We start from the raw sequence: 69,217 nt of genomic DNA on the forward strand, positions 1-69,217 counted from the left end.
ATTACATATTCTGCGTATCCAGGTTTGTCATTAAAACTTTGTGGCGCTTACACCGACATGTTTTTTTACGGAAGTGGAGTGGCCTCAGGCTTTAAGACATCAGCCACGCATGAACATAATGTCCTAATATCACATCCGACCAGGGGCCTTTGTTGCATGTCACTCAATGATCTCTTTGAAATCTTCTATTTCTATGTGTAAATGTGTCTATTCAATAAAATGCCAAAACAATACATCAAATGGGAATAATTTGGAATATTCTTTGTGTGTGTGCTAGTACTTTATTTTAGCCTGACAGACTGTATATAGTCTCTAGAACCTTCCACTGCATACTTTTGTGGACCTACAGGTGGGTTCAGCAGATGTTAAGAGGAGCCAAAATGATTCAGAGGCCAATTGAAGTCCCAGAGAAAGATGTGATGTTAGTCAGTAAACACGACATGAATCCATGCCCCTCTAAAAGATGCATAATAATTCATAAAGGCTGTTTAGAAAAGACTAATTTATGAGTTGTTGTAGTGAGCAGCTCTAACAGTTTGAACTGTGAATGACTTGCATAAAAATGAAGTCATGACTTTTGCATCGGTGTTGTTTAACAGCGCCATCTGCTGGGCAGGAGCTGCTGATGCATTTAAAACACTTCAACAAAGAAAAAAGGTCTCACTTCAACAGAGGGCACATCACACTGCTTCAGTCTCACGATACCTGAGACTTATGGATTAGTTCTTCCATCGATAATAGGAAATATCCCAATGTTAAACTACGGTTAAGTGTTCAATATTTCTTACTCGTTTCATCCAAAACCATCAAATTAGTCATTAGGACAATTTTTTTTAATTCCTCCCTGTAATTTATTCCACTCACGTCCAAAAACAAAAACCAACTGACAGTGACTTTTACATTGGAAATGTTTATTAAAGGATGCTACTGTACACATATTTTTAACACTTAGATGACACAAGAAATAGTCTACTTTTTAAAAATTCTACACCGTCAAAAATTGAGGACACAACTCAAGGGTCTGACAGGACAAAATATTTTGAATAAAAGGAAAAGACAACAAACCTATAACCTAAGCAATATCAAGGGATGTAATTAAAGTACTGTATGGGTGAACAAGGAGAAGGTCACAGCCTCCTTTCACAATGCCGATTAAAGCCAAAAATTGAAGAGAAATGTTTTTTCCTTTAAAAATCGCAGTTTATAGATGCTAAATATTTGGTCCTAAGAATCCATGTTGGAGCACGGCAGATCAGAAAAAACAGCAACCAATTTGAGTGAAAGAGCTGACCTTTGTTTGCCAGAGAACATAATACTTATATCCGAGAACATAAAATTTCTCATCACAATAAAACCCAGGATATGCATAATCCAATCAAAAACCAGTTTTAATGTTCCAAATTAACATTACAATGCTAAACAAACAAATACTCTAATTGCTGTGTGGGTTTTACCACTTTACACTGTAATAACAATGAAAACAAAAAAAAAAATCAAAATCAATTCCACAAGGTTGTGTAAAAATCAGTCATATGGTCCAAAGATTTTCATCTTTTAGCCACAAGGTGGCAGACCCCAATAACTGGTGACAAATGCTGGTTTCATTTAATGTAGTTACTGTGAAGATTGTCTAACCTGTTAGCATAAGACTGTTCCAAATATAACACTGCAGTTAAAAAGAAAAAAAGATACAAAACAGAGTAAAATTTTGTAAAGTTTTATTGTCCTTTTCTTAAACTGGTGATAGAGTAAAGAAATTAAAAAATGCCACACAAACTTCACGTTAAAACTTGGAAATAAGGAGATAAATGACAAAAACAAAAAAACAAGTATATCATCATTTCATTAAAAAGACAAAATTGGCCGGTGTCAACTGCAAGTTTGCAAATTGAGTAATTATATCCTGGTAGACAGGACAAACTTGGAAAAAAAAAAAAAAAAAAAAAAAAAAAAAAAAACCTACAGGAGATAAAAAGTTTTTAAAAAAGGAAGTGATTATGCAGTCAGGAAAGTGCTGCGGTGGTTGCTTCCTGAATGTATATGGTACAGTTTTATCCTCAGTGGTGTTAGTGGGTTCTTAAAAACAAAGAGGTGCACTGTTATCAAGACTTTAAGATGGGTCGGGGTGCACCTGCTGTGGGACAAACTCATTGTTATCACAGCTTGTACCAGCTCTGGCTCTCAAGACTATGTTCTGAGTGTCAACAGATGGCCATGGATGCAAAATACCTTACTGATGCAATCGGATCTTGTAAGCACTAAAACATGATATTAAGACATTAAAAAGATGAATACAAAGACAGAACAGCAAAAACCCTCCCCAGTGGCATATCGCCCATGTCCACTACAGCTTCTCCTCATGTCTGATGGATCCTTCTCAGCTGTCTGGGCCCTTGTGCTCCAATGGGGCATGGATGGAGATAACGACTGTGTCCGCTGTCTATGTGTCGTTGTTGGACATGGCAAAGAGGAAGGATGGGAGGTTTGGGTGTGAAAAATGTCTGACTCAAGGTTGTCCCTGCAGTGGAGGAGGTCCCGTTTCCTCCTGAGGAGGTGCACTCACGCACTGACAGCGTCCTTCTCCTTCTTGTCGCTGTCTTCGTGCCAGGTAAGACGCTCCTCATAGAAGGCTATGACAATCTGTGGGCACTTATGATTGGCCTCCTTGGCAAGCACGAGATCAGCCTCATCCGAGTCTTTCCTGCAAGACAAACACCAAAGTTTGTCTTTAAAATTTGTTCAGAAATGAGCATCTCACGTTGGATACCAATACACGTGTTGTATCTCAATTCTGGAGATGTTGAAAGATGGCAGCTAATAATATACAGGATATGTGTTAGAAGTGTGCATATACAAGCGGTCTTCTGTAACTTTTAAGATTTACAACATAATAGCCTTTATATTATTGTTAAAACATTTCCTCTGTTAATTATGTCTATGGATGTCAAATTATTTCAATTAAAAACAAACTAAACTGGGATCATTGAGTCGTCCAAATAAATGCCTTCTATAAATCTGGCTCCATCGTATCTTAAAGAATCCATTGATCCCAGAATGACTCCCACTGAGTCCTCAAAAGCAGTGATGTCTCCTTCCAGTTTGGGTTCAGGGGACAGACACCCTCTCTCCATTTAACAGTAGGTTTAAAACCTTCCTTTTTGAGAAAGCTTATAGTTTAGGGCTGGCTCAGGCCTTGGACCAGTCCCTGGTTAAGCTGCTATAGGCTTAGACTGCCGGGAGGACTTCCCATGATGCACCGGGTTCCTCTCTCCTCCTCTTCCTCTCCATCCTTATGCTTCACATCCCTTTCAAGTCTGTTAATATCTTGGTATCTTCCCTGCAGCCTGTTTGTGCTTTTCTCATCTTTCAGGTCCCTGTTGATCTTGGTCATGGTTCTCCTGGCTGTGGTTCTCTGGATTCCATGAATCACTGCTGCAGAATGTTGGCCACCGCCACTTTTTACTAATGTTAGTCATGTTATCATTATTCATATAGCAACTATTGTCATGTTACTCACTGTTACCATGTTACTCACCATTAGTCCTGATGTTTGGTCATGTGGGGATTCTTAAATTGCTGGGTCTCTCTCTTAATTAAAGAGTTTGATCTAGACCTGCTCTTTATGGAAAGTGTCTTGAGATAATACTTGTTATGAATTGCCACTATATAAAGATTGGTTGATAAATTTCATAACACAGCAATCTATTTTTTCTACTAGTTAAACTATGTCATTAACAAGTCAGTCATACTCAAAGCCTCGTTCAAAAAATGTGAATCAACTTCACGACAGGCGCACTTTTACCTATATTTTCCCTTTTTAAAAATGTTTATTTAAAAAAAGAAATGTAAAACAAATCACAGCTATAGTACAATTGTTGCCTTATTTTGAGCCAGTAAACATCCTGAAATAGAGCTTGACCAGACAGTGAGTGACGAGGTACTACACATATATCCATCTAGCTAATGTGTAATGACATAAAATTTTATGGTGTGGCTTGCTGTTTGTATATGAAAGGGCTTGCTAGGCTATTAGTGGTGCTAATGGGTCATTTGTCAATAGCGATCTAGCATATTGAAAGCCGCCATTTCAAAAAGTCATTCAATTACAAATTGTAAGCAGTAGTAGTACAGATGGTAACCACTGCAGGCAACACCCGTAGTACCAAGTGGTTGACACCCAGAAACCTGAAGAGCACAAACACCCGTTTTTTTCAGAGCAAATAAGTTGGAATAAGTCACTGATTAAATAATAAGACCAATAGAGTACTTATGAGTCATCCATGCCACTATGAATAGCAGAGTGAATTAAGTACAAACACCTAGTAATATAGATTATCCAAACTATATCTTAAAATCATAGCCACCATGCTCTAAAGCCAGGCCATAATCCGCTAAATTCTTCAAATTCATTATATAATAATAATGTTTGTGAGGAAATGTGGACGACACTCATATCCTCTAAGACACTGCAAATCATACAGACATTTACAGACGCAGAATACTAAAAAACTGCATCTGCATTGCTTCCAATGCTGCTGATAAAGTCAGTGCACATCTAACAACAAAGTCTGAACATTCAGACAGAAGGCAGTGTATCTGCAGATTCATGCTTATAATTCTTATTATCATCATCTCTTCCATTCAACCCATAGAGGTAAAGCTGTGTACCTTAATAATGGCCGCCACCAAAGTGTCAATTTGAGTCATCAGTCAAGAAAGACCCTGAGTCGACTCACATTTTGTAAGTCGACCACAAATCTGATGTAAACAGATGGATGGGTTCAATGGAAATGCAGAACAGTGGGATGCCGAACAGCGCAAAGCATGACAGTGTGATTCACATTTGTTGGCTGCTTCGGCACTCTCAGCTCGAGTGCTGACTGTCAAATGAGTCACCCAAACTACTTTTGAGCTGGATGTTGGCACAAACTCCTCTAGCGCTACCTGGTGCGACTGAGTGTTTGGCTGACAGCTCTGTCACTAGCTCAGCAGGAGAAACACTTTGTAATTTAACTATAAAAATGTGGAACATAAAAAGGTAAAACATGAGACTAATGTAGGCCAATATGAGTGAACTGACTGAGCACTAAACTGACAATAACTGAGCAGGTTAGTGCGTAATATATTTTTCAGAAAACTGTAGTTAAAGTGTATTGAAGACATCAGTAATAATGTTTAGGTATTAATGCTTTCTTATCCACAGATCTTTTTCATTTTTATAATCACTAAACAGCAAGCACGGGACAAAGTCGTGCATTGACTTTAACTTTGTCCCGTGCTTGCTGTTTGAAGTAGACAGCCCTAAATTTAATATTGAACTGCACTGCTTATCTTTTTGAAATAGGGATTCACTTTCACATTGTAATGTAAAAGCTGTGTTGTAAATGCAAATGTTGAAATGAACATATAAATAAAACCTACCACTTCATAAGAAACATTAGGTCTCCACAAGAGTCAGTCGCTCCAATGATCTTCTCTGGCTCAAGTCCTCTCTCAAAGCCACGTGCAACTAGAATGTCGTCCTGAAAGACCATGAAAAAGACATCTAATTTAACACTACAACCAACAGTAAGACCGTAGATATGTGTGAGCGTTTAGATTTTGGCAAATCAATGCATGATTAACACAGTTCATCTGCTGCTCTTACAATGATACCTGGAATAAAAACAGAATTTACAGATAGCTTTACAGGCATTTTCCCCTTTATAGAATGAACTGTTGATAATTACTTTCCAATATTTAATTGACCATGCCAATAAAAACAATATTAAAAATCTCATTTTTTTTGGACAAAAACTGTTGATTCAATACACGTTTACTTCATGCCAAATAAAACTGGCAACAGTTTTAGCAAATCACTGAAAGGCTGCTTAAGTGTATCCTCTGAAAGATACAAAAGAGTCTCTCTCTCTCTTTCGTTAATTAACATATAAATGATGAACTTTTAATCAAGAGCTAAGCTATTGTGTTTTTCCCAAAAGACCCACTTTGGAGTCTCCAATGAAGCACTCAAAGCTTGGAAGAAGGTGTTAACCTCACACATGCAAATTATCCATTTTAACTGAATTACACACCATATAATTCAGACTTTCAGTGTTAGGGGTTTATTCAAATTTTAACACTAATCATGCATGTAAACACATTTCAAATGTGAAACATAATAAAAGCACTGCACCAAAATATTACGCACCTCCTTTTTCTTTTTGGGCTTACTTCCACCCTCTTCGTCATCATCCGAGCTCCTCTTCTTCGAGCTACTGGAGTCTTTGGAACGTCCCATGGAGCCTGTGCTTGATTTGCTGCCCCCACTGCTTGGCGTGGAGCTGCCACCACTGCTTTTCTTGTAGGTCTTCATGAATTCTGAAATAAGTTCGGGGCAGTCCAGATTCTTCTCTGGCTCCCATGTGTTGTGCTTTCTGAGGAAGGTCACAGTGAAGAATCAGTGCCGGTATAGCCATAACTCTTAACTCTTAACAGTACTGATCAGAGATGCATATTAAAATGTAATATTTTGATTTCTAACTCTATAAAGGCTGTGTTCATAACATTGTAGTTTATCTACATTATCACGTCCTGCTCTTAAAAGCCACATTACAGACAACAGATGCAATTTTTCTGTGTGTGTGAATGTATCTAACTCAAAAGGGCAACAATTGCCTCTGCCTGAGCACTGGTTAGCACATAGACAAGAAAACAACTTACTCTGAGTATCCTTTCCACTTCAGGAAGAACTCAACCCTGCCTTTCACCACCCTCCTGTCCAGCACCTTCTCCACAACATACTCTTCCTCATCAGAGGAGGATGAGGTGTCCTCTTCGCGAGACTTTTTGCCCATGGTAAGCAAGTTTGCTGCTGCAGACTACACCGTCGCAGGCCAATAGCACTTCCCTTTTCAGGAGACCGACAGAGAAGCTAACGTTAAAGAGAATAAGGGCAATGCTAGCTGCAGCTGATGTATTGGGCTGAATACGGCTAAGCAGGTCGCAAACATGTGCAACACTGGTTAAATCACTGGTTGGTATATTTTAACTCAAAGCAACGATAGCTAGATAGTATCTTAATGTTATATCACCAATTAGCATTTCATTGTCGCTTCTCTGAATCTGCAACAGGCATGACAAACTGTAAAAATGCTACCAAAGTTGCTATAATTAGCTGGCTAAACACCTCTTGTCATTGCACACTTGCTAAAACACCACAAGGCTAATTAGATAGTGTTATCCGAAAGCTTTATACGCGCATATTACAAGCTATGATGCTGTGTTTGCTAAGTTAAGCATTACCGTTAGCTAACCAATGGGCATGAAAGGCAAAGTTGCTAAAGCAAGTGCGTTAGCATACAAGCTAACGTTAGCTATCTTTGACACCAAGGCGCAAATGCAGAGCGATACTTGCAGCAGCATGGAGCGCTTTGGTATATTAAATATTTCTTACCCTTTAGCTGTGTGCACCGCTGGTTTTAGACCAATTAACCGCAGCGAAAACGTGTGTTTTGAGGGCCAGCTGTCTACGAGGCCGGCGCTGGTGCTACCTTAGCAGCTAGCCTGGATCACAAAAAGGTGTTGTGCGCTTGTCTGTGCGTAAAAAGCGCGCGTTAAAGGCGCACAATGAAAGTACCCGCCCCTTGGTCAGCTGATGACCTACATTTTGGGCCAGCGAAAATACACTCTCACTATGATTGTAATATAATCTCCAGGAGACTGGAACGTGTTCATTGTCACACATTTGCATTGTGTCTTTCGAATGAAAATATTAAGATATAACCTTGTGTATGCTTAGTATTGTCTGCCAGTGATTTTCGCAGCGAAAAGCACAGCTCCACCCACAAATCAGAATCATCTAAGATTGGTGATCTGTCATTGTTATATGCTATCAACTGTCAGCACATTCATAGTTTTGACACTGCTGTGTCCATGATATGTTTGCTGACATGGCAGCACCACACACAAAACAATATTCATTAGAAATAACCCTCACATATATCACGCAAAGCCCTTTTTACTCGTTGTCCGTCAAGTTCACGCCTACTGTCAGATGACTGGCTGTTAGCAGAGATTGATTGACTGCGGTCCAATCAGGATTCAGATACTGCTGACGTAGGACTGCAGCGGGAACTACTGACCAATGGCTGCGTGGCAGAGGTGTATCCTGTAGTATTTATTGTACAGTTGAGTGCCGAGCTAGGCTCGTCTGACGCAGATCACCTCTCTCCGGTCCGTCTACGAGGAGTCCTCAAGGATTTAGCTTCAACATGTCGAAAGATGTGAGTATCACAGTCGGAAATCCTTCCAGATGTTTTCCCTGCACGCTACGTGCCTGAGAAGTGTAATTTCAGAACCTACCGTAATCTCCCGATGGCTAACGCGATTGCGTTGTCACCACAACTGCCGCAGCTATCAACCATAGTATAGCCGCCATTTTATAGCAGCTGGGCCTCGTGGCCTTTTGTCCTGTCGGTCAGATATAAATGAAATCTAGGTGTTTCACTAATGCTGCCGTGGGTAAACGTATCGAGAATGCAGAAAGCACTACATTACCAAACGCATCCGCTGAGGGTTCGCGTATTCATGCTGCTGAAAGTGCTCAGCGACTGTTCCGCTAGCGTTAATGGCGGCGTTGTCTCCCCCTCCACACTGACACGATTTTTGATATGTGACGCAGGATTAGATTGATGAAGGACTGGCGTGTTGCAAATGCAGGAACCACTATTGTGAATGTAGCTAATGCTAAAATAGTACCCAGCTAGTGCTCCACTGTATACGGGTGGATGTACCCTGATGCTAGTGTCTTGCTTTGTTCATTGTGTAGGTCCCACGTGAGCCAGAGCAGCTCCGCAAGCTGTTCATTGGAGGTTTGAGCTTCGAGACCACAGACGAAAGCCTGCGGGCCCACTTTGAGCAATGGGGGAGCCTAACAGATTGTGTGGTAAGTCACCCATTGGCACTGTTTTTTACCTGCATTTTTGTCTGCATTCAATACATGCATGTGTAATTTCTGGGTAGCATAAGTAGTAATCCGAGCCTCATCTTTTCAGGTTATGAGGGACCCCACCAGCAAAAGGTCCAGGGGTTTTGGTTTTGTTACATACTCATCAGTACAGGAGGTTGATGCTGCCATGAGTGCCCGCCCCCACAAGGTTGATGGAAGGGTCGTTGAACCTAAGCGAGCAGTTTCCAGAGAGGTACCTTTTTTCCCCCTTCTAAATTCAATACATTTCACCAGCCTTGACTTTCATTTAAAGGAAAGCCATGTGTGGTTACAACAGCATGTCTCTGGTCACAGGACTCAAACAGACCAGGTGCCCATGTAACAGTGAAGAAGATTTTCGTTGGAGGCATCAAGGAAGATACAGAGGAGTCACACCTGCGAGATTATTTCCAACAGTTTGGCAAAATCGAGGTCATTGATATCATGACAGATCGTAATACTGGAAAGAAGAGGGGCTTTGCCTTTGTGACCTTTGATGATCATGACTCAGTTGACAGGATTGTCAGTAAGTATAAATGTCCTGAGATGGATTGAAAGATTTAAATTTCTTGAACTGGTGCTAAATATGTTTTCCACCCCACAGTCCAGAAATACCATACAATCAACTCTCACAACTGTGAAGTGCGGAAGGCCCTCACAAAGCAGGAAATGCAGACTGCAGGAATGGGTATGAGGTTTTTCTACTTGTGATACGCAAACATGGTTCTTGTGGGCATTATGGACAGTCCAGAGACTAATGGTGCTGTTTTTGGTGTAGGTCGCAGCAGTGGTGGAAGGCCCTATGACTATGACAGAGGCTTCAATCAAGGTAAGACCGATGTGATAAGGAGGTTTACTTAATTGTTGTACCACTATGCTGTGTGAAACCTGACAGTGCATATTACATCTCACAGGTGGCAGGGGTAGATATGGTGACGGTCCTTACAATTGCAATGGCGGCGATGGCGGTAAGTTAGATCTTGTCCGAATTAAGTTTCACAATTGATGTTTGGCAATGCTCTAATGAATATGTATGTTGTAGGATATGGAGGTGGCCCTGGCGGTCCTGGTGGATATAATAATGGCAGCAACCGGGGATACAATCAGGGTTACAACCAGGGTGGAGGCGGAGGAGGCGGCGGCGGAGGTGGAGGTGGGGGCTATGGTGGAAACTGCTATGACAGCAATGGCTATGGTAAGCGTTTTTGGTTCCCTTTAGCTATAACTATTCTGTTCTCAGGGTGTGATTGACTGACTTGATGATTTAATCATAGGTAACTGCGGTGGAGGTGGAAATAACTACAACAATATGGGCCACTATGACCCTCAGGCCTCTAACTTTGGCCCAATGAAGAACAACTTTGGTGGCGGAGGTGGCAGGAACTTTGGTAAGATGGAGGCGATGGATGCAGGGATGTAAACTATTCTTTGGCATAGTTTCTGTAAACTGAATTTTCTTGTTTTTCCCTGCTTGTAGGTGGCTATGGAAGTGGCTCAAATGGCGGTGGCGGCGGCGGTGGAGGATATGGCCGTCCAGGACGATTTTGAACTGTGAAGTGGTAAGTACATGAAAGCATGCATGCACTATTAATTTTGTACCATAAAACCAGAGTTTGTAGCTGCAGGGACTCGTTAAGTGTAGATAACGATTTTTAAAAAATCACTCTGGATGTCAGGTCATACAAAGTCAGTGCACAGTTAACAATGTTGTTCCGTATTGTTCAACAGGACTGAGTACTTAGCAGAGGAGAGCAAAGGAGAGGAGAGCAAGCGAAGTGACAGGGCAGCTGCAGGTTTACCTCCTAAATCTGCTCAGCCAAACAGTTGTGGCAGGTTACAGCTGCTGCAAGAAGAGATGTACAATAGATAAATCATGGAGGGTCTTCATTTAAACGTTGTGGTTTTTGTTTTTTCCATCAAATGTGTTTCTGGAAAGCAAGCATTCCAATGAGGTTTTATGTAGATTTTTTTTTTTTCTTTAAGTCTGGTTTTTATTTGTAACTGCATCCAATCAAGCTGAAATAAACCATCATTCAGTCTTTTTTAAAAAGCCTTGTTAGCCTCTTTAGTGGTTTGGGAAAGGGAGGGTTCACTACTAGACGCTGCACAAAGCGGGGGTGAGGGCCACACTTAACATATCGTGAGGAGGAGAGGGAAAGCCCGTTTCCCTGTGATGTGAGGACTGCGCTAGTCACAACATACTACACGAGTCAGAAGTGAATGCATTTACAATGCTGATTGAGGAATGGGGAAGTGATGTACAGATACGATCGTCATAAAGAGTCCAGCACTTGGTACAGACTCTACCCTGAGTTCTGCAAAGATCATCTGGAGGATGCTAGCTTACATGCAAAGTCTTTGAGGCTAGCCATGGAAGCCAGCTGAGGGAGAGAAGTAGCAAAACCATCGCCAGGATCATTGAAGCAGGGGAGAGTGAGAACAGAAGCCTGAGGCTAGCAGGCAGCAGCTACCAAAGGGCTTAAGTGCTGTCTGTAGGTAAGACCAGACTTCTCAACTACTGATAGTATGTCTTGCTTTGTCATGTAGCTGGTAGTGAGTTGTGTAGCCCAGTAATGTAACACTTTTGTGCAAACAAGTTTTGCTATGACTTACTCCAATGTTGATTGGTAAAATTGGCCTCCTAATTATGCATTGAGGTCCTACAGCATTGCATGCTCTAATTAGAGATTAAGAATTTTTTTTTAATTTCATTGTAGTTATTTGGTGTTTCTCTTTTCTAGGAAACTCTACATGTGCTCTCCAAAACCGGATGTCAGTGACAATGGCTCGATCAGGTACAAATCATCAAAAACATGTACAACACATTTCTCCAAGATGTGTTTTTATTTAAATCAATTCTGTGTTCACAGGCTTTCTGAACAATCATGCTGGTGCTGAAGACTTTTTTTTTTTTTTTTTTTTTTTACTCCTTTTTTAAACTCTGACTGCTGCGCAGTGTCTTAACTCTTTCTTTTTTTTAAATAAAGTATTTTTTTAAAATACTCTGTGGTTTCAGTCAATTATAAGTGTGAGACCTGTCCAATGATGTATGGCATGTTTTCCGTATGGGGTTAAGCATAACCACATTAACTAAATGTAACTTCCAGCCAGTTTTACATACTTTCAGTTGGCACTATTGGGCAGAGGCTCAAACAATGAGACTGTCCCCAGTTCTTCAGCATTGCTCCCTCTTTTGCATAGTTGTGTGAGGTACCAAATAAATTTTGCCATCAGGTGTCTGCTGTAGGGAGTATTCTTCTATCGAGTATGGTTGTCCCTCTTCATCTCTCAAGTGAGAAAATACTTCTGAATAGAGGTCTGCTAGGCGGCATTTGATAAAAGCCAAGCTGCGCTTGAACTCAAGCCTTTCCTGTGCCAGGTGCTCTCTCTGGGCCTGCAGCTGGTTCAGTTCTCTTTCAAGGTGGATTATGCTCTCTAGCTTCCTTTTCCTGCAGTTCTGAGCTGCCACCTTGTTCTTCCCTCTTCGTCTGATATCCCTGACCAGTGCCAGTTGAGAATCTGTCAGAGTATACTGTGTCAGGAGCTCATTGAAGTCATCTACGGGTAGATTGATGATCTTATCCATGGGGAAGGGGATCTTCAAAGCCATGGCTCGCCGCTCATCTCTGCTTAGTGAAGCAGGAGTGGAGATGCTTCCGTGTGGCTTTGTATACATGTTGTGCTGTGAGCTCCCTCTGCTGGACACCCCAGAGTCAATATACAGGTTGCTCAAAGCAGCGGTCTGACCCTGCTGTTTCACTGACCACGGAGTCAGAGCATTAGGTTGTGTATGAGATAAAGTGGGTTGGGGTGAAAAATAAGATGGATGTGCACCTGAGTGTAAATATGAGTGAGACTGATTCTGGTAGTCCATTGAGTAATGCATGTCTGATCCTCGGGTGTGCTCAGTTATGTTTTCTGGTTCACCGTCACTGTACGCCATACCGACGTCTACACTCTGGTAACCCGGTGCACCAACAGGATTGTCTGGAGAGGCCAAAGGTGGACTCGAACCCAGCGACAGCCCAGAGTCTGACTCCAGATCATCAGCTGAGCGAGCGTGTGAACTTTGTCCATGTGTAGTCCACTGCATGTGTCGACTTAGACCCTGAGAGAGGCATGCGTTGGCCCTCCTGTGCCCCTGACTGGCACCCGACATGTTCATCTGTTCCCTGGGGGCCATGAGTGAGGCCTGTGTGTGAGAAGAGACGGGGAGCATTCTTTGATGGAGCTGAGATTCAGAGTGTCCGTACATTGCCTCTGTATTGCTGCCTAGACGATGACTGACAGGCACTTCTTCAGAGTAGCAACCATCATAAGTGTCAGCGCTGCTGAGTTCGCAGGGAGCAGGGGGAGGCTCGGGATGGGGATGAGCCATTCCATATCCTCCCATAGGGACCATGGGCTCCATGGTTTGATACTGTGCAGTTTCATAGGAGCCCTCACCAGGGACTTCAAACTACGGTAACAAAAACAGAAGGGATTTACCCAGTTATGACTGACAGGCACATCAGAATACATGTCACATCAACAAGAAAGTGATTGAAGGCAATTACTAAATTTACAAGACCTCTGAGTTAATTAGTGGAACAGTGCCTTTTTCACAATTCATCTGGTTCACTATAGAACACAGTTTGCCCCTACTTCAGCGTGCCACCCATTGCCTATGAAGGGCTCTCATAGATGTGATCCGGTTTCACCTGGAAACAGATGGCTATTGTGCGGTGCAGGGGGCCGCTAGCAACATACAGCACTTGCCCCCTCTCACAATCTCTTCATCTAGCCATCACTCAAATGGACCATTGTTCCTCAAAGTGTGTATTCGCTTTTAACAGTTAGCATCAGATGAAAATTGTAAAGTATGCCTCTATTACATTGGAATTAAACTTAAAATATTCAGTTCAGTAATTGTAAATTCATTTTCATTTAAGAATCATTGAAGCTCTTGTTTCATACTTATCTACTTACTAATCTCAACGTGACACTGAGATACATATGAGTATATAACCTGCACCACTATCATGAAACAGCATTGTATATTGTGATAACAGACTAAATGACATATCAGGAATGATAACATTTTTCACTAAAATAATTACCTGCATCTCTGTGATGGCCATCAGCTCCTGCCAAGCCACATCCATCTCTGCGTCCTGAGGAGCTCCATGAGTCCTGGCTCCAGGGAAATTAGTTGACATGGACACCCCCCCACACAGCCTGCCTGGAGTGGCTAATACCTTGCAATAGAAAAGAAAATGACTGCTGATTAAAACATAACTCATGAGTGCATTTTAGGCTCGATTAGGCGTTGTTGTTTTACCAGCTCTTAGACATAGCTACCTCACAGGCTCTCCTCAGTGGGAGAACATAGTTGGCCGTTGAACACATTCAGGACAGGCTCTTGCTGCAAAAAATCAACCTGGCAGGGATACAGAGCAGCGAGTTAATATCACCCACCTTGTCTCTAAACTTTGACACACAAGAGGAAACAAAAAACACATTCACTATTTCACACCACACCTTCAAACATTCATTTCTAATACATACAGTAAATTACATATCTGTAGACCTGCTGGTGCTAAATAAATGACTGGGTGTTGTGTGAGTTCTTCTGGAGCACATGAAGGGTTCAGTTAACTTGACTCCTCCCATCAGCTGTCCTGGAGTGCAGTTATGCCAAACCCTGATAAGACAATCTGCTGGAAAACAGCGTGCTCTACAAGACAGACTCGGGCCTGATGGTTGCGTTGGAAAATTTGGCATTTTTTTAGTCTGTCAATCTTGTCAGAATTTAAAGTATACAATACAGATCTTAATACTGAATAACATTTAAATCGATCCACTTGTCACATCCATGTATGCCAACATATTGAACATTGCACACATATCCATGCGCACACACTCGCACCAATAAGTGAGTGAGTACTTATGTGCAATACAGCCAAACATAGACACAATCTGCTGTAGCTCTGCCGTTGTTTGTATCCCAGATCTGCTTGTTTAAATGTTTTAACCTGAATTTAAAAGCCTAACCAGAGATAGGACAGTAAATTAGCTTCAACCATAGACTACCATTATATCGCAATTTTTATCTGTGTTGCCCCTGTTGAATAAACTTATACATTTAATTCAATTAATTAGTGGTAAAACTCCTCTGTATACAATTTACTGTGAGTCATTTAGAACCCATCTGGTGCGTGGGCTACAGCTACAATTTTATTATCCACCTACAGTGAAGCAGTTGTCATTTTGAATGATAGAGTTGATTCAATAAATATTTTTGAATGAGCGGAGTCTTCCCATCAATAAAAGGAAAAGTATGATGTCATCAAATCTCAAGCAGTTTATTACAAAAACGTATTTGTGTCCATGACAGGGAGTGGGTGAAGATACAATGAAATTAACAATTAATGATCAAAGTCAGGTTAATTGCAGTGGAGTGTCAAACATCAGGCTATGTTGCACTGAGGTGTCACAGATTACAGTCTTGGTTCAATGAGACTTTTATGATCTGCGCCATTTCAATATCAATGGAAAAGTGGAATATTTCAACTTAAGACATTATATTGACATTAAGAGATAAGAAATATGCGTCTAATTTCTTCTTTAAAATGAATTGAGTGCAGTAAATTTGCTATATTGATTATTATTTCAGTAGGACCTGTCTTTATAAGGATGTTTGCTAGCATTTGCCGCGTGTGAATTATTTTGTAATGTTTAAAGGTTCTGAAACATGAGGCTACAACTATTGTATCCTGCTTTTAACCGGTGTTGTGTTTGTGGTAAGTTTCTTAAGGCTGCTTCCTTTACTGCAAGGAATCATAATTCACTGTCAGCATTCAAAACTCTATTCACTGAGTCAGTCATTCACATAAAGAAGATGCCAAAACAGTGAATTACAGCAAATTAAGTCAGCAAGGTGAAACTTGTTAACTTGTAATGGGAATCTGTATCATTACTTTAACTGCAAGAAAAACTAACTGCAACTGACTGCAGAAAAAAGAAAGCTCTCATAAATCAATGTAAATGAACATACCTGAGCAACATTTCTCTGCTTCTTCAACAGGTGATCAGTAAAAATAATAAAACTCCAGATCCTGGTGGAAAGAAGAAGGGCAAAAAAAATCACATATGTTGTGCTGTTGCTTACTTTTAACACAAAAAGTGAAACACACGAGGCCTCTTGCCCTCTCTTATTCAGCTGTCTGTCTCTCTCTGTTCAGCTACACATAGCGCCACCAGCATAAATGGGATGGCTCTGAGCAGACAAACGCAATCTTCCTGTAAAGCACCCACACCACAGTTTTTTGCACTCTTGTATCCTTAATAGCACACTTGCACCCCAACCTCCAAATTTCCCTTTTGCCCACACGACAAACCACAAACCAACAGTCTGGCATACACAGAAACAATCGCTCTGTCTGTCCACACTGAAGTAGGTGGATATTTACAAATTTAAAAACATACAAAAAACATTCTAAGTAGTTTTGATTCTAATTATGTAATGACAATACACATAAAACAATACAAATAAACAAGTAAAAGTGAGTGAAAACTAGCCGGATGGTTGTCTCTGTCCTGGCCAACCCGTACAAGAACTGAGTCCTTTTCAAATCCTACCCTGAAGGAAAGGTATGAGGAGTGTGATGTGGAGCACCTGGAGTCAGAGCCGGCATTGCAGTGAGGGCCCTGTTCAAGCAGGGGAGGGTTGGAGGCAGGATTGAGACTTAAGTTAGTAGAGATGGAATGTACACCCTCCGACAGGTAAGAAAGACTACATTGTTCCTCTATCTGGCAGAGCAACCGCCAAGGGAGAGAGAGGAGCAGGGGGAGAATGGAGGGGAGCGTGTCTTACATAGCAAGTGACCATTAAAATCCCTCACAAAAAAATCCCCTCATTGCCCTGATCTGAAGCACTGTGAGCAATGAATTCACAAAGGCTATGTGTTATGTGGAACTGCCCTATTGTGCAACAGCTTTCACACAATTACCGATAGTAGAAACACTGTATATTCATTGCTCCATAGAGCAATACTTCTTCATATGTATCTTGATGCACAGAGATGGATAAAAGTCCATCACTGTGTCACTGATAATTTTGGAACTAATCTGCCTCACATTAAATATTCAAGACCTTTTAATGCTCAGTGAAAGACCTCCCACTGTGTACATTGTGAGCGACAAAGTGGATAGATTTCATTTTTAATAGCATCTGGTGATGAGAAGTAAAATCACTTGATGGACATAGTGGATTACGCCTCTGTTAACTCGCCGTCTATGGCTTCAAAGTGCATTACAAACTTGTCTGGGCCTATATTTAAAGAAAGCTGAAAATAGCTGTGACAATCAATATTCTCCTTTTTAACACAAGTTGAAACAAATAAACTGCATTCAAATTGCTACAAATAATCAACATTTTGTACAAATGTACCCTCAATATATATATATATATATATAAATACATGCTTTCAATCAATTATTTACTTAAGAAAAATTATTCAAAGTGTTCATCCTCATTACTAATTACACATGTGATAAGTTGAATAGCCTAAAAGGTGATCTTATTATTCAGCTTATTCTGATTTTTATAACACAAACAGACATATCCAGTGATAACAAAAAGAACAACAATATAATTTAATAAAAAGATAATGGGGGTTGAATATTATCAAAGTAGGTTCAACAATTCTACAGCAGTATGACACTTAACATTAACAGGATAGAGCTAATTTCAATGTATTTTTAGACACTTATAGTAGTAATTCAAACATTTACATTGTTACTTATCTGAGAAGAACAAACTGTGTGAGGATAAATTATACTGACACAAAGCTTCTTTTGTTGTGCAATAAATTTACTTTTACCATTCTAGTAATAAACAAACACCAAGTTAAGGCTTTCGGTAAGGCACTGTATATTCAAAAACCCTGAGAGCATGTCTGGCCCATTACAATATCACATCCCACTGAGACATAAATCTCAATGTTTTCTCTGTCATTGTTCTAAGATGGAAAAAGTAGGTGGCTGACAGAGTCAAGAAAGGTGAATGTCTACCAGGAATCAAAGAAGGGACTTCCCAACCCAAGTTCCTAGCACCCAGCCCCTGACTCAACCACTGCCACAGCATGCCAAAGAGCACCCTGTCATTACTGTGACCACAGTGGTTTTGAATCTGGACACAGTTCCCAGGTCAACGCCCACGTTCCCTGTTTGTGTTTGTTTGCTTCAATTAGTCCTTGACATCTCTGCTTTCCAGCTTGCCTGAACCTCTCAGGGCTGTCAGCCTTTTCTTATTGTGCACCTCAGTAATACGGACAACGCTTCTTTGAAAATAGACCGCACATGTTGGCCGGGAACTGCCCACAGTTGACTCACTGAGGCAAAAAATCTCTTAATGACTATTGAATTTCATAGTAGGGTGTTTTAAATATGTTGAATTAATGGTCAAACGTATTTGTCCTTTTGTTGTTCCCGACCACCTCTATGTGCCCTGATGTTTCCATGGCTCTTCATTTGTCCATTAAAGACAGGGCAAAGTGGCATCTTTGGTTTTGTTTTACTATCCAGAAAGCTGTATCAGACATGAGTGGAAAAACCACCTCACGACTAAACAAAATGATTGTGTGCCTTGGGTTGTGGTATCAAAAAGGGAATATTTTTGGAGTTAGCTTCTGGGAAAGAAAAAAAAATAGAGAGGGCAGATGGAGTGTGACTTTTTTCTTGTATTGATCAAATAACTAGTTGTAATCTTGGTCTAGAATGTACAAAATAACTTTTTTTCCATATTTAACTTCACTAAAACAACACCGCAAGTAAATTGGACATAAAAATGGTAAGAACAATCATTCATTGTGATGATTTGTAGACTGGCACTCAACTGGAAAGGCTTTGTGAATTTGATCCACTTATAGCATGTAGGTGCACTCTTTGGCTGATTAGTTTCAATATAAAACATGCGCATTCATATTCATACATTTAACATATTTTTTAGATAAGCAAATGGCGCAGTCTTCCTCAGAACAGCCGTAGACGTAGAATGAAATGGGATTCAGAGAAATCCTTTCCATTGTTGTTCCTCAAAATGTCTGTCATGGCGGTCATACATTATCACTACCTGAAACAGAGCAAATGAGGAACCTGAACATGCAGCATCATTCTTATGAATGTCTCAATCAGGTCTGCGCTTATCTCAAGATGTTAAGATTAGGATAATGTTTTGTAACAACACTATTGTATTTCTTAATTATTTTCTGATCATTTTTGTTCATTTTTCAGTTGTTATTTCCCCCTTCCGTTTCTTATTTATACATACACATTACATAAGTGGTGATGGAACATGGAACTAAAAATAAGAAAATTAACATACAAATATATATAAGTGTTTGTGTGCATGTGTATATATGCATAGGTAATCATAAGCATGTGTGTTATAACAATGAATGTTAAGACGGGTTGTTCATATAGAGGGAAGGTAGGGAAAGGAAGATGTTGGTTGGAGGAAGCTCTGCTTAATGCTGATAAAAGACGCTCTTGGTTCTTAGAAAGGGAACTACTAACTGCTGTGGTTGCTGGCATACACTGAGGAGAGGGGACCAGCCCATACGATCACATTACTTAATTCTCTCTATCTATTGCTATGTTGTTAATTTGTACTTTTTAGTCTTTGTGAGCAGCAGACATGACAAATAATATATGGTAAATATTTGTGGAACTTAAACAGGAGTTATAGAAGAGGCATTGTTAGCCATTTAAACACAAGAATTTCTGAAGAGGTCAATTTAAGCTTCATTCACAGTCTATTCTTTAAGGTCCCTCAGAATTAATCAGATCTTTTACTTCATTAAAGCAGCAATACAGTGTTAAATACTCTGTTACAAGCAAAACTTCTGCATTCAAGTTCTTACTTAATTGAAAGCACAGAAGTATCAGAATAATATCACTGGATTAAGATTATTGATGCATTAATATGTAAGCATCAACAATGTTGCAGCTTGTAAAGGTCAGAAAAGTTTCAACTACTTTATGCAATGTCAATTAGTTTAATCCATAACAATAGCTCATTTAATAACTTTTTGGTTGATTTATATTTTGTATTCAAAAACCACTTCAAAGTAATAATTAGTGTTAATAAATGCAGTAAGGTAAAAAGTACAATATTGGCTTCTAAAATGTAGTGGAGTAGTATTAGGTAGCAAATACTCAAGTGAAATAGTACCTGAAAATTGTACTTAAGCACAGTAATTCAGTAAAGGTATTTACATTTCACCAATGTTTTTCACAGAACATATTTAAAAGAAATCATTAATGTGATTCAATTTCTAAGCCGGCAACATCAGTGCTGCGCTCCATCCAGCAAAGTCATTATATGCTTTTTGCATCTTCATTCATAATACATGTTGATTTATCATTCAACTTTCGTTCATCACCATCACCAACTCTGCCAGTCATCGTCACCGTGATGGGTTATAGCTGCATATAAAGGTATGAATTTGTTTGACTTCTAACATGAGATGGCATGACAATGACATCTGAGAACCTCTTAACCTGTAAGTAGTGAGCTAGTTCAAGGCAGCGCACTGTTCCCCCTCCAGTCGGGGTAATTTTGAAATCTTAGTGGCTAAATTGTGTAAACATAGTGCAGTATTGCAACATTTCATGGTTACCCACAGTGCTGTTATGAATGCATGCCAAAATAGTTTGTACACTTTATGCACTTGAATAATAGCTGTACACCATTTGCTTTGAAAACTGCACATATTCCTGTACAATTTCAAACTAGCATCCAAAAATATCTTACAGTAAGGCCAAACAGTGATGTCATTTATGGAGTGAGATAGAGGGAAATCCCCATCAGCCTGGTTTTCCAAATGCTTCCCAGAAGTGGGAACTAAGATAATTGGGGTTGGTTACATGTAGGAGGATCCTGAAAAAAGATGTTGATGAGTATGAGCAGGCTGCAAACGCTTGTAAATGAGATATTTTTGGTTACCATGCAGTCCTATAGAAAACAGCAACCACCTTAAGTCAGTATAAGAAATGTATAGTGTTTCATATTGATGATTTGGTTCAACTACAACACAATACCCATGGTAGAGGTTTAGGCACTAAAATGAACCTTAATGGTGGGCCTAACAGCAAACTTTGTTTTACTTTCATGGTAGAAGTTGGGATAGTTGTAATGTCACTGTGTAGACGATAGAATAACAGAAATAAAAGATCATATAGTGTTTGACTTTACCCAAGGAACATTATAAAGTTGCAACTTTCCTAAATGAAGGGACAAATGTGTCACAGATGCCAGAATGAATATAGCCTACATCATAATTAGCAACAGCAGCTCACTTTCAGTATAAATTAAAAGTTTTTTCTTTCCTGACTCGGAGCAGGGTCGTGAACTGCTCTTTGCCCAGACGCAACACGCAGAGCGTCGCGTCAGCCAATAGGAAAGAGCCTCATTTACTGTACGTCTTACGTAGCTTACTGCTATCCTGCTAGCTGGTTTGCTAACAAGAAAGAAGATGGATTCTCCCATACTGGTAATGTTTGCGAATATATTTATTTGACAGAGTATGTGTGTCGTTCAAGCTTTCAGTCATAAGTTCTTCACATAACAAAAAGTAGAGAATTGTTTTTCCAAATGGAGTTAACTCGACACGGAGCCAGCTAACGTAAACGGGTTGGCTGTGTTGGCTAACCAGCTAGCTTCAGATAAGTTAGCATAGTGTGTCTGTGTTTGTTGGTGATGTGGAAGTGTCATGTCTTCCTCTTGATTTAGTGAATAAGAAATCATTTCAAATCTGAACATAAGTGGGACTGTGGCTGGATTGCGGTTGTTTTATTCATCTCATGTTAGCACCTCCACCGCCGCCCTGTCGCAGTTTGTTGTTATTAGTTCATTTTCGATGACTGACTTCGACATCGATTTGATAGTTTCAGTCACTGATTATTGAGCTACAATTATATGGTACTGGCGTAAATTCAGTCAGTGCTTCATGTCTTTCTGCCTTAACAGGAACCATCCTTGTACACTGTCAAAGCAGTTCTCATTCTGGACAACGATGGAGACAGGCTTTATGCCAAGGTACAGCAAAAATACCCTTACTGATTACTTAAAGGATAAACCATCTGGTATTCTGTATTTTTCTCATCAGCAAATCTCGCTCAATGAATAAAAGCAACAGCGAATTTGATAGCACAATAACACACCAGTGACCTGTTCTGTTGCACTGAGTGAATTTTTCTTTAGTTACTATGAACATGTGCACTGTAGTTTATTTAGTTCCGCATCTACTGTCCCCATGCTGTAAATGCTCACAAGTGCACAAGTTTATGGCTGAAAATGGTCATCAATAAAGGTACTATTTACTCCAGACTGAGTAATGTTTGCTGAAACAGTTCCCACTTGTTAAAATATATTAGTTGGCCTTATTAGCAAATAGGCCATATATTTATCACCTGTATTTTAATAGATTTACTTCTTCAGTAGGAATGAATGGGCATGCCACAAACAGACCGGGAGAGTCTGACTGATGGTTTGGGCGTTTTTATTTAGATTTAGTGATAATAAGAACATTATCCTTTAATCAAGATTCAGTCAAGTTGAGTGTGTTGTGGGGTTTACATAGAGTTACATATCAGCATATAATAACGTCTTCACTGTACATTTATCTACAGTATTATGATGATACATACCCGACCGTGAAGGAGCAGAAGGCGTTTGAGAAGAACATATTCAACAAAACACACAGGACAGACAGTAAGATATGGTTAATATGCAAAAGGCCATTACTTTTCCAGCCTCAGTACATGTCTAATAACACGCGTGGTTTCTTTTTATGTGTTTTTAGGTGAGATAGCGTTACTTGAGGGCCTCACTGTTGTCTACAAAAGCAACATAGACCTCTTCTTTTATGTGATTGGAAGTTCCCATGAAAATGAGGTAAGTCTAGTTTTAGGTTTTGTAATGTACAATTATCATGTATGTGCTATAACCCAATTATTGAGCAGTGAAGAAAGTGAATTTTTTTTCTCTCTCACATTTTTATACATGCATTTTTTCTTATATTTTGTCATATCTGTTTTTTAGAGAGAAACGGACAGATTATAGATATTTTCATTTGAAAGAAATTTCTCAAAATGCCTGTGTGACCTAGTTTAAATTGATCAGAGATATTTTGGCTTTGGCTCAACTACCAAATTTATTCTCTTATTAACTATTTATTTGCCTCAGGTTCAGATTTTTTGGGGGGATATCAATATTGTGGTATACAGTGTATTTTGGTATATAAGTAAATAGTAGTAATAGTTGTAAATAGTAAATAGTTGCACTATTAGGTTTTTTACAAATGAAAACTTTTTTTTAGATTTTACAATAATGGAGTACTTATTTTGCATTCAAACTTAATCCATATTGAAATAGGTTGTTATTTGTACACTTGTACTTGCCTCTGTTGTGTACCTAACAATAGTTTAGAGCCTGCACAGATGGGTAAAAAATGAAGAAATTATGTGCCTAAAGGTCCAAAGAAAATATTGTGAACAACATAACAAGTGATTACACACATGTTATTTCCTGAGTGATTTTCTTTTCCCAAGAAAAACAATGTGCTCATCAAATTTATTCTTTTATTTTCAACAGCTTATGCTTATGGCTGTTCTAAACTGCCTGTTTGATTCCCTCAGTCAGATGTTGAGGTACGTTGTTGCAGCAATTATTCATTTGCTTTACAAACTTCAATAAAACCTTCTCTACAAATCATTTCCTGTTGTCAAGAAAGTTAAGCTAACCTTTGTTTTTGTTGCACTGTAGAAAAAATGTTGAGAGGAGGGCTTTGTTGGAGAACATGGAGGGGCTCTTCCTGGCTGTGGATGAAATTGTAGATGGGGGGTAAGTAAGAATCAGGAGGCTTGAGACTTTTGATTCGAAGTCATCTCTGTTGAAACAACCACAGTGTTGGTGCAGCATTTTTCTTTGGGATTACTAATTGTTGGTGTGTCTCTTTGCTGCCTCCTGCAGGGTGATCCTAGAGAGTGACCCACAACAAGTTGTGCACCGTGTGGCTCTCAGAGTAAGCTCTTCGCCTCTCAGAAATGTTCAACATAGTTTGCTGGTTGTGTGAGATGTAAACCTAACATGGTTGTTTCCATAGGGGGATGATGTGCCTTTGACAGAGCAGACAGTCACCCAGGTGAGAGAAACATTCCTTGCTCCTCTATCTGCTATAAAGTTTAAATGCTCCATTAGTTTATTGACTGTTAAAACTCTTTACTTCATAACCTATGATTACAAGGGCATTGTTATAGCATCACTCTCCTCTACTCCTACTTTGTCACTCACCTCTAGGTTGTCATATATTGCATTGTCTTCTATGCATGACAGTGTATATGATTACTAATTATTCATTGGTGAGGTGGTAGATAGCCAACTGTGGTTCCTGTCTTTAAGTTCTTACACAAGTCTGCCTGTGTGTGAGCTGCTCTTGATTAATGTTGTCATTTAAGAGGCCAGAGACTGGCTACCGCCATCCTCCCTCTGGCCGTGATTAATGGCTATCCCCAATCCCCATACTTTATGGTTATGATTCGGCTTTCATTCCATGAATTAAGATGATTAATTAGATCTTGCACATTTCCCTTCATTTACATTATGTCTTCACCCTTCTTTTTTTCTTTTTTTTTAACAATTACATGTACTTTTTTAAAATCATTATTCCTTTTAACCCCCTCAACAAGATCCCACGCATTTTTCATTTTGCTTTATTTGATACTTTTTCCCCTCAAGGGTTTATCTTGTACTGCAGCCATTCTTATGCTGGCCTGTATAGTTAAACTTTTGTTGTTGGAGTGATTTGCTTGGTCAAACCTACTTTTCTTTCACAGGTTCTTCAGTCTGCCAAAGAACAGATCAAGTGGTCGCTTCTACGATAGAGTCACCCCTGCTCCAGTCTTCATGGCACTGATCCACATACTCCTTTTCCTTCAATTTCCACTCCTTCTATCAAAGCTGTGAGGAGCGCAACTGGCTGATCCAGTCACACTCCCAGGACTGCTGCAAGACAAAGTTTCATTTTCCAATTGCCTGTGCAAAAACAATAAAGATTATTTTTGCACAGGGTTGCATCGTATAACATAATCGACATGAGGATAAGATATGGTGTACATTCCAATAACAGACCTGTTTTTCTTTTTTTTTTTTCATTAGAGCATCTGGTTGTTTATTAAACCAGTGTGTCTATAAAACATTGATAAACCTCATAATAGTCTGTGGAAACATTCCATGTGTCTTCTTGAAAAATAATTTCATTCTGTTTGAGAGCAGATGCTCATCTCCTCCAGATTACTGTAGAAAGTGCTGAAGCACTATCTCTTATCATTCAATTTACATGAATATTGTGATTAAAGTGTACCACTAGTACTGTAGCCATACCAGCGAGCACAGAGGTCTGTTTTCAATGCATTTTGTCCGGGGATCTTCCATTATCAGATACTTTTAATAAATGTTTGTTGACACTGGCATGTGAACAGCTGTGATATGTCATAACACTACATGCGGAATCTTAAACATTGCACTCTTCCACATTGTTTTTAAGAATGTCACCCACAGTATCATAGCTGTGAACTGTAGACTAGCTTTCATTTGTCATAGTCTTTATATCTGCGAAATTAGCAGACTTTTAAGAGATGGTGTTTCTTCATTTCAGAGCTGCCATGCTGTTTGCTCTTTGTTCTTCAACACCTCAGTAAGAGCCGGAGACACTAGGGCAAGGGCTCCATCTCCTGGTGTCCGCAGCAAAGTGCGAGGCAGAGGTACAACAAAACTGTAGACAATAAGGTAGAGAAGTGAAGAGACCCATTCATGCAGCTATGATCAGAGGCTTACACTGTGCTGTGTTACTGTGACATGCAGATAAGTTTTATGGAGTCACACTTGATTCATCTCTCCTCTGAGGAGAGCTACTGTGTGCATCATGAATTGAATGCACCCCCACCTTCACAGACTAACCTCAAACACTCATTTTAATGCAAATGAAGGGTTCACTCCAGAGAGAAATGGATGGGAGGAATAGGCACTAGATCATGTTGGTACCTGATGCATATTACAGGAGAAGAAATGATCTATCTGCATTCCTCTAGCTAGGTATCCCCAAATGTTCACATGCTCAAGGTATTTTTTTGTTAGCAGAGATATGTGTCTAATATGAACCACATTAGGTAGATCGTCTTTACAGATCATGTCTCCTCCCTCCTTGTCCAAACTATGTGTGTCTTTGTCAAAGTCATTAAGCTACAGTTTGTAGCTTTTTCACAAATTTGGATATATGTTTGCCCTTTAAAAAAAAAAAAATTCCTTTCCCTTATCAATGTCTGAAAAAAGTCATTTTGCCTAGACATGAAAGTGAGAAGCAGAAGAAGGGAATGCACCTGATGTAGTGATGTCTACAGCCTGGAGCAGTTTGTGGAAAGGATCAGGCACATAAGTGGTAATGTAGGAATGCAGAAGGTAAATTAGAGCATTACACCCTTTATTTGCCCAACGGGAAATTTCATACCTCTCTCTATTAAATAATCAGTTCAATCTTGTGGTTATTCCACCCATTATCAAATAATCTATTTTGGACGGGAGCTGCTTCTCTCAATTGCAAACATGTTAGATGGAGAACAGCACAAAGAAATGCAGTCATAATACTCTATTAAATAATAATACGCTATTAAAAAACAGAAATACTTCAGTTAAATACTGTATGCTTTGTTGGGTATTTCTGTTATAAGGAAAATGAATTTTAGTTATGCTGGACCAGAGGACTTAATTGATTTTAGTTACTAAGCACAAATGAGAAAAGCATAAAGAAAAGGAAAATATGAATGTAAAACAAAGGTCTGTATGTTGTGTATCAATCACAATTAACTGCTGGCAGGTGGCAGCTGAGACAAAACAAGGCAACAGAACGTGTGTGTGTATTTGCGCATGGATGCATGTTTGTGGGTTAATGTTTTCACATAACAGAGAGGAGTGAAGTCAATGAAACTTATTGGCTCTGACCTGTGGACCTATTGTCTTGGCTTTGCTCCAGTTTGATTCAGCCCTTCCGTAGCTCTTTATGGCTGCAGAGATAGCATGAATGGAGGCTATGTAGTTGCTACTTACAAAGTGTTTTACTGGATAAAGAGCAGTAAGAAAGGAAAAGGTAATCATTATAAATGGGCTCCATTATCGCACCAGTTTACTGTTATCGCACCAGTTTGCTGGTATAATGAAGACAGCCTCTGTCTCAGTGTGTGGCTTCAATGAGAGGGGCGAACATGAAGGTTAAAGAGGACGAGGTTAGCAGAACTAGACAGCAGTAAATGTGATTAGATGAGATCCCAGCGAGTGCACGACGGGAAAGAGAGAGGGTTAAAACAGATCCCACCCAAGGTGCTTGTCCAGACCCACACTTTTCATCTAGATAGCCCTGCAGCACCATCGGGGGTGCAGTGACTTGCTTTCATCTACTAATTACAGTTGCACGATCATAAAAAACCAGCGAGGTAATTTATACTAATTATACAGGCATGAGAATAACAGTTTGAAACGCCATGGCTTGACATGCTGTACATAACATGCAGTAAAATTGTCAGAGACGTGTGGGCTAGAGCCTTGTAATTGATCGATGCATACAGTGAAAGAGTCGCTCTCTTTCTCTTGTGTGTGTGTGTGAGTAGACTGTGTGAATTAGAGTCAATAAATTATCATCATCTGTAAGCTTACAGAGTCTTTATGTCATAGTCAATGGGCCTGAGCACCCATCCAATGGCTTGCCCTGCTAAAGAGAAACAACACTGCGGAAAACAATGACAGCATGTTGGATCCAATACAGTAAACATATTAAAGGAAGTGCCATTATATTGTCTGAGCAGGACAAAGGCCAAGACCCACATGATGGTTAATGACCCAGTGTATTAAAATTAACAAGGCTATTTTACCTCTACTAACTCATATTTTCACCCAGTAGATAATACTAAGACTTAATTTAACATAATGGTTGGAAAAACAACCTAATTCCAAATGAAATCAACTTTTTTTGTTTATTGTTTAGCTGCATTTACTTCATTATTAAAATAAATGAAATCAACATCATATCCTCAGAATCATAAACATAGCATTTTGAAATAGGCCATTAAAGGCTGCTTAGCGTGCATGTGGTTGTGCGTGAGTGTGTGCATCATGCAGAGAGGAGTAGGTATGGGCCCAGGCCTGCTCCCTTTGCCTCAGCAATATCTCGGCAGTCTGACGTGGTTTATGGCCCCAGTTGCCCTCTCTGGGTCTGTTTATGGATTCTCATAGAATAGAGAATCATGGCCACTCCAGGAAAAGCGAGCCAAAAACAACACCTCCACCATTGCACTCTTGCCTGCCTTTGCCATAACTCAACATGCTGTTTATATTCCTGAAGGAAAAAAAAAAAGTATAGATAGTAATGACATAAGATGACTATAAATTCTGATGCTAATGTTTAATTTTTTGTTGATGTTAGATAAAAACGTCACCACAAATGTGGCTGGTTTATTCGATGTCGTTACAGGTTGGTGAAAAAAATTGTTGGCTTTGTTAAGGGAAAGCTTTTTGGGGTTGGAGTAGCATTGCCTTTGCAGGACCAGTTATTTTATTGTACCTCTAAGATTTACCACATGAAAATGTTCAACTTTGATAGGATAATGAAAGTGCCCCACCAAGGGCATTGTTAATCGAGGAAATATTCTACCTGATGTGTTTTCCCTCTGCTGTTTTCCACACAGTTCTCCCGTGCCAGTGCAGTGTATTACTCTTTACTGAAAGCATGCTTTGGAAGAGTGATGGTGGAGACACTCTGGGTGTGAAAATGCTCTCTGGTCATAGCTGGTACTGGTTACATGCAGCAGGACCATGCTGTTTCTTTGTGGTTAGATGCCAAAACAAAATCCTCACGCCTAGTTGCTCAGGCTTGCTGTGCCGCAGGGCTGACTTAATCATCCTCTGAAGCTGCACAACTGGGGCACATCTGGTTAGTTGCTGGGCTCAACTGGACCCTTTCTGTAATCCAGAGGGTAGCCAGGCGCCTGCCGCTGCTGCTGATGGTGCTGTATCATGACAGTCAGAGGTTACTGGGTTACTGCTGTTATCAAACAGTCAACACTAGGTTTTGGTCTAGCAATGATCCCGAAGAGTTCTAAGGAAGGGCCATCAGTCATTTTCACTGTAGACAGTCAACATCAGACACAGCCATGCTGGCCGTAAAGCTTTATGGGTGCTTCTGCTGGTGTTATTCAGCTCCCAATGCATCCATCAGGGAAATGTGTAGTCTGTTTTTTCTACCGGTAACGTTCAGTCTTGTTTGGCTCGAAAAAATTCCCCTACAAGCCCCATACTGTTTTACTTCAGCATGTGTGTATGTATTTTTGTAGCGGGGCCAAATAATCTAAAGAAAAGCATTTTCTGCAGCATAGTTCTGAACCCTCAGTTTGTTCCCTCCTCCCTCTGTCATCTACTCTTTCTCACTTTCTCCCCTCCCTCCCCGTGGATTCCCCAACCACACCACAACACCGTTAACAGACGCAGCCCTGACAGATTTACTGCCATCGTCTTTCCATTGGCCGCCAGTGTGACAGCTGAGATTTAATGCTGCCTTCTCATTGGCCAGAACTCGACAGGTTAATTTATGTGTGCACTGTGATTTGATGCCTGCTGCCTTTGAAGTGAGTTACAGCTCTGTCGCTTATAGGACACAGAAACGGTGTCAGGTTGCAATCGTAAAATCTTATCCCTGAAGGGGGGGTGGCTCTGGAGTATAATAGTCCTGACGTCATAAGAGGAGAAGAGACCTTCTTGTGAGCACAGAGTAAGAATAGAGGAGTGTGTGACAGGATAAAATGCTAGATGTCTATCCAGAATTGCTTTGAATAGTTCACAAAATATTCTGTTAATGCCAAAGAGAGACAAATGGGAAATGTGTGTGATTGTGCACGTCTACACGCATCCACTCACGTCTGACATCTCGCCCCTGATTTGAGGTTTTCCTACCTGCACTGGGATGCGCATTTGTCTTCTTTCTTCTCTCATTCCACACCTGGTACGATCAGCAGGTTTTTCTATGACTTGAGGTCAGAAGATCCTAAATGACTAAGTAAATCATGCACGTATCACATACCTGATGAACAGCGGCAGACTGCCAAAGTCACTTTGGCGTCTGACTACTGTATCTGCTCACTGCAGCCCCAGAGTTCGTGCAATGCCATCATCTATCTGCAGCCTATCTCTTCATCAGCCTGACAGTCTATCCTGACAAGATCAAGAAGAGCGAGAATGTGGCCCTGTAACAGCCTTGACCCATGGAAATCTCTAAGGGTAAAAAGCATGGCTGCCCCTGCCCTGTCTATCAACCCCATGTGAATTCATGCACCGTTTCCCTTGGATATCAAATCCCTCTCTTTACTCTTTCACTTCACACTTGAGGTCGTCTGCTCAAGTGGAAAATTGTCGGAAAATAAAGAGACAAAGGAAAGCCCTGGACTTGCCTTGTCAAGTGGGATTGCATAATTTCATAAGAGACCTTCTCATGAACTTGATAACTTGGGGTTACACAGCATGCCCTCTGACAATGTGCCATGTAAGAGAAAGAAAACAGGTTTTACATCTTAAAGAGACATGATCCCTCTGAACTCGGGAGAATGATGGATAGTTTGGCGGTGTGTTAGAAGAGCCTGAGACAAATATACCTGTGTAGAGTCAACTATTTCAATGAGGTCTTTTCTGTAGAAGCATGCCCTGTATGTGAACCTTTATCTTTGTTTTGCTGTTTGTAGTTTGCCTTTGATATATATAATTGTGCCTCTTGTTGGATCAGCAACATAACATTGTTGGCAGGGCTTCATTAACAAATCTGCAGGTTTGAGGTCATGGAAAAAGTTTAGCTGAATACTGATATTGATAAACTAATACTAGAGAAGAAATGGATGTTTTTTTTGTCATCTCTCTATATTTAATTGTGTTTCTGGCCTATGGAACTAATACTAGAGAAGAAATGGATGTTTTTTTTGTCATCTCTCTATATTTAATTGTGTTTCTGGCCTATGGAACGTTAAGCTCATGGCTCCCCTGATAAATATGTCTCTCCAGATTGCAGTGAGCATCCAGCACCTCTGGAAGCCAAATATGTACTCTTGTTGTGGCTGATGAAGCAGCTCAGTCCAAACGTGTCCCAACAAGCTGCAGATTAATAGTATGGCGTAAGGCCAAGGCATGTTAATGTATCTGTGGAGGCTAAACGCACCTCTGTTGGAAAGTGATTTTTACACAGTCGGCAGGGTGCCTGGGTGTCCATCCTGTCAAGGAGGATGTGGATGACTCTGTGTGGGCAAATAAATCTCAGCAACAAGGTCCTGCACAACTGAGCTTGATCTTTGGAAATACATCTGCATACTGCAGACCCTTAGTTAAAGGTGCTCACGGTAAAGCAGGAAGCCCTCTTACTCAGCCGCCTCTGAGCCTCCTCCTGTCTCTCTCCTCTTCGCCATATATTACTGAAATGTTTCTTAATTAAGCCAGAAAATGTAGTAATTGTTTGACGAGTTGTCTAATAGACCTTTTTCACAGCAGACATTTGACTTGTCATAGTTAGAAAAGCACAAATGACTCTAATAACATTAACAATGGCTCCATTATATTCATGTGTCGCAGTAAGCTACCAAAATGGAATTCAGCCATTATTTATCTTATTATTTCCACCAGTGATTTTCTTACGCCGAAATGTCTAAATATCTTCGGTGAAAAAGCCATTAGTTACATATTCAATAAGTTTCACACAGTTAAGCTTATAGCCTCTGTCGTACCTCTGGCTCCCCCCAACCAGCTTCTCTCCATCTCTCTTTCAGGCAGAAAGTTAATTCTAAAAATTCAGGTTGCAAATTCTGACTAGACTGGAGAATAATTTTCATGTATGAATATTCATGATTTGTATATATCAAAATATGCAAGTAGGCCGAACTTTGCTTTTCCCTTGTTACCAGTCACATGGGTGATGGCTTTTACTAACTGGGAATGATGTGCAGAGGCCAATTAATCTTGTTGAGCTACACTAATTAGAAAAGTAGTGGCAGACATCTGAATGTGGGACAATTTGAAGCAGGATATGACAGAACATTCCCCATCAGAGATGTTTTGTGAAGCAGGCACCTCGCAGACATCCCCCCCGGTAACTTTCACATGTTAACTAAATTAACAATAACAGTAATACCATGGCACACTGTGGACAGTGAGTATACACCAACCATGTGTACATTCTGGGGGCCATTTTGTCCATCTAAGACTGGAGTAAAATGGCTGCCATTTGCTAAGACCCTTCACTTAAACAAACTATTCTTTAGTATTATATCACTAAAATTCTCATACTGGTGCAGGATGCCTTTTGGTTATAAGGCAGACCAGGATTCAGCTACATACATAATTTATTTCTGAATAATAGCCCCAAGTATCAGAGAATATTACAATATTTGGTAATCATTAATAAGTAATGCATTCACACCTTTACTGCTCATTGTTTGAGGAGAACTTAAGATTTATTACAAATTATTCCATGTAATATCAAGTAATTATTGAGCAAGTGTGATAAGTCAAACTGATGTTTTTACATTTATGCTTATACAGTTTGGTGAGCATTAAAATGCATGGAAAAAGACAGTACACCAACAGGGTCATTTTCACAGATTTCCTCTTTAGTCTGTCTTTACATTGCCATTTTTCATTAAGAGAAAAAACGTGTCTTGCCGTGTCTTGATTACACCTTGCAGTGAACTCTCGCTCAGTGCCTCTGTGTGAATGTTTGAGGACGTGCTCACTGAAGTGTCCAAGAAAATGGGAGTAACCCGGACAGAGGAATTGAAATTTTAATGATGAGCAGCACCACCACGCTGACGGCCATGGAACACCTCAGACAGCTTAAATATCACCGCTAATTAACACAGAGAGGTGGGCTGTCACAGGCATGATGGATGCTCGGGGGGGCAGACCGCTGCTTTCAACCAACCAGCGATTCCTTTATTAATCAAAGCCTGAGATGAAAAGGCTCTCCCACACCTTGGGGAGAAGGAGATAGCAAGAGCTATTGTTGGGAGGGTTTCAATCATTCGCTGTGAGCCTGTGATGTATTTGATCAGGGGGCATCCAAACATTTGTAGGAGACAGAACATTTCTGCTGCTGAGCGCTTGTTTTTGTAAACCTCTGAACCATCCGTATGTTTACAGAGTCAGGTGAGATTTAGTGGTTGTTGGGGAAATTTCTGTTTGGAGGACCTATTTTTTTTTTTTTATCCCTCTGACAGGAGAGGTGAGCATGCGGAGAGTTGGCTATCACTCTTAAACAGCTCTCCTCCCTGATAGAGTGAGCCAGACTGAGCACAAGGCAGCACTCCTACACTTTACCTCTGGACTGACTCCATGATCAGTCTGTCTTGCAGAGATGATTTCGAACCTAGATGATTTCAGCACTTTGTGTATGAAGATGGAGTGTTATCTCCCCCTCTCTGGTCTCCTCCCCATCTACCTCACTTAAGGAGGTCCATTGTTAAGTGCCGGGGGCCTGTGGGTGCCGTAAATCAGGCTGCGGAGGGAGGGGATGTCTCCCATGGGGGAAAGCGCACACTCCCAGCAGCCTTCAGGCTGATCTCATCCTACCTATCCTAATGCTTTAATTAAGGAACTGGTCAATAGCAAAGAGGCAGGTGCTAAAGGGTATGATCCGTACTTCTTAACACACTACTGATGTGGCAATACCCATGCAGGCAGAATGATGGGGCAGTGTACTTGAAGAATTTCTTTCCTCCTCTCTAAAGAATGCAGGCATCACCGCACAGATGGTGGTTCTGTCTGTTTAATCAGTCAGACTGAAAATACTACTTAACAGCAACATATACAACAAATCATATTTCTTTATGCAGGCTGACTCCAGTGTATACTTTTAGCAAGTTCTGTAAGCAAGTTGAAGTTGCAAATTCATGAAATGTGACCGTTTTCACTACTTTTACCTGAACTTTTACTTTTCTCTCCATGTAGTAGAATTCAAATCTTGGTCGGATATTCCCAACCAGCTCCAGACCATGATATCAGGGAATGGCCCGTAGAAGACATGCATTGATCATCTGCTGTCTCAGTTTTAAGAAGAACTACACAGCACTTGACTTTGCACAGTTACCATCTTAAGGAAGGTTGTGAACAGGCAGCAGCTTAGGATACGCCTCCCTCTTGTGGTGCAGATGAGGCTTTGTGTAAACCTGCCAAAGTGTCAAACTCTATTATACTCTATCTAATACGTAATTGTGCTAGTTGGTGATAAAAAGAGAATTAATCACTGACAATTTTCATTGACAATCACTTATTTAGATTCTGTCATCAAACAAAAGAAGTCTGTAACGGCTTCTCAAATTTGAGGATTAGCCGTTTTCCACAGCTTCATATCTTTGAATATTGAAGATGTTTGTTTGTTGACAGAAGTCAGAAAAAACTCTGATACAAGCACATTTCACATAATTTCTGTGATTCAATTTATTTTAAGTAGAAACATAATCAGTGATTAATCCATGATAGAAAGTGAGGACTATCTACTTTTATTTTACTCATATTAATTCCTTGAGGGTATTTTCCCCTCCAAATCACTGTGTGATAATTTTGAGTTACCACCAATCTGGAAAAACATTTTACGTGTTCATCGTTATTATTATGCTGCAGAGAAAGTTGGCCCTCATATGGTCATGGATGCCATCTGCTGACATGGTTGGTGCATTACATATTTCTGAAATGTCTGCAAGAGTAATGCACCATTTGAAGACAAGCAATTACTAATTATTTATTAATAATTCATTTTAAGCTGACTGAGGCTCAGTGGAAGACTACTGAAATTGACACAATAATTTATGGGCACTTCATGCTGTAGAGTCCTCTAGGGTTTAGAAAACAAATGAAATTTAGATGCTTTAAAAAACACTTCGGAACTGGTGTTAAAAAGTGTAACAGCTTTATTGGGACTTGAGGCCTTAAATCTCCATTCACTACAATATGCTTGACTGATTCAAAAGTGATTTCACTTCACCCCTGACAAAGAAGTAGGGGGTCACATTAAAAAAAAAAAATCTTTACCAAAATAAAACGTATACAAGATCCTGCAACAAATACATGCAAAAGGAAAATAAAAAATATGCTGACTAATCATGGCTGCTATACTAAAAAGGACAAGAATGGTAGCTTTTACTTTACTCCTAATAGCAAGTTGAAGGATGACTTGCCATGGGCTCTTCAGTTGTCATAAATCATCAGACTAAGGATTATAACTTTGTAAATACTTTGATTTTCTTCTGGAGAGTAGGTCCCGTACATACTATTTTCTAACCCTAATACCATTTAAATATATATTAACTTCATAAAAAGTAGACGAGTCAGTGATGGGCCCAAAACTCCTCTCACATAATCTAAAAGTCTGACAGCAACAGAAGTACCAGTCTACAATACAATCTTCTACAACTGAGCTAACATCTTCAGTCCAGTGTTAACAGTCTGCTTTGATCACACAGAGGCCCGAACATAATATAATATAGGCTGTCATCACATAAAACACCACATGGACCACTGCTGTCCACTGCTTACAACACACCTTCACTGAAGATGCTGAAGGTTCAACTGGAGATGAAATGACATGGCACTATATTCAGATCACTTTCAGTCAGGTCAAGATGGAAATGAGCTCTCAAAATCTATGGCTGAGCCAAATTATACTGTAGACCATTTGACTTGATCTGGGCCATCATCATGAGCACTGAATTAAACTAGTTGGCAGCAAGAAAAATTTCCTCAGTACATCCTATGAAAATAACTTTGGGCCTAGGACTAGTTTTAATCCAATTGTTTACAAAAAGCCCGATAATCATCAGTTTCAATAAAGATTTCGCTGGCTAATGTACTCTCAGCCGACTCAGCCTCTCTTATCAAAATACATTTGAAAGGACAGACGTCTTTCAAAGTCAGAAGAATCTAAGAATGAATGCTGAGTGGAAACAAAATAAGACTAGGTGGTTTCTAGGAACAGAGAGACAGTGAACACAAAGGATTTTATATTGGGGGGGGACACACTTCAGGAATCAGTTCATTTTTGAAGCAGACAGGAGGTTCCTACATCCAGTTAACATTTAAAAAAAAGATCACTTCGTTCAAGAGCATCAAAAAATCCAAGCTCTTTCTAAAAAAAAAAAAAAAAACATGTCAGCTTTCTATCGTATTTCAGCAGTGTAACCTATTAACAGTCAGGACGAACCCCCTTTAAAACAAGGTAGAACAGTGAATATGCAGGCCAACAGTCGTTACACAACTGAACTAATACCAAGATTAGTTCAAACGTTTACATTTCAGGAGCGTCTAGTTAACCTCTAGTGTTTTTTCATTTAAGACCTGTGTGTTGGGGAAAAAGGCGATCTTGTACATCAAGTAAGAATGGATGACTGATTTACATTTACAATGTAACAAGGTCCTTTCATGTTTAGATCAGTATTATCAAAAAGTACGTAACATTTAATTTCAGATGTGTTTCGCACACAACACCTACAGTATTGGATAGGTGGCTAATTAATACCTCAAGGAAGCACAGACCAAAAGTCTGCTGTGTTCCTTCACTTATGGACAGTCTGATTGATTAGTAGCACAAAGTACACCAAATGAGAAGGACGCGAACACTAAAACGCTGCACGTTCTGTATGAGTCCTTTAGTGAAATGTCCATAGTTGAGGGCAGCAGGGTTGATTGCAGGTCAGCAGGATACATAGGTAGTGCTGCACAATATATTGACAGTCACCGCAGTCAAAAAATAGTTGCAATCTCTTGGCAGCAACACTAAAAATACCTGCAACCGCTCAGATAAAAGGAGATGTGTGCGTTTTTCATTCAGTTATTGCAATAACAGCATGACCTGTCGTCCAAAATAGTGAATCAGTCCTTCCCCTTTTGCCTGCATCATGACAGAAACAGTAGATAAAAAAAGTACAAAATCCACTATCAAGCTCTATGCATGAGCTGGCGAGAGCAAAGTCAAGTTTGGTTGTGTTTAAGCTAGGCTGTTTTAAGGTTTCAGTACTGTTGAGCTCCAATGTGTGATGTTACTGAGCTGCTGATGCCTGCAGGCTCTCTGTGGGAAGATGAGGGTCAGACAGTCAGACGGTTGTTGGAGGGCTGTAGGGGGCTCCAGGAGGCTGGATGGGCAGATGCATCCTGTGAGTACTGGTTTTCCTCTTTGCTCATCCCAACTGTACATAGCCGTCGGTGTCTCAGCAGCCTGTCTGTCCGTGAGAAGTTCTAGAGACAGGCAAAGGAAGATGTGTGTTTCAGTCAGAGTTTAGCGGAGCAATGCTACAGACACTGGATTAGTCTAGTACTTTAAGATACTGACTAATATGCAGAAAAACAAAACTACATATAAAACGTACTGGTATATGCTATACTGCAGCAATGGCTAACAAACCTGATGACAGCGATCACACTGATACGGCTTCTCTCCACTGTGCACCCTCTTGTGTCTGTCCAGGTGGTAACGCTGGATGAACCGCATATCACACGCATCACAAGCAAATGGCTTTTCTCCTGTGAGCAACCACAGATAGAGCATCAGTCAACATTGACCAAGACTCACTGCATACGTCATTGAATGCAACAATCATTTAAAAGTTGTTATCAAAAATAATTTGTGATGATAATCTCTTTTTCGAGAGTCCTGGCCAAAACAGCACAATTATATTACATGGACTAAAACATAAGCAACATTCACATACTCAATAAACAGAGTAAGGAAAGGTAGAAAAATATACAAGACATTCTAACAAATTAAAAATTAAAAACAAAGAATTAAGATCACAATTCAATACTTAAGAAGAAGTTTTTTTTGTAGTTAAATTCAAGAAAGGAGGGTGCTCACCTAGGTCCACTGTCTGAATGGTGGCCTAACTTCTCATTACACCACCTTATTTCTCACATCTAACTACTAAAGTCAAAGAAAAGCCTCACTGAAATGAAGACATGAGCTGTGAGCTCTTACCTGTATGTGTAAGTATGTGTCGCTTGAGGTGGTAGCTGCTCCGGAAAGCTCCATAGCAGTGGTCACAGATGAAGTTCTTCTGGACTTTCAAGGAACTGTCATCTTCCATTGCGATTTGTGGAAGTAAATGCTAACAGTGACACAGTAACAAAATTAGCTGAAACTGAACTGAACATTATGAGCAGATCTGTACGCTTTTTCACACACTTAAACTCTGCTTACCTCCACTTTCTCTTTAACTTTGTTGGATGACCCGGATTTTTTGTGCTTCTTCTTGGGTTGCATATTCTGGTTTGCCTGCATGTCCTTTGCATCCATCAGTCTAGATGAGTGATAATCGCCGTCTTTTCGGATCAACTTTTGGAAGAAGAATTGGTAGTAGGTAAACTGCACTGCACCAAACAGCTGACAGCTATTTTGTGATACAGGCTAAAACATGGTAACCTGCAATCAAGCAGCTAACACATATTCACATTTACATGGTAACGGTTCACTTTACCCCCCACTATTTAGAATTATAGGTAGTATATAAACATTCACTGAATTATTTTTAATATTACAATGCCATTGTAAGCAGATTTGTCAACAATTAGCTCCTCCTGTGGGCACCCATTAAGTGGTGGATGATAGTTAACAAATATTGAATGACACATTGTATTACTACAATGCCATTGACAAATGCTGTGCGATAATAAACACTTAATATCTGCTTACAACCACATTTAAATGTGTTCTAAACTATTGAATGTTGGTAAACTGCTTATAAATGTTAAATGCAGGGTTAATCATGTGTAATCACAGCTTAAACAGGCTTTCTCAGTGACCCTGTCCAGTTTGTTAACTCTCTTACCAGGGGTGGACAGCTCCCAGTGGAAGGATGACCCATGTGGCTGTGGTGGGCTTGTCCGTGGTGAGCCTGGTGTCCATGGTGGTTGTGGCTGTGCTGCGAGTGGGTTTGGTTACTCTCGGGACTGGCTCTGTGCCCTTGGCCCAGTGGTGACATCATCCTCTTCTGGCCGGGGATGTTGTTGGCTTGCATCAGGGCCATGCTGGACAGCACCGCCTCGCAGCCCAGCAACCCAGCCTGGTAACACAAACGACATGTCAGAGCAGAAAGAGGGGGCCACAGCACTCCTCACAGAGACAAGGAGTCAGGGGAAGGAGAGAGGGCTGAGTAATGGGAGAAACAGAGGAATGCACTGGTATCGGGATTGGGAAGACACACTAAAACCATGATGGTGATTCTGGAGATGAAGAGACGTCCACTGACCCATTTCATATGGTCTCGAACAGAGTTGTTGGAATGGTGTGTCATCGCCGTGGTTTGAATGCGTGTGTGTTTGGGGGGAACAGAGGGGGCTTCACTCGGGATGAGGGGTAACAGAAGAGACCACACCCACCCAAATCATCAAGGGCCAAAGCCTGAAAGTAGAGGCGTGACAACATAAGGCTAACATTTTTACACGCTGGAAGCAGGAGCTGGAAAACCAGACCAATCTACTTGGAATTTCACAAATCACCAAGTCTGGATACATGACCAGAAATTTAGACCCAGCATTAACACGTTCAGTTTATCAGGCAAGAAAGCCCCAATGGTTTGGTGCATGCCATGTTTCCATGGTTGATAGGGGACACAACAGTCAGATAGAGAAAAAAGTAATGGCATCCAGTGGGGACAATGAAAACAGTCTTCAAACTGAAAAAATACACCAGTGTGCAAACAAATGCTTCGTACATGCGGTGATACTGAAACATGTAAAAGACAAGTGTCTAAAAGATGTTGTGAGCTTCTGTTTGAGAGCAGATGGTGTAATGTTAAACAATTTTCTATATATTAATTGAATTTTTAAAAGGCATCTTAAATTGACATACAAGCAATGGGATGTTTTCTAAACTGATCGACAATTACGCTGTGTCCAAATATATGTGTGGATGTTAAATTATAGTCAAGTTAAATAAGTCTACATCTAAGACAGTTATATTTTCCATTATTCGCCCAAGTTCTGATCCATTGCACTTTGAACTGTTAAATCATTGTTTGGTCCGGTAGTTCAGTACCCAGTGAGTCAATGCGCAGCGAGCAGGATTTCAGGTAATGAAATCAGGCACTGAAGTTTGAGATGCAATGAACATTTGTACTTGAAGGTCTGTGATGCAATTCTAAAGCATTGCATGAAAACCCAACACCACAAACTTATTTCCTTGGAATTTATAAGAATTAATACTGTAAAAATAACTAATAAGAATGCATTGCCATTACCTTCAGTCAACAAGCTTCTGTATTGTATTCTGGATCCAAACATCTGAACATCCAGTGCACAGGAATGATTTTAGGGCTAAAATGCCCCAGAGAATATCTGAATACTCAGTCTAACTGGTTCAACAAGTTCAAATGTATGAAGAACAGGACGACTTGAGTTGTGTAAGATGTTAGAATTAGTAATATAGTATTTGTTTAGATTTTAGTGCTTGGATTTCATCAAAATTGCAGATAAAATGCCAAAATAGGAGAAGAAAGAGAATGTAACATAGGCAGCATTATGCTTACTGGAGAGTTGAGTTAACTTAACATCAAATAGGCTGCCAATGAGAATACAAAGTAGTTAACTACTATTACAGACCATGTATAAAACCACTGAGAGTAAACAAACCCTATTACTCACCACTTTAGTGGAAAGTGTCTGCTTTCATTAAACGCATTTATTTGAAGTAATTTCAGTCACTCTCATTTGTAAGCATGTGGTTTTGTGATCTTGCAGTGATGCATTTGAGCACTGGTGAGCTAGCTAGCGACTCGTCCTAAATAAAAGGTTTGATTCCCTGTTGGAAAAGTGAGCTTTAATACCCACGCAGTACTCCATCTAGAGCGCCCTGTAAATGCAGTTTGGTGTCTCCGCACCAGATATTTAGAGGGTGAGAGTCTCTGCTAACTGAGACAGAAAAGGCTAACCTGCTAGCTAGCCAGTAGTTGGGGTTTTGGGACAACTCTAGTATGACTGGACCCCCACCCCCCGCCCCAGACAACACAACAACAGCCAGGCAGGGCGTGCGGGCTCAGCGCCGACCACAAAATACCTCCCCCCTCAGCGGCTCCAGCTGTTAGAAAGAGACGGCCAGCAGATTATAAAACGTCTAAAAACCCGCCACTGAACTGCGTTAGAAACCCGTCTGCTTACCTTTAGCTTTTCAGAGTTTTGCGGATTATTATTTCTTGTCGCACTTCCAATTTTTTCTCAGTTTACAAACACTGACAGGAAACGCCACCGGAAGTGCTCACCGGGGATTAGTGGTGATTGGTCGGGCGCCCCGTCACGTGACCGAAGCGGGATGACCCACATTTGCGGCCATAATTGTGAGGGAGTGATGATGGCTGCATGAGTGTGTGAGGTAGGGAATGTGAAGTATTTGATTCATTCATCGACAGAGAGTTTATAGAGCAGAAAGTGTGCTTTAATAATTGATTAAACGTTATTAAACGATTAAAAGTCATTTTTTCAAGCAAAACCTGTAAACATCCAGTGGATCATGGTTCCCAAATGTGACAATTTGTTGCTTTTTTTTGTTTTACATTACAAATAATTGAAGATCTTTTGGGATTTAGACTCTTGGCTGGGTAAAACAAGACCACTCAAGTCATCACCTTGGGCACTGGAAAATGTGAGGGACATTTTTCACTGTTTTCTGATGTTTTATAGTCCAAAAGATGAATGAAAATAGCAGCACTAAACTTATGGAAGTAAATAAAGGTATAATATATCTTTATAAGATATATATAAGAAATAAAGATCAGGTAGACGTTAAGTCTCTGTATCAATGGAGGGTTTAGAGTCCTTTCATTCAGACAGTTTAAGGTGGACAAAAAGGGTTATATCTCCACAAATGATTAGGTAGCAATTTGAAAAATGGTTTCAAAAAAGTGTCTGATGACCTAATTTCACAACTGTTTCACTGGAAATATTTCAAAACACCTTAAAAATGAAGGCTACAAGTAACATTGTTATTCTTAACATTCACCAGGAATAGAGAACCTCTTCTTTCTTTTCTATTGATTCATTCATTTATATTTTGATCCACAATCCCCAGATCAGTTTAGCATTATTAAAATATTATACTGTCTAAATTAAGAAAATCATGCCTTTCAATTGATACAGCGCGTTTGTTTGTTATAATTTTTGACATTACAATGGCAGGCTTTGTGCACAACCTAGAACTCTAGATAGACAAGAGGTACGCATCGTACAGGTTATGTTTTTGTTCACAAATCGTTTCCCAGCCTTTCAATTTCATCAAGAAAGAAGTCCATATCTTTCTGGGAAACCAGCGGAGAGAAAACAATCACTCGGAAAAAGTTGACCTTGTTTCCTAAAGGCTGGTAGCCCACCATCATAGTGCCTTGTTTCATCATGCGTTCCTTGATGACAGGAGCTACCTATTAAGAAAAACAGAAAAACAAAACAAACAGTGTTAGATTCAGAGGTGCCGCACAGAAGTGGTGGAACGTGTTGGCCTCCAAGCATGCAAACTACAAATAATCAAGAAGTTGAATCTTAGTTCCTATAGTGTGTTTGTGTGTGTGTGTGTGTGTGTGTGCGCGTGCACGCGCAGCAGAGGGGAATATTTAAAAATCTCAATTACTTTAGTCTTTCCAATCCTAGTCCACTGATGTGATAAAGAAACTTACTTTTGCAAGTTTGTCCTGGTAATCTGCACTTCCTTCCTTGCCCCTCATACTGGGTGGTATAAACCAGAAGCACACATTCACAAACTCTGGCTGCACATGGCAACAGACAGAGAACAAGATGTCAACGTTTTACAGAGAACAAACAAATAATCTTTTTCAATATGTCTGAGATGTTTACTTACCTCGCGCAAAAGATGAAACCCTTCTCTTTTCTTCATCTGCACCACCAGATACCTGCAGGAAAGTTGTTAAGTTTACACTCTCCATTGGCCTGGATCACAACTCAGCGACAACTTTTGCTTAAATACCTGATGGTGTTATTTATTCATAGAATCAAGATTTTAATGATATGTCCCTTCTGTAGTAGATAAGATTCAACAGTAAGCAAAGATGAGGTAAATGAGGGGATTAGATAAGATAAAATGAAATAAAATATTCCTAGTCCCACAAGAGGGAAATTTACACTGTCACAGCAGACACATGTTAATCTGTTAACCTGCTGTGTGAGATGGACCCAAACGTTCCTTCTTCTTTGATGTTCACATTTAGTTATATCTAAATATCTTAAGTTATGTAAAATTATGAAGAGTAAGCTATGTCTCTTATTGAATTTACTACTTGACTTGACCTGTCTCCAGTTCATGTTGTGCAACTGCTGCATGCTTTATTTACCTCGCATGGACAAAAGCTTTGTCTACACGCTCTGCCAAGCCAACGGAGCCAACAGCTTTCCACATCAGCCACAACTTCAGACAGTCAACCTTGCGGCTGCACTGCACTGACTTGTCCCCAACGTCCAGATTCATATCATAGAATTTGTCTTGTTGGAAGAGGTATGTGGCGTTGGCGCTGTGGCACTGCTTCAGCAAGTTCTGGGGACAAGCAGAAGTTAATGATTGTCTAAGATTTGTAAAACAAAAACAATGATTATGATGTGTATTAGATCTGTAGCCTCAAACTGTGATGCCAAACCGTGGTATCCTGCAGCAGCAGGGCAGAACACTGCAGGCCAGCCACCAGCATCTTGTGTGGATTCCAGGCTACTGAATTTGCTCTTCACACACACACACACACACACTCACACACACACACACACACACACACACACACACACACAATGAGCAATGTATTATCTGCATCCATATGACTTTATCTGCCCAACTGTGCAGCTCTACTCATGTAGAGCAAAAGCTTTTCTCATAATGAAAAATCCACTTTTCTGGCATTAATACCTGTTAACACCTTTCATCAGATGTCTGTGTTGCTTGGAAAAGAGCACACTCCCACCCCAGGCAGCCTGAAACACACAACAAAACAGACAAAAACTTTGCATGCTCTTAAATTTTAACAGATACAACAGAAGCTTTACAAGCCCACGGCTTGTCAGCAGACATGGATTTGTCTTCCACAGGAAGACTCACGTCTACGTGCATCCAGAGCTTGTGTTTCTCACAGACGTCGGCTATGCGCTCCAGTGGGTCAAACGCACCCTGCACAGTGGTCCCTGATGTGCAGCTTACAAGGAATGGCACTGCACCCTGGTGGAAACATACTGAAAGTGAACACAGTTTTCTTGCACTTGGTGCTTTCTGGTTTGCTGGATAAACAAAATGTACCAGTTTTATAGTCAGGTATCTCTTGAGGATAGTCATGGTTAAAACAGATACAAGCCCTAAAACTACAGCATGATATATCTGAGTACTCACTAAACATCTGTGAATTCACCTGAGATTTTGCCAGATTTATCTTTTCATCCAGGTCCTCTGGAATCATACGGCCTCTGGAACACATGAGAGATAGCATAGAAAAAATTAGCTAGTTATCCGTTTGACTATATAGAACCCTGAGATTCATTATGATGCAACTAACATTCATTTTCTTTATAGATGAATTTATCAGTATTCTTTAAAAATTGTCTTTAAAATGTCAGATAATAGTAGTAGTACCAGAGCATATTCCTAGAGCCCAAGGTGACATGTTAAAATTGCTCAATTTGACAGATTTATAGTTTTTTTGTCTTTTAAACTATTTAACTTATTGTGTACAGCACGTTGGGTCGAATGCTGTGCTTTATAAATAAAGTTGGATTGAATTGGAATTCTAGCCCAAACCAGCTTAGACCAATAGTCCATAACCCGAATATTCAATTTACAATAATATAAATGAGAGAATTTAATAACCAGTTTTGATATTGTTGCTTGAATCAATTGATTCTGAAAACTGGTGGACTCATATATTAATAGTTTTAGCTCTTAATGACAACTACATTACCCATCATCCACTTTCACCAGGATGACATTGTCTGTCCCAATGCCCAGAAAGGCAGCCCCTTTCTTCACGGAGTAATGGCTCTGGGTAAACATGAGAAATGCATTTTTATGTGTATCCATGTACAGACAGCACAAACTACAGCCTGACCCTCACTGATGCCTCTAATACTGTTTCAACCATTCTGACCTCTGGAGATGTGAAGATGGCAAGTCGTGGGAGACCCCACATCCCCTGGCTTTTGACCTCTGGGAAGAGCCGGTAGCGTGCGAGGTTCATGGCATACATGTTAGAGGTAGACCCCCCAGGGCAGAAGATACCATCACCTTCTGTCCAGCCAACCAGCTGCCGCAGCGCTCTCAGCACCTCAGACTCCATCAGCACAAACACCGGGGCCGCCTCATAAGTGAAGCTGCAGTTGACACACAAAATGTCTGATAATTTTTAAGGTTGTATTTCATACTGTGTGGCATAACATTACAAGTTTTTATTTTACCAAAGATTTACTACAGAGATGAGTAAACATCGGCCTAACCCCAGGAGTATAAAGTAATCAAGAACATTTACTTACTGTATGCTACACTTAGCTAGCTAATTTTTAGATACTTTTACTTTACTTGAGTTTTCGTACTTTCTGCTACCTTATATTTAAACTCCACAGCATTTATTTGAAAGCTGTAGTGACATGTTACTTTCCATATTCAGATCTTATGTACAACAATTATCTAATAGAATGATTCACTGATATAGGTTAAACAAACCAACTTTATATGAAATTACCTCCACCTTGACCAGCAACAGCATCACAGGTTTATACACCAATAATAAAATAGTCAAATAATATGAAATATATCATATGATGCTTGAAATGCACCATTCTACATCAATGTAGGACTTTTGCATATAACAGACTGTCTTTTTAGAGTTGTTATTGTTGAATACTTCTTCCATCACTGCGTAACAAAGTCACATTACCTTATTTATTACATTATATTTTTACAGGCTCTTGCGCAGTTATGTGTGTCTATGCTTTAGTTCTATATTATGTTACATTTACGAACTTACAGGTTTGTGTTGAGAGCCTCAGTGAGGAATCGTCCAGCCAAGGAATGATAGTCCACCCCGGCAAACTGCTGATTAAAAAAACGTGGGTGACCTGAAATAAACCAGAAAAGGTCTCACCATGACAGAAAAAGGAGCCGGTGTATGTAAACGGCTCAGCAGGCTCCGGCTTGTCTTACTTGTCTTGATGCTGTACTTGGCAACATCTTTGACTCTCTGTAAGAGCCTGTGTTGTGGCTCCCCTGACGCCCTCAGCTCCAGATCCAGCAGCAGAGCCAGCTCCTCTGGCTCTTTCCACTCACAAACCTGCAGGAAGAAAGCACACATTATGAATTTTGTTCAGAATAGTCTCTGCAGTCTGACAACAATTGTAATTTTAAAGAGACCTTTTGCTTGACATCTGTGCCCTTGCGTAGCACCTCTTCCATAATAATCTCGAAGGCCTCATTCAAGAATAGTTGGCCCTCTGAGTGATTGATAAGGGGCTCATTCAGGTCATGGAGATTAGCTGGTTCCTTTACCTGCCCACCTGCTGCTGTTAAAACAGTTAAAACGCTTTCAAAGAGTTACAATCAACAACAGATACTAGTACTAGTTCTACATGTACTTACATGATAATGGGAACACGTTTGCCATTTCAACACTTGAAAAGTTGGTGAATCTCTTCCTCTTTATTTGGCTGTGCTGACACGGCAGACAGTAAGAAATGGCTACAAAGCAAAGACACAGTTTGGTCGGAGCAAGACGGAGTCAACCTTTGTCCCAGACTAAGTTAATTAATGCCATCTGAGATGACGGAGAGTAGACTAGGGGAAACAAAGACCATATGGCCACTTCTGATTTGATTTTCTGTCACAAAAAAAACATTAGTTTAATCAATTCACAGGTGAATTGCTATTTTTCTAATATCAGATCGACTTTCAGAGAAGAAAAGGCAGCTGATACTTAATGAGTTTATTCTGGGTGTTGTGGAACATAAGCATTGTTTTCTGATCTCCTTTTCGTGATGTCATTATCTCCACAGACTGTGTCATATATGGCCTGTGACACACCATGATGTGTGGTACATATAACCTAAAAAACATGTACATCACTGTCCTGATTCGTCATCTGCACATTTAGAGAAAATTATATTTTTTGTCACAAACTGAACATTAAATGTTGAGTGGAACTAAATACTAAATAAAACATAGAAATGTAGAGAAATAATTTCACCGTCCTAATTAATGCCATAGTGTAATTACATTAAAATTAATGAGCAATAACAATAATAAAAGCTTCAATATCATAGAAAAGTATAATGATAAGTATATCATTGTCCTTGAGTGAGAGGCCTCTTCAAAGCTACTGAATAGTACTTATGAGTAATTCCAAAAGGTAATGAAGTCCCCAAATGTTGTTGTTTCTTGATATGGAGTGACACTAATTTCCAGTAAAAACAGTCTTAGCTGGTACCAGACAGTGAAAGCCTCATTCAGTCTCCAGCAGCAAGTCGATGCTTTCAGGTGGCAGCGCCCAGTCTTCCTGACTAAGCAGCGAGTGCAGGTGATCAGCAGTGGCTTTTCCCCTCTGGCAGGTACGCCAGTAACGCAGCATGGCAAACACTCGCTCCACATGGAGCGAATGGTCCTCTTCAATCTGTTCCAGCTTCACAGACGGGATGTCCAGAGCCAGTCTGCCGATCTCCCTCCAGGATCTGCCAATGGTACAAGCCACGGCCATGAGCTGCTTCTCCTTAACCAACTGGGAGCCTGTGCAAAGAGTGAAAGGCAGATAAAGTAGGTGATGGTCTCTGTGTCTACAGTGTTTTAAGGCGATTAACTTTAGAGTGTAGTGGGACCCACCACTGTTGCAGATCTGCTTTGGAGGAGGGGTCGCTTGTAAATCAGGAGTTGTTTTTCTCTTTTTTGATGTTTCTTTATTTCCTTATAAATAGAGAAAACATTTAAATTTAAGACAGAAATCTAACAGCATTTCATAATGATATTCCTGCTATGCTGAGCAGACTTCTTTCTACCTGAAGAAAGCGTGTTGACTTGCAGATCCTTCATAAAGCGAAGCATTGGGAAGGTTTCCTGCAGGGCCTGGTCCTTCAGTAGCTCCAGCAGACCCCGTGCTGCCTCAGGCCCTCTCTGGATGATATGATCAAGCAGGTCTGTCACCTTGTCACTAGGAGTGCGGCAAGCTTTGACCTGCTGGTAGCCGTGAAGAGACAGCAGACAGCGAGAGTCTGCATGCTGCAGGACAAAGTCGGCATCAGCATTTAGAATTTCTATCAGCTTGGCCTTCTGGCTTCTGAGTAGCTGGATTTCTGCAGCTGGTTCCTCAGCCATGACTGAATGTCACTTAAATCAGCCCCTGGGAAAATAAAGGGATGATGATGAGCACTTTTAATACATGCAGTCCTCCTTTTAGACTCAGTCAGGTTTTTCTTTTTCAATTAATTAAAGAAACCTTTACTTTCTTTGATTACTGGATACTGTTGGTACGCGATAACAATATTCTCACATCTATTTCTAGGAAATCTAGACCTCCAATATGCTGCAAGATAATTAAACCCACCTAAACATATGTTGAGGTGCTTCAATTTTGCAACTAATTTTCAGGTGATGTCACAGGCTGCTGAAAACACAGAACTTCTATTAGTCTACCAAAATGTATATTATTTTGCAGCTCAGCAGCTTTGACCATGAAGAGTGTGAAGTGGGAGAAAACATTGTGTGTTTAAAGAGCTAAGATGGGCGCACACAGACAATAATTTAAGGATACGCTTAAAACAATATTTATGTGTTTTTAAAATATTTTTTTACACTCTGAAACTAGAAGACACCGGCAGTGTTTATGTGTGTCATTACTCATTGGTAACTAAGCCCCTCAGTCAGCGGTCCCAGGATGAATATCTTTCTATGTGGACTTCCTGGTTTCCTGCAGCCTGCACAGCAGCTGTTGTCCACCAGCTCCAGATGAGCTTCACACACTCGCTCTCTTACACTAAATAACAAAAGATGCATTCCCGTCAGTCTCTTACCATTTATTGCAACAGCTGCAGTAATAAAAAAAACACACGATTACGCAAATAAAATAAGATTTTTGCAGACAGACGGGAAACATTTCCCCTGTTTGCGTGGTTTAGACCACAGGCATCTGACTCGCTGACGTCTTTACTCCCGCTGTATTTTCTTCTTTGTCTGTTCTCCACAGACAACAGTCGAAGGCACTGAAATATGTTTCATGTCTGTGTGCTTCCATCCAGTGGGTGGATGGTTTAACTGCAGTTATCTGTGACACAGCTTTGAGGATTTGGTGACATCTGGTGGAACAAATGAAGCTCTACAGTCAAACCACAAAGTCATGTTAACACAATGTTGAAATAAGATCAGACTTTACTGATCCCTGTGTAGAAATTCACGTTACAGCAGCACAGAAACAGGCTGACAGGTAAGAAAACAGATAAGACTTTAGCTCTTTAGTTATCCAGAGGGAATTGCTGCGCAGCAGTTGCAACACAAAGTAGGAGAGAGTGTAAATATAAAGAGTGCAAGTGTAAAAATATAACAAAACAGAAATCCAAAAATATGCACAATTCCAAAAACATAAACACGGTTACGGCGAGGATCACGAGATAAAGACGCTAAAGTACCACTTGAAAAAAATAGATATGAAAAGAAAATGAGAGATTAAGAAAATTTGTTAGGTGACATTAAAAAAAGCTACGCACTCTGCCCGGCAGAAGTTATGTGTGAGCTATATATAGTAGTATATAGGTATTGGTATGGCTCATAAGCAAGTACAGTATTTATAATAATATAATATGTGTACATAATGTGATATACAAACTTTACACAGTAGTAATATAATGAGAAAAAATGAAGCGATTACTATAATAATGACACAAAAGTGCAATAATAACAATATAGAAGCAAAATAATCTTGTTATAGAGTGATATAGGCATTAAAAAGCAATGTAGAATCAAAATGTTATTGCTATATTACTATTTCCTATTATACAGGTACTAGAGCAATGATGATAATAACGGTGACGTATAATCAGGGATAAGGTGCGGCATCTAAAAGGAGAATAGAAAAGAATAATGGTATGCGTGGTGCCATTTCACCAAAATAAACTCAATTTCCAAAAAGGAGATAAACACTCACTGCTGTTATTCATTTGAATTTTTAAACTGTAAACTAAATGCCTTCTCCGCCTGGGCACACGTCCTCAAAACAAGAAGCTCAAACATTCATGTCGACACCGAGAAATGTGTTGTTGTTCATACTGTGGAAGAAGAATGCTGTAAACATGGGAATAAATATTTGATTGTTTTGTCTGAGCAGAAAAGATTCACTGCATGAATACTAAATAGTTTGTGTGCGCAAGTGTGTGTTTATTGGATGCAGGTAAATGCAAGGCAATGTGGATACAGTACATCTGAATTCAGTGTATGATTTCAGAGAAAAGGAATCTGACTGTTACTGGACAACAATTATCAGCGACCATTGGTCACACATCTGCTTAGACTGTTTACTCAGCTTCAGCTCTGAGATATGACAAATCAATATCTTATTCCTGGACAGATATTTGCTTTGTGTGAGAGGAAAAGCCTCTGGAGCCCATTTCATCCACACACAGTATACACTCTGAGTCACTGGGTGTATCAGGTGTCTGAATAAATCCAGTTTTCTCTCTGCCTACAGTGGGTGGAAAGAAGGAGAGAGAACCATCATTTATTCTTATTATTTATTCTTACCACCCAGGTGTGAGTGCTGTATAAGAGGGAAATGCACAGTTCATCCACCTTTATGTTCTTTTAATGATTTTATTATGCTATGAATTTGTATTACGTGCAGATTTAATATTGAGAGGATACACTTTGAAGACTTATGCATAACTGAAACGCAGTGATGTACTGATCTAAGAAAATATACCCATGTCGGCACTTTAGGAGCTTTCAACTCCAAATGCTGTATAATGTGTCTCTAAAATGTGCACTTGGGTCATTTTGTGTTATGTCACTGCAACACAAGTGGATCATATTCTGCATGGAATATGAAAATGAACTTACTTTGCCACTAAACGAGCACGATCCCACTCATACCCTTGCGCTTTTCAGGCCTCACCGCTCTCTCTGTCAAGTGGTAAACTCCATTTGTATGTGCATGCTAGCGGTGGATGGTATAATAGCTTGGACACTTCACAGAGCTGGTGGAGAATAATGCAGTTTCCTTATGAGTGGCTCTGGCTTCATTCTACAGACCTCTGCACCTGGAAAATTGGAATTTTGTAGATGAGGGAGTGTGTGTGTTTATTTATGCATGTATACCATTCAGGGGTGAACCAGCGCAGCAGCTTATCCCCTCCATGTCATGACAGATAAATTAGATTTACATGTAAAGCAACAGAGAAGGGAAATCACTCTTAGTGACAGTCTTTAGCTCTCTAAATCACAAGGGACAGAATGGAGTTGGGTCTACATTTGTATAGATCAAACATTGCTTTTTTACACGCTTTTGCAGTGCATGAGTGTAGGGACTATTATGTGTATTTTATGTGTATATGCTTTTCAAATAACAAAGTCCTTTGTTGTTTCCTTAAGTTAGACAATTGCAATGATTCTGCAAGGCTTGTAGTATGGGCTTCTAGTATGATTTTATGTGATGAAGTAGACTAGACTTCACCTTAAAGATTTTGTATAAATATAAATAGACTCTGGTATAGGAGCAACATTTATTTTTTTTCCACTGTAGAATATAATGTTTATATTTGCTTTAGCTGACTGTAGTTCAGCTGGGCCTGCGCTACACTTGGGGTCCTTTGAGACGTGACCCCCCCCTCTCAGGGTGGATGGAGCAGCAGCGTGGGGACAGCCATGCATTTGAGTGACTCTGACATGTCTGTTTGTTTAACATGCATTATATATGAAAGACCAGAGTGACGGAGGAAAGACCATGGGAGCAGGGCAGCACAACAGAGAGGGAAGGAGGGAAAGACGCCACTGAAGAGACAGACACCGGTAAGACAGTGAGAGAGAGGGCAGAGGAAGGCAGCTATTTACAGTAGAGAGGACAAATACTAGAAAGCTTCAGTTTCCTGCAAAAAGAGGCCAGATTTCGTATTATGAAGGAAGAATATCAGCAAAGTGCAGAAAAGTAAAAAGTAAAAAAGAAGATTTCAGTAAAGCTAAAATCAGAGCGCCTAAGTAATGCCATCTGAGATGGTATTATCCTTACTTTTACAGAGAAGAAGGATGTAATATGGTATAACGATAGGATGGCCATCCATTATCATTCAGCATGTCATATACATTCTCTAATAAAGTATATATGAAGTTCCTGTTCATTATGGAAAGCAGAACATTTGCGGAAGACTTATAGGTTGAGCCTGTTGAACTGACAGGTCCATTATCGCTGATAAAAGTGTAAATAATTTAAGTGTGTGTTTGTGTGTGCGTGATACTTTAGGGAGGATATTGAAGAATGGCAAACTCAAAGGCATTTCCTCCCTTTAAGTCTAATGAATGGAAAAGACAGTGAGTCTGACTGACAGAGCAGACACATCCCAGACTGCATTAAAGCCGCAGAGGAGCTGCTGCTGGAGAAAATGGATGAGAGAGTGAGTGCATGTGAGTATCTGTAAGTGTGTGTGTGTGTGTGTGTGTGTGTGTGTGTGTGTGTGTGTGAGGTAAGTGTGAGATCACCACAGGGAGCCAGACAGCAGCAGGTGTCAGCTAATGTTAGCACGTCATACCTGCTGTAATTTAGTCACCGGTCAGTCAGTGTTCATGTCAAGTCAAGTCAGTTTTATACATGTAGCCCAACATCACAAACAGCAAACGTGCCTCAGAAGGGTTTACAATCTGTACAACATACGTCACCCTCCATCTTTAGACACTCAAGTCCTTGTTTACAGGATCCATTAAGCCAAATCCCAGGACCAGGGGAAATCTGCACCATCACATCAACGACAAAGTGACTAAAAGAGAGAGCAAATTCAAGTGTGTCCACTGCAGTGTGAGCAGACCTCTAGAGGGAGCTCTTATCATTCTAAACTGTCATTTGACTGCTTCCAGCTGACTCCTTCACTCAGCTCTTCATTCAGCACACCTCGAGTATAATTTCAACCATTAAGCTCAGAACTCCCTCAACCCAGCAGCGTCTCTGTTTTTGGACATGAGACAACACAAGGTCCCTCTGGCAAAAGAGACCGAGCCAGGTTTCCTGAGCTCCTGCAAGAAACCCAGCGGCAAAATGGACCCACACTCTGCTGGCTGTGGGGATTGGTTTGGACTGTCCTAAACTCAGTGACCTCTGTGTAAGAGCTGGAGTGACTCTGATGTTGTCTGAGGACATCACACCTAACCTATTGATCCAAGCGAGTGCCACTGTTACCCACTATGACACTTACTGAAGATCAACTAACATCTGCTAATGCATTTAGGGCCCTTGTGGAATTACAGCAATATGACAAATAATGGCAACACTGAGCTGGCTTAAACTTACAGGAAAAAACTAGCCAAAAATATCCTCTCATTTTTAATCGCTCTTCTTCTAATTAGATATTTTAGTAAAAAACTGTGAAGTCAATTGGGACATTGTCATTCCAATAGCTAAAGCCAGATTTCAATTCCTCGCTAACAAATCCGGTCTTTCACTGTGGCTTCCTAACAGGTTCATTTCATTACACAAATCAACCTTTAAATCCGTATTGCACAGTGTGAATGGTTGTTGTGCATGTACAATGCTTACTCAAAGTTAAGAAAATATATTTTTCATCTGTGAGAAGGAACATTCCCACTGACCCCCAACTTGCCCCTGAAGCACAGCGTCAGTGTGTGAATGTGTGTGAAAGAACAGCCTCCGCCAACTTAGATTCCTTCTGTATGAATGATGTGTGAATGGGTAAATGAGGATGTAATGTCATTTTGAGTAGTCAAAATGATTAGAAAGGTGCTATACATATACAGACCATACAGCCCATAGTGCTTTCTGTGTTTAAACTATTTAATATCATCTAATGTGTTAACATAGCGTAGCTTTCCCACAGTTTGGAGCACTCTTGTATCACTAAAGTTACAAAGAATAAGCGTCTAGCTTGGTAACGGCTTAAATTTGGCAGCCTTAGAGATGTCTATACATTGGTAGTGAGAGCTTTGCAGATGCACTCAAAGTGCTTGAAATGCTACTGATCTGTCTGCAGCTACTGTATTGCGCACAGTCATCATATTTTGAGAATGCACTGCTACCTGCCTGCACCCCTATTCAGAGCTCAATAGTACTGGAAAATCTGACAAAATACTCAAGTGTTGGAGGTTGTTCTAGCTATGCTTGCTGGTTACTTTAAAAGTGCAAATATAAATAAAAGTATTGTGTGTTTCTGTGTGTTTGTGCATATGCATGTGTGTGCTTGTACTTGCATGCTATATAACTTCCTTATGATTAATGATATAAGGTTGGATACAGAGAACCAAAACAAATAAGATTCAGTTTCTCCACATATGGCACATAGGCACACTGTACAAAGCACCCATCTACATATACATGCTTATTTGAATTGGTAATTTTCCAGCTCCTATGAAAAAGTTCACAGAAGTTTTCTTTCTATTTGTAGATTTTATGTTGGAGTACGCGTAACAACCATTTGCAGGCAAAGGGGAAATACAGATAATAGAAAAAAATTAGTATTGAACCAACTGCTTGCATTGCTTTCAGCTATATTTCCTTTTGCTCCATCAAGCGGAGGCCAATAGTTTTCAAGGCTTAAATTATCCTCAGTGTTCATCATCAACTGAAAGAATCCCATGAACCTCATTGATCGGATCAATACAGGAAAACAGGGCTGTTTGTGACCAAATCAAATTCCATGCTTTTAGTGTCTTCGCCATCATAAAAATTATATGACTGAGCAAATTGTCTTTTATTCTTTCCAGTCAGCCCCCCCAACTACCACCATTACCCGTGGACACTCAATAACCCTATTAGTGCTGGAAAACAGTGAATTGTGATTGGGCTAAAGACACGTACTGGATACATGCTGGGTGTGTTTCACTTTTTAACACATCCTGCTCTATATAAGCTAATTAAAGCACTGGATGACAAGAGAGAGACTTATGACTTTGACTGATTTACGTATGTGTGAATGTGTGTGTGCGCGCGTGCGTGTGTGTGTGAGTGAGTGCTGTATGTGTGAAAGTGTTCATGCGTACAAAGCTTCGAGGTGGTGTCTATGTCTCTGTGATTTTAAGTGTCTGTGACAGCCGTCACTCTCTCCTGCTGTGTTTCCACTGCACATTGGTGTGACTATGTGTATTTGTGCCTGGGTGTATGTGTGTGTATTATAATTGGTGGTAGTCCGGATACGGCAGTGATTCACATTTGAGTGTTGCATCACACCCAACATCCCCAGCAGGAGGAATTCTCTTTACTGATTCAATTGAAAAAGCTTTGCTTGAAAGCCTGGGAAAAAGAAAAATATGTTGGAGTATTTTAGATGTTGTCTCCATATGTCCTCGCTTTATAGTTTGAGCAAAATTACTTTTTGACAGCTGATGCTGATGCAGATATTTTTTTAGAGGAGGTTGCTTGTATTTTGTGACTAAACTCCGTGTCTGTTTGAGTGTTTCATCAGTATTTGTCCTAGAAATAGTTTCTCAGAATGTCTGGAAAGTCTCTAAAACAGCCGATAAAGTTTTGTTATGAGTTTTTTGAACCAGTTCCAAATCTCTATTTAGGTTGCTGGAACCTAATCAGTGCTAAAGAAACTGTTGAATGCAAATACGAAAAATCAGTTAATGAATAAGGAAACTAAATGAGGGGAAACGCAGTTGTTCTGCAACCTTTCTTGCTGTAATACGGCCAGAATATCCTGAGCCTTCCTGGCTTTGCTTGTTCACTCAGGTTTCCTTCCACAATGCAGATACATGTACATTAGGTGGACTGGGCTGTCGTCATAGTGAGTGTTCGTCTGTCTGTTTGTTCTCTTCTCTCAGTGCTGGAAATCAGTCCAGGGTGGCTCCCTGCTCTCCACTCAGCGCTTGCTTGGATATGGTCCAGGGACAGAACAGTAAACATAATGAATGAATGTATAACTGAGCAATTACATGAATGAAATAAATGTGCATATCACATCCTGACTGGTCAATGACAGATGTAAAAACAGTGAAAGTGTATTGGTCTGAGCCTTCTTTAGCGACTTTATAGCAGTTTCCTTGACATGTGGGTGTGTTTCTAATCTGTACCCACATCCACACATATCTCTGTCTTACTGAAAAACTGTATTGCTGTTATCCGGTTAGATCTGTATGCTATAACCAGACAATCACTTAGTGTCTGGCTGTGGCCTGCTACCCACAGATTGCACTATCCCTCCCTTGGCCACGGAAATGGAGTATTATGCAACGAGTGGCCTACCTCAGGTCATTAAGATGCCCTCACTCAGCAAAACTGGCACATCTGCGCGTGCTGATCAGCTTGGTCCTGTGGTTGGTGGAGGGATGATAACTGCACGCTAATTAAAAAGCCATTCATTGGAGTGAAAGGCCAATTAAAGGCCTAATATTTGATAAGGCTCTCAGTTCACTCAGCAGCAAGCCCACCTGGGAAGTATTTATTAAATGTTAATGGAGACTGTAATTAATATCCAGGGCGGATTAACGTGCAACTGAATATCGTTCATATTCACAGAGGGTTGGGGGGTGGAGAGGGGGAGAACAAATGAGACACAGATATGTAACTCTGGATTTTGGTGTGGTAGGCAGTCGTGAACACAAGAGGCTGTTATACAGGTTCATCATCAATCCAGAGCATTACTGCTGTGGAGCATGACGATTCCTTTTTCACAGACTGCAAAAAATTGTAGAAGAAATCTTCTGATTCCTTGTCACAGTTCACATTTTCAAAATAGAACAGCCAGTTAGATCTTGATAATTGGGTGCTTGTGTCTCTGTAAACTGATATTCACACATTGCATACAGGAACTAATACGTAGTAACCAGAATGCAACATGCACCATGTAATCCATATGAACACAATGTAATGTAATGTAATGACTGGACCCTTTCAGCCTTGAGAGACCCTTTGCATCAAGGAAAATAATGTAGTTATTTTCCTATTCAGCTTTTTTTTTTATCATGAAATTAAAATTAAATGTAATTTTAGAAAATGGAGGCCACTGCGGCTCTCCTGCCACTTTGTTTTAATTCATACTGATCAGAAAATGTCCTTTAACAGAGCATATTGGCTCAAAGAATTATGGGGCGGCTCTGATCTTTTAGGGGTTGTGAGTTCCACACTTAAAATGAGTTTAAATCACTGGTCATTTTGAGCTTGTATCAAAGCTTTACTCAATAATGAAGCTTAGAAAACGCCACCAGTACCTTGTAAAATGATAATGTCATGATAGGGTCTGATCACCAAAAGCTCCTCACATTTCTCTTAAATTTTTCCTATGGTGCACGCTATGTTGAATAAATTCATTGAATCACTCTCTGATCCCCTCTTTCACGTCATTTTCACCTGAGCTGACATTGCACATGCTTCATAACACAACAAATCTCCATTCTATTAGTGCTGTGTGAAGTGTTTGGACACAGTCTGTGTGTTTGGCACTCTTCTGTGTCAGTCTCTACCCGGTTGTGTTTCTGTGTGTCAGTGTGTTCTGTAAGAGTGACTGTCCTTGCTCCTGTCCCTCAGAAACTGGCCTCTATTTATAAGTTGTACTTTTTTAAAAAAAAAAACTGCATCCTCCTGGTCACTGAGCGACACAAAGTTTGGTAGAGACATTCACTGTGTTCCTCTGCCTCTCAACAACAGAGGACAGGCTGTTGAACTGTGGATAACGTACCTAGCAAAATGATTTCCCCGTAGAACCGGCCTCTTGCTCCCCTTTTCTTTTTACAAATAGCTTTATTTGTTACTGCTGCTGTGAACCGAGTTATTGTCTGGCAGTGATGATGGTTTGCTTTCATTTTCTTTTCATTGCGATGAGATGTTTTACTTTTGACCTTGTTTACATCCCATCCACCAGCCATTAGGAACCATGTAGTGTGTCTTCATTACTGATTGCTGCTTTATTAGGCAAGACTAACAGACATGGTCACAGAGGAAGGGTATGCCAATACCACTAAATATGCTAAAGCTAATGATCTATTGGATTAGTGGCAGGATTAAGGTTATATCTTAAGGTTGAGGTTAGACTTACAATTTTACATTGGTGAACAGGGATAGTAATTGATAGTGTTTAGTGACTCCTATGCACAGTAAACTACCGAAGGGCCAGAGTCAGCTTTTTACCAGCGGCAAAAAGGAAGTAAGCCGATAATGACTATACAAACACGCCACATGAGCACTTTTATTTAATCTGGCTGTTAATCTGTCCCCAATCTGTGTGTGATTTTGACATGATTCACATGTGTGCATACTTGCATGTATGTGTGTGTGTTTTTGTTTCTTTGTTTTTTACATCAGCATCCCATGAGGATGATGTTGACTAGATTCACCGTGTGGGGTGAGAACTGACATAAACACTATGAATAATGCACATGCCAAAACCTGTGTTATTTAAATGCCCCATTAATAATAAAGGGACACTAATCATGAGCTTTGCACCATGAGCATGTGCATATGTGCAAGAGTGTGTGTGTGTGTTCAAATTTATTGGCGTTTGTAGTTGCAATGCCTGATCAAAGCTGGCACTGTTTCATTCACCTAAATTAGGAGACAATTAGCAGATTTATTACCTTTTATCTGTCAATCCTTGAAATGTCACTCTATTTACAGTAAGTCTGCAAACAACAGACTCCGCTGCAGCAAACCAGGCAGAGTGTAACATGCCCCATGTGAGGAGAGACAGAGGACCCCATTGTAAATAGTGATTGTTTCAATAATAGATGTGTGCACGTGTGTGTGTGTGTGTGTGTGTGTGTGTGTGTGAGTGACTGCATGGTATGCAAACAGCAGGAATGAAATTGATGTGTGTGTGTGTGATCTTTATTGGCCAATAAAATACTCAAGGCTGGAGCTTGAATGTAAATTTATTGTTTCCGTGGTCAGTTAGTTGTATGTGCATGAGTGTGTGTGTGTGTGTGTGGATATGTGTGTAGGATTATTAAAGCCACAATATCCAGTAAATCAGTCAGACGCAGCAGACAAAGCACTATGTTAAAACTTCACTGTCGAGCAGCTAGAGAGCTAAGATGGATGGGTGGGGGTTGACTGTGAAGAGGGGGTGGGGGGGGGCTATTAAAGGATATAAAGTAAGAAAAGGAGGGAGGGGGAACGAGAGGAAATCAGCAGGAAACGGCTGTTGAACGGCGCTCAGATCAATACTAATAACCACACACAGAGAATGATTTCCTCTCATCCCTAATAACTCAGACAGAAGAGGAGAGGAGGAGATAGATGGAAGCACACATCAAGAAGGGAGAGGTGAGAACATGGAGGCTGTTAGAGGGGAGGCAGAAGAAGGAAAAATGAGTGTGAACTTCAAATTTGTCTGCTTTGCAATCGCTGTTGGTCTCTCGCTTTCTCGTTCTCTTTCTTTCTGTTTAATAAGAGGGCAGGGTGAACAGACGGCCATGTTTGAGGTACCACTTTATCACTGTGGAAACGCGGTGCCACCCATCTCCTCCTCCTGCAGCCCTCACTGAGCTCACAGAGCTACAGTCATATTTGGAAGATTAGAGGAGCGTGTGTGTGTGTGTGTGTGTGTGTGGAGTGTTGGAGTGCGATACAATTTGTGGTGAATTAGATTGTTCTAAAAGCATCTCTCAATAAGAGGCTGGTGAATGCGTTTGCCCTAATGGCCTGCCATTTTATATTTCTTTAATGAAGTTACAGAAGAGGAGAAAATGGTCAACCCCGCCGTGCTCCTCCACTCACACACACACACACACACACACACACACACACACAGTACTCTCCATTTTCTTTCCAAGCTGAGGTGCAGACATTAACCTCAGCTAATTCTGTGCGCCACAGAGAAACTGAAGCTGCATAATGCACACAGGGAGATTCAGTTTTGTGTGTGTTTCTTACTGTGTGTTTTTGACTATGTCAGCTGTAGCTACCAACACTGCATCAAAGCATAATAATGTGATCCCAGCTTACGTTAGAGTGAGTGACAAACCCATTTCACCCAGGCTTCGCAGCTTTGGTGAAATTTCAACACCTTGCTCAAACTCAAACAGATTCACACTCCGTTGAGTTGAAACTTCCTCATGAAAGAGTGCGTATGAGAGACAGAATAAAGAGGGGCAGAATAAAGTAAGGGCTTTTCTGATGTCAGATGAGAAAACCATGCACACATGCAGATATTTTGATGTTGCACATTGCCTGACAAGGACAACACTGAATCGAGTTTCTTCTTTTTGGTGCCAAACAGGAGAACCAAAGGCGATAGATGTGCCCAAAGCACATGCCTTTCCCAGTACGTTGCATGGTTGTTTGAAGAACCTCATCAGATCATTTCCAACGCAGCAAGCCTGTGCATTGGAAAGCCTACTTGTTGTGCTTCCCAGATGGCAGACGGCTCATTGTCTGCTGCCACATACATAGAGCCAAAATTTAGGACAGAGCTTTCATAAGCGGGTCATTATGATGGAGCAGATGCCCCCCTAAAGCCCTGCCTGGAATTTGCTTCCTACAACCACCAGTGGGACATATTGTCTGTAATATTTTTCATGCATTATTTTGGGAGGTAATGACCCATGGGTATGGAAAAGCAAAAGGGATTATATGAATTTTCACTTACAAAAGCAATATGTTGCAATTAATTCAAGTAGTGTCTGTAGTAGTGTCTATTATCTGGGCAATCTGCTCAAAAAGGCACCTTGTACTTGTCAGCTAAACCTGAATCTGAAAGAAAAGTTTAGATGCTAAGAGGACTTGAATACTGACAAAACTGCAAACACGAATAACCCTCGACCATATTTTTTTTTTACTACATACAAGCTACCATAATTTGTTATAAAAAGAGATGTGCGTAGAGAGTTCAATCTCTGATGTAAATATAAGTTTTGATGTGAAACTTCCTCTGCATAGGAAGAGTAAATCTTCTATACTATAAGACACATTATAGTATGAACAAGGCTTACTTCATCCAGATAAGTAATTAAGAATTTGACCAAACAGAACGGGGCGTATGGGAATTCCCTAATGACTTATTCTGATGAATGACATTATTCTGAACATCTCACTAACACACATTTAGTTGTCATCAGTTCAACCTATGAGATATGAGCTAATCAATAGTCTGCCCTTACCTATAGATTTTCTCTAGGGCTATCTTCGGATGGTGCAATAGCTTATCAAACAACAATGATACATACCAACATCGACCCATCCTAATCAATTATTCAGTCCTAAGACCTAGGCCATACCTACATATCTTAAAGCCCCTAATGGCCATATCTATCTACTACTTCCTACTGTGTCTGTCCCTACTTCTCTCTTTGATATCGACTTAAGCAGAGCTAAGGTATGGCTGGTATCGAGTACAACGTCAGGCCAAAATCCTATTGACTCGGACAGCAGGTATTCATCAGAGTTCATCCCACTGGTGATGAAAGATCTTCACTGGATATCATAACACCACATTCACTCAAACATATGAACGTGTGCTTGTGGGCCAGTGAAGATGGTGTGAGGAGAGATGAGATGTATGTGTCTGCATGCTTGGGACGGCAACGAGGTGCCAAAATAGGTCAAAAAGAGTGGCAGACGTTTACAAGGGTGAGAAAATATGGACAATTTAATTGGGGTCGAATGGCAACTGATTTCAGCAGGAGTAAACACAGACATATTGATCTAAAGGTCATCTGATGTTTGTTTTCATTATACCAGACATAAGAACATATGGTAAAAAAGGGGAATGGGATCACTCATCAGTTTCTGGTGGCTTGGGCTGCATTTTATATTAAGTTAGATGATGGCTATCGTGGCAGCTCCACAGTCAAATTAAAAAAATATCACTGTGCTGCACCGATATTTTTGCAGTTGTCTCTTAATAGACAGCACATGGTAATAAAGATAGTTTCTGGCTAAAATATGACAATTGTAATTGTATTCATGAGGATTCCAGCTTTATAAGATAATTTTACAAAAGGTTCAAGGAGGCTCATAAGCAAAGGATGTGCTGAGACATTGAAAGATTATTTTATTTTCATGATCCCAGAAGGTTAAAACTGTTTTGTGAGGCATTTTGGGTGCTTTGGACACAAAGACACCACACTTCCTTTTATTCTTTACCATCCTATTATTGTTGTTAGCAGGAACAGTTCAATGAGGAGTTTAAAATAAAACACTATTAAGCATAAAAGAAAAGCATGTTAACAAGGTTGAGGTACAGACTCGAAGAGGTAAACACCTATTTGGGGTGAAACAGGTGGCCATGAATGTCAGTGCCACACAGTGCTCCATACAGAGAAACTGAAGAAGTATCTAGAAGTAGAGTCTAAAAAGTATTTAATCTTACGGAGCCAGCAGCGCAGTTTTTTCCCCCTTAGTTAAAAACACTTGCTAGATTCATAACTTTGGTTATAAATCCAGGATTTTAAGAAAAATAAGAGTTTGTAGTGTTCGCCCTGCTTGTGCCGTGTCGGCTGGTTAGCGAGCTAGCTAAAGTCGAGGTGCTAATATTGACATGAACAAACCTACGCAAGTAAATCAAAAGACGAAGGACAAAGGTTTTGGAGACGAGGAGACACGACCCTCTTTCCACAGTAAGTCTGCAGCAGATGATGTGGCGAAATGTTGCATGGATATTTCTGCCAAATTGACTCGTGTGAGGATGCTAGTTTGGTAGCTATTTGTGCTAACATAACCATGTAGCCTTAACTGGAGCAACAGGCTAATGCTTTCCAGCTTCAGAGAGATTTAAAACATTGGCTCCAGCTGAAACCAGTTTGGACGGCTGGGATCTCTTATCATAATTTTTATTTATTTATTTTTTTGCTAATTGTTCATTTAAGGTTGGTTAAGCTGAGGCTGAGATGTCACAGCACCACAATTCAAAGATGGATGAATTCCACTCTGCATAGGCTACTGTAAGTTGAAGTTGTTTTCACATTGCAGTGCTTGCTGTGACCTCTTGAGTGTGTCTCTGTGGGGGATGTATTAAATGTGCTGATGTTGTAATTAAACCTTGGCCACAGTCACAGTCCGCAGTCTTCTCCCACTGCTGAGTTCTCATTAGCAGAGTTGAATGCATGTGATTTAAGTTCTCCATTATACAGCAAGTCTGTTCAATACACTGGCTTTGTGTTTGCATGTCTGAGTGATGTTGGCCACCTTGGCATTGCTAAATGCTTGTGACACGCTCATATAACTCACTGGAGTGCACCGGTGTTTGAGTAATGTGGAGGTTAATAATATGGAGGTTTATGCTATTGAAGATCCAGTATTTGTATTCTTATACAATGCTGTTTGTACTGGAGTTTTAGTTAGTTAGAGACGTTGTTATTCTTCATTTGTGCCTCCATTGCACTCCTTAATACACTTTCTTCCCTTCTGATCTGATTTGCCTTAATGAATATGATGTGTATTAAGATATTTAGGCATATTATGTCCACTGTAGAGTGGACTATTTGTAGGTCATCAGAAAAGTTTGATGCTGTCAGAGCTCGATATTTAATGTGCGTGTAAAACTATTGTCATCACTGGAATTTATCATGAATAACTGAGGCTTCCATTTTGCTACAGTCTTGCAGAAACGTATGTTTGTAGTACAAGACGATCATTTCTAAACCTGTAAATATGAAAGTCTCACAGACTGGACTAGGAAAGGGGATTTTATGTTGTCATAGCAGAAGATGGATAAATAGAAATCTACAAGACTACAAAAACTGTAAGTCAGTCTCTAAGTAATTTCATCTTTTTTATATTATGTTGTGTTTGTGCCTTTACTGAAGGCTGTGCTTGTTGTTACCTGTTGGCTGTGTGCTGCTAATGAGTTGTTGTGATTGTACCTTTACAATGGTGGCACTGCAGCATGGCGCTCTTGCTGACAGAGATGCACTTGTTGGATTCGTATAACTGTTGGATTCTGTAGACTCTCAGCTTTGGAAGTATGTTTGAATTATGTTGTCTGCTCTGCCGTTAGTGGAGCCACATGCTTGTGTTTTTCTCTCTGTGACAGAACTAATTTAAAACCTACTGTAAACACGGGTGATTTGGGTCATATGAGTGCAAAACCGAATGTGTTGCGTAATATTTTGTGTTTAAAAGTTTTGGCAGTTTAAGTATTTGCATTTGGTGTTTGGTCATAAAAGCCGAAATGCTGTGTGCTTGCCTTTCATTCTGGTGTGACTTGCCTCAGTGAATACGTAGTTGAACTGTATGGACTTTGTCATGGTAGACATTTTGACTTGGAACAGCCATAGACTGTATAGAAAAGTGGACCCTGCTACTGGGTCTGTAAAGTTAAGCCAATGCTGAAGTGCCTTAAACCTGCATTCTGTCTAGTTGCCAGCAGGGGAAGATTATGCTGGTTGCAAAGACTTCCGGTTGTATGGAAGTCTATGAAAAAATGACCTGTCTCACTTGATTTATTACCTCCGTAAACTTTTCTTTAAATATATTAGATATTGTGTATTTAATATATTAATATATAATATATTTAATATCTCATTCGTTAATTTACAGTCTTCTTGAGCATGATGCTCATTTAGTACATTATGGTTCAGTTTACAGGAAAATAGACGTTAGAGCAGGGTATGCTTTAGGGCGGGACTATGCCGTGACTTCCCAATCAGAGGCGGTCTTCGTGGCACGAACGTCACTTCTGTTTCCAAAAAACCAAGATGGCGACACCCGTAAAGCAAAACTTGAGTCTTCAAAATGGTGGTCCACAAACCAATGAGTGGCGCCACGGTGGCTACGTCCACTTCTTTGATACAGTCTATGGGAAGAGCACAGGTGTTGCTAATGACATTAGTGATTGCTCATTTCCATTAATTGTCCCAGTGAGACAGCATTCACAGAGCAGCGCCCTGAAACTGATTCAGCTGAATGGAATACAGACATTATGAATGTTATTAATTACTTCTGCTGCTAGGTCTTCTGCTAGGTCAAGTGTAAATTTCTCCCTTGAAAAAGGTCTATTTGGAGATATATATATATATAACAGGGGTGAATGTTTTTGTAATTCACTCTATTGTGTATATGACAGCCAGACCAAACAGAAGATATAGCTGAATGATTCAAGTTATTTTGTGTGTGTTTGTATGTGTAGGTGTGTAGGTGTGTAGGTGTGTGCGTGTGTGCGTGTGCGTGCGTGCGGTCTCACTCACTTGTGTGAAGTGGGTGTGGACATGGGAACTAATGGTGACTTATTAACATCATAATTCAGCCAGGCAGGACAACTAATCACTGAGACCTCAGATAGACCAGCCACAGGGGGTGATGGATGAAGCCTGTGTGTGTGTGTGTGTGTGTGTGTGTGTGTGTGTGTTTCTCTGTGCGTTAGTGATAGATGGGTTGTGTGGGGGTCCTTTCACACTGAGATGTCTCCTAATCAGTCTTAATGATTAGACTCCATTGATGAGAAAGGGATTGTGGGTGTAGGGCGTGGCCACAAAATGCTTAACAGGAAATACACCCAATCGATATCCTGTCTATTTCAGAATTTGAAGAAAGTACATATTAGACTAAACAACAGATAACTATGTCTCTGCCTGTGTGTGTGATTGAGCGCTTGTGTCCTACTGATAAGCATTTTCATGTCTGTGTTCTTCTATGTTTTGGGTCTGCTGTCTGGCTTGGAGGGCTGGGCAGAAGTCATTTGTCACAAGGAACTCTATAGAGAGGAGTGTATGGACATCCTTTCTTCTTTCTTCCCCTCCTCTGTCCGTGTCTCCATCCATCTCTCGGCCTCCTCCCTCAGCGATGCCACTCATCCGTCTCTGGCTCAGTCAGGGCTGTTTACACTCATTTAGATCCAACTGTGGTGCAGCCAGGGCATGCTTTGAGGTATTTATAGGCAGCAGGAGAATAAGGGACTAAACAGGGAACAGGAGAATGAAACAAGAAAGTTGTGTTGACATAATCTTGGGTGTTTTTTAGAGGAATGACATGTGGCAGGCAAACCCATCAGCTTCATTTTGGAGTCAAATACCTGGGCAGTGACTAAGAGCTGCGGATAGGCCAGAAAGAGATTTCCATTATGGCCTCAGCTCTCTTAAGCTTGCAGTTATTGTAACCAATGTAAGCAATGAAATTACACTGCAGAGATAATTTAGCTCATGTCTGATAGGAGTTATTCTTAATATGGACATTTCCCCACCCTTCCTCTTTCTCTCTCTCTCTCCATCCCTTTACAAGACGCGAGGGCCAGCGGAACAGAGGAAGAGACAAACTGAATTAGTGTTCTTTTCATCATCCGTGACCAGCGAGCCGTCTGATAACCCTGATCTCATTATGAACGCTAATTGTCAAATTCTCCCTCCTCTCATCCTCTCCTCCTCGTCATGCACACATTTAGGACTAAGGGCCCATCTCTCTCTCTCTCTCTCTCTCTCCCTAAGTATTTACTTCCTGCCTGCTAATGGCACCAACTTCAGGGAGAGGTCCAGTATCCACTTTTAGCATAATCATTCTGAGCATGGGCAGCAACATGAGAGATTTATGGTCTGCTGAATGCAGTCTGGCAAATCTTCCAGCTTTCACATTTCAACCTCTTAGCTGTCTGTTTTGCCTAGCCATCTCCGTCCTGCCCCCACCCCTTCCTCTCTTTCAACTCGTGCTTGCGGTCACTGTATGTTTGTCTATTTGTGTGTAACTGTATTTGCAGCCCTTTATGTCTTGTTCTATTTTTATGTATTTGTATTTTTACATTGGTGTGTTGGTATGTCTTTCTCAAACAAGAGTAAAGTATTTCCCTCTAACTCCCTCTAGTTTTTCTTTGTAATACTTTAACGTACAAACAACACTTTAACGTACAAACAACACATCTGGTGTCCTTGGTTCAACTGGCTCAAGCCATGAATACGGGACAAGGGAGCATCAGCCCTGTTTTGATTATTGGTTTCCTCTATGTTCCAGCTGTGAGTAATGACCATGACTTTTAATGGGGTCTTACCAGTGTCCTGCTATTAATTAAAGCTTGATTGGAAGAATAAATTAATCTAGCTGTGGTCTGCCCAATCAATAACCCATATGAGGGCTCCATTAAGCACCAAGGGCTGAGCGCTCTGCGTGTGATATGTGTGTGTTAAAAGAGTTAGGAGAGTCAAATGGGCCTCTTAGATTGCGAGTGATTTTCTCCTCTATTAATCATAACAACCTCATCAAGTCATGGGAGGTGTGTGTGCCCTTGTGTGTGTGTATGTATGTATGTATGTGTGTATGTCCATCCAACCCTGCATGTGCGCTCTATGCAGCACTATCTTGCAATTTCATTTTTAATGCAGCCTTGCATTGATTTTTGAGTTCTTCAGACGAACAGTGAACAGATGGTATTTTGCACACAAGTCAGGAGAATCTGACATTTTTCCCTTGAATCAGTGACAACCTCTGCTATGAAACAAAGGCAAATGGCATTTGCACATAAAGTTCACTCAAATGAAATGCTATTCCACAGTCGATTTAATATGCAGGCCCAAACGTCGACAAAATAATTCTGGTATGTGAGGAGCTTTATAAAAGTGGCAAATATCATGGACTAATGCTGAATTCTCAAAAACTGGTGAGAAGAGTTACAGTGGTGTGAAAAAGTATTTGCCCCCTTACAGATTTGTTCTGTTTTTGCTTTTTTGTCACACTTACATGTTTCAGATCATCAAACCAATTTTAATATTACACAAAGATAACCTGAGTAAATACAAAAAGCAGTTTTTAAATGATGATTTCATTTATTAAGGGAAAAAAGCTATCCAAACCGACCTGGCCCTATGTGAAAAAGTAATTGCCCCCTAAACCTAATAACTGATTGTGCCACCCTTGGCGGCAACAGCTGCAACTAAGCATTTGCAATAACTGGCAATGAGTCTTTCACATCGCTGTGGGGGAATTTTGGCCCACTCTTCTTTGCAGAATTGACTTTGACTAGGTCACTCCAAAACCTTCACTTTGTTTTTTTTGAGCTATTCGGAGGTGGACTTGCTGGTGTGCTTCGGATCATTGTCCTGCTGCATAACCCAAGTGCGCTTGTGCTTAAGGTCACGAACTGATGGCCGGACATTCTCCTTCAGGATTTTCTGGTAGAGAGCAGAATTCATGGTTCCATCAATTACGGCAAGTTGTCCAGGTCCTGAAGCAGCAAAGCAGCTCCAGACCATCACACTACCACCACCATGTTTGACTGTCGGTATGATGTTCTTTCTCTGAAATGCTGTGTTAGTTTTACGCCAGATGTAACGGGACACACACCTTCCAAAAAGTTCCACTTTTGTCTCGTCAGTCCACAGAATATTTTCCCAAAAGTGTGGGGGATCATCAAGATGTTTTTTGGCAAGTGTGAGATGTGCCTTTGTGTTCTTTTTGGTCAGCAGTGGTTTTCACCTTGGAACTCTCCCATGGAGGCCATTTTTGCCCAGTGTCTTTCTTATTGTTGAATCATGGACACTGACCTTAACTGAGGCAAGTGAGGCCTGCAGTGCTTTAGATGTTGTTCGGGGTTCTTTTGTGACCTCCTGCATGAGACGTTGATGCACTCTTGGAGTCATTTTGGTAGGCCGGTAGTCCTGGGAAGGTTCACCACTGCTCCATGTTATCTCCATTCGTGGATAATGGCTCTCACTGTTGTTCGCTGGAGTCCCAAAGCCTTAGAAATGGCTTTGTAACCCTTTCCAGACTGATAGATGTCAATAACTTTGTTTCTTGTCTGTTCTTGAATTGCTTTAGATCGGGGCATGATGTGTTGCATTTTGAGATCTTTTAGCCTACTTCATGTTGTCTATTTAAGTGATTTCTTGATTCTACAGCTCTGGCAGTAATCAGGCCTGGGTGTGGCTAATGAAATTGAACTCAGCTTTCAAACATGTGGTTAATCACAGTTAATTCATGATTTAACAAGGGGGGGCAATTACTTTTTCACATAGGGCCAGGTTGGTTTGGATAGCTTTTGTCCCTTAATAAATGAAATCATCATTTAAAAACTGCTTTTTGTGTTTACTCAGGTCATCTATGTCTGATATTAAAATTGGTTTGATGATCTGAAACATGTAAGTGTGA

The 69,217-nt window shown here is 40.4% G+C and overlaps 7 protein-coding genes across 11 annotated transcripts; 2 read left to right on the forward strand and 5 right to left on the reverse strand.

Annotated features, from left to right (window-relative positions):
* Positions 1-928: 928 nt before the first annotated feature.
* Positions 929-7,553, reverse strand: cbx5 (chromobox homolog 5 (HP1 alpha homolog, Drosophila)). 2 transcript variants are annotated; one of them, XM_070840067.1, is made up of 5 exons: positions 7,436-7,553; positions 6,703-6,889; positions 6,191-6,416; positions 5,422-5,522; positions 929-2,701 (listed from the first exon to the last, which is right to left on the reverse strand). In XM_070840067.1, the coding sequence occupies exons 2-5, from the start codon at positions 6,834-6,836 to the stop codon at positions 2,560-2,562; spliced, it is 603 nt and encodes a 200-aa protein (XP_070696168.1). In that variant the 5' UTR covers positions 6,837-6,889; positions 7,436-7,553; the 3' UTR covers positions 929-2,559. The 2 variants fall into 2 exon arrangements, with proteins under 2 accessions (XP_070696168.1, XP_070696169.1); XM_070840068.1 differs by having other exon boundaries at positions 6,703-6,913.
* Positions 7,554-8,169: 616 nt separating this feature from the next.
* hnrnpa1b (heterogeneous nuclear ribonucleoprotein A1b) lies at positions 8,170-11,018 on the forward strand. Its single transcript, XM_070840365.1, has 11 exons — positions 8,170-8,264; positions 8,810-8,926; positions 9,036-9,182; positions 9,284-9,494; positions 9,573-9,656; positions 9,747-9,797; positions 9,883-9,936; positions 10,011-10,163; positions 10,243-10,356; positions 10,446-10,527; positions 10,697-11,018. The coding sequence occupies exons 1-10, from the start codon at positions 8,253-8,255 to the stop codon at positions 10,514-10,516; spliced, it is 1,014 nt and encodes a 337-aa protein (XP_070696466.1). The 5' UTR covers positions 8,170-8,252; the 3' UTR covers positions 10,517-10,527; positions 10,697-11,018.
* Positions 11,019-11,739: 721 nt separating this feature from the next.
* On the reverse strand, positions 11,740-16,184 carry nfe2 (nuclear factor, erythroid 2). 2 transcript variants are annotated; one of them, XM_070840362.1, is made up of 4 exons: positions 16,005-16,184; positions 14,309-14,387; positions 14,068-14,205; positions 11,740-13,427 (listed from the first exon to the last, which is right to left on the reverse strand). In XM_070840362.1, exons 2-4 carry the CDS (start codon positions 14,354-14,356, stop codon positions 12,144-12,146), a joined length of 1,470 nt encoding a protein of 489 aa, XP_070696463.1. In that variant the 5' UTR covers positions 14,357-14,387; positions 16,005-16,184; the 3' UTR covers positions 11,740-12,143. The 2 variants fall into 2 exon arrangements, with proteins under 2 accessions (XP_070696463.1, XP_070696465.1); XM_070840364.1 differs by lacking the exon at positions 16,005-16,184 and adding an exon at positions 14,516-14,551.
* Positions 16,185-21,437: 5,253 nt separating this feature from the next.
* Positions 21,438-25,483, forward strand: copz1 (COPI coat complex subunit zeta 1). The gene is made up of 9 exons (XM_070840366.1): positions 21,438-21,504; positions 21,981-22,049; positions 22,643-22,724; positions 22,816-22,907; positions 23,607-23,662; positions 23,778-23,855; positions 23,985-24,036; positions 24,118-24,156; positions 24,848-25,483. Exons 1-9 carry the CDS (start codon positions 21,487-21,489, stop codon positions 24,893-24,895), a joined length of 534 nt encoding a protein of 177 aa, XP_070696467.1. The 5' UTR covers positions 21,438-21,486; the 3' UTR covers positions 24,896-25,483.
* A 9,489-nt stretch (positions 25,484-34,972) lies between these two features.
* znf740b (zinc finger protein 740b) lies at positions 34,973-41,305 on the reverse strand. Of its 2 annotated transcripts, XM_070839526.1 has the most exons (7): positions 41,223-41,304; positions 39,317-39,468; positions 38,897-39,130; positions 38,269-38,403; positions 38,047-38,176; positions 37,477-37,595; positions 34,973-37,310 (listed from the first exon to the last, which is right to left on the reverse strand). In XM_070839526.1, exons 2-7 carry the CDS (start codon positions 39,359-39,361, stop codon positions 37,161-37,163), a joined length of 813 nt encoding a protein of 270 aa, XP_070695627.1. In that variant the 5' UTR covers positions 39,362-39,468; positions 41,223-41,304; the 3' UTR covers positions 34,973-37,160. The 2 variants fall into 2 exon arrangements, with proteins under 2 accessions (XP_070695627.1, XP_070695628.1); XM_070839527.1 differs by lacking the exon at positions 39,317-39,468 and having other exon boundaries at positions 41,223-41,305.
* Positions 41,306-42,188: 883 nt separating this feature from the next.
* Positions 42,189-46,881, reverse strand: csad (cysteine sulfinic acid decarboxylase). Of its 2 annotated transcripts, none has more exons than XM_070839604.1 (14): positions 46,669-46,881; positions 46,444-46,586; positions 46,237-46,363; positions 46,061-46,151; positions 45,185-45,407; positions 44,999-45,078; positions 44,453-44,507; positions 44,149-44,265; positions 43,960-44,024; positions 43,700-43,781; positions 43,400-43,599; positions 42,910-42,961; positions 42,728-42,817; positions 42,189-42,475 (listed from the first exon to the last, which is right to left on the reverse strand). In XM_070839604.1, the coding sequence occupies exons 1-14, from the start codon at positions 46,691-46,693 to the stop codon at positions 42,302-42,304; spliced, it is 1,524 nt and encodes a 507-aa protein (XP_070695705.1). In that variant the 5' UTR covers positions 46,694-46,881; the 3' UTR covers positions 42,189-42,301. The 2 variants fall into 2 exon arrangements, with proteins under 2 accessions (XP_070695705.1, XP_070695704.1); XM_070839603.1 differs by having other exon boundaries at positions 46,444-46,589; positions 46,669-46,880.
* A 115-nt stretch (positions 46,882-46,996) lies between these two features.
* On the reverse strand, positions 46,997-49,222 carry LOC139210189 (uncharacterized). Its single transcript, XM_070840183.1, has 4 exons — positions 49,086-49,222; positions 48,075-48,415; positions 47,902-47,982; positions 46,997-47,808 (listed from the first exon to the last, which is right to left on the reverse strand). Exons 2-4 carry the CDS (start codon positions 48,388-48,390, stop codon positions 47,528-47,530), a joined length of 678 nt encoding a protein of 225 aa, XP_070696284.1. The 5' UTR covers positions 48,391-48,415; positions 49,086-49,222; the 3' UTR covers positions 46,997-47,527.
* Between the last annotated feature and the right edge of the window lie 19,995 nt (positions 49,223-69,217).

This window comes from Pempheris klunzingeri, chromosome 11, assembly GCF_042242105.1.
Source record: "Pempheris klunzingeri isolate RE-2024b chromosome 11, fPemKlu1.hap1, whole genome shotgun sequence".
In the NCBI taxonomy this organism is placed as follows: domain Eukaryota; kingdom Metazoa; phylum Chordata; class Actinopteri; order Acropomatiformes; family Pempheridae; genus Pempheris; species Pempheris klunzingeri.

What these genes read in the sequence shown, in the direction of transcription:
- cbx5 (XM_070840067.1), bottom strand. Translation starts at nt 6,836, where the DNA reads ATGGGCAAAAAGTCTCGCGAAGAGGACACCTCATCCTCCTCTGATGAG. An exon ending in AAGTGGAAAGGATACTCAGA is followed by an intron (nt 6,417 to 6,702) that starts GTAAGTTGTTTT and finishes GACCTTCCTCAG; the next exon opens with AAAGCACAACACATGGGAGC. An exon ending in AGCCCAAAAAGAAAAAGGAG is followed by an intron (nt 5,523 to 6,190) that starts GTGCGTAATATT and finishes ATGGTCTTTCAG; the next exon opens with GACGACATTCTAGTTGCACG.
- hnrnpa1b (XM_070840365.1), top strand. An exon ending in CTCAGTTGACAGGATTGTCA is followed by an intron (nt 9,495 to 9,572) that starts GTAAGTATAAAT and finishes TCCACCCCACAG; the next exon opens with TCCAGAAATACCATACAATC. An exon ending in TTGCAATGGCGGCGATGGCG is followed by an intron (nt 9,937 to 10,010) that starts GTAAGTTAGATC and finishes TGTATGTTGTAG; the next exon opens with GATATGGAGGTGGCCCTGGC.
- nfe2 (XM_070840362.1), bottom strand. Translation starts at nt 14,356, where the DNA reads ATGTGTTCAACGGCCAACTATGTTCTCCCACTGAGGAGAGCCTGTGAG. An exon ending in CACTGAGGAGAGCCTGTGAG is followed by an intron (nt 14,206 to 14,308) that starts GTAGCTATGTCT and finishes TTCTATTGCAAG; the next exon opens with GTATTAGCCACTCCAGGCAG. An exon ending in TGGCCATCACAGAGATGCAG is followed by an intron (nt 13,428 to 14,067) that starts GTAATTATTTTA and finishes TTGTTACCGTAG; the next exon opens with TTTGAAGTCCCTGGTGAGGG.
- copz1 (XM_070840366.1), top strand. An exon ending in CAAAACACACAGGACAGACA is followed by an intron (nt 22,725 to 22,815) that starts GTAAGATATGGT and finishes ATGTGTTTTTAG; the next exon opens with GTGAGATAGCGTTACTTGAG. An exon ending in TCCCTCAGTCAGATGTTGAG is followed by an intron (nt 23,663 to 23,777) that starts GTACGTTGTTGC and finishes GTTGCACTGTAG; the next exon opens with AAAAAATGTTGAGAGGAGGG.
- znf740b (XM_070839526.1), bottom strand. Translation starts at nt 39,361, where the DNA reads ATGACACACCATTCCAACAACTCTGTTCGAGACCATATGAAATGG. An exon ending in CTGGGAGCTGTCCACCCCTG is followed by an intron (nt 38,404 to 38,896) that starts GTAAGAGAGTTA and finishes TTCTTCCAAAAG; the next exon opens with TTGATCCGAAAAGACGGCGA. An exon ending in AGTGTGATCGCTGTCATCAG is followed by an intron (nt 37,311 to 37,476) that starts GTTTGTTAGCCA and finishes GCCTGTCTCTAG; the next exon opens with AACTTCTCACGGACAGACAG.
- csad (XM_070839603.1), bottom strand. Translation starts at nt 46,693, where the DNA reads ATGGCAAACGTGTTCCCATTATCAT. An exon ending in AGCTCTGGATGCACGTAGAC is followed by an intron (nt 44,025 to 44,148) that starts GTGAGTCTTCCT and finishes TGTGTGTTTCAG; the next exon opens with GCTGCCTGGGGTGGGAGTGT. An exon ending in GGTTTCATCTTTTGCGCGAG is followed by an intron (nt 42,818 to 42,909) that starts GTAAGTAAACAT and finishes TGCCATGTGCAG; the next exon opens with CCAGAGTTTGTGAATGTGTG.
- LOC139210189 (XM_070840183.1), bottom strand. Translation starts at nt 48,390, where the DNA reads ATGGCTGAGGAACCAGCTGCAGAAATCCAGCTACTCAGAAGCCAGAAG. An exon ending in AGTCAACACGCTTTCTTCAG is followed by an intron (nt 47,983 to 48,074) that starts GTAGAAAGAAGT and finishes TCTATTTATAAG; the next exon opens with GAAATAAAGAAACATCAAAA. An exon ending in AAAGCAGATCTGCAACAGTG is followed by an intron (nt 47,809 to 47,901) that starts GTGGGTCCCACT and finishes CTCTTTGCACAG; the next exon opens with GCTCCCAGTTGGTTAAGGAG.